Here is a 72089-nt window from a genome sequence, read left to right on the forward strand (position 1 = left end):
AAGCAGCTCGATTTACCGCATCTGGTTCATTACTCACCGACGTGAGGACATGGTACGTGAATACGTGATGCGTGGAAAAGCACTCGAGGACTGGCCTTTGACGCTACCGTCACAGGTGAGTCCGGTAGCTACGTCACATGGCGAACAAGCTCACGTAAGGAGATGAATAGGCTTGCAGCTGTTGTTGGCCCTGGGGTCTTACAACGCCTTTATTAGCTGAGGCTATATGGTGTTGCCTGCCTCGCATGCTTGCAGGAAAAGCGGGTCCCGCTGGGAATGGAACCCGCTACCTCTGATTTCCCAGATGCGCCACCGGCACCTCAGTGCGTGCAGGTGACGATGAAGAACTGGGCCCTGATGAGTCGAGCGGGTACAGTCTGCACCAACTGCACCGCAGCAGATAGAATAAATCACGGCCAATCATGCTCTACCCGTACCATATAAGACTACATGCAACATGTATCACACCACTAATTCTTCTACTGGACCGTTCAGCGGGCGCACAATATTTCATATCGGTGGGAAGAACGGGACCGAAAGAACGAAACGACCGGAGAAGGGAAGAAGACTGGAGGGTAGACACGATTCAATGTGACTCGAAATCGTTCGAAGGTTTAAATATGTGCTATTTTATTAGTAATGATATTTCATCGGTCTGATGCTAATTTTGCGATAAATGCGTGTCACCACCTTCTACTAACAGGCGAAAGTGAAAATCTTGAGTGCTCAGTGGGAGGTACCGTCACGATGCAGAAGCAACACAAAATACATAAGTCCGCTCGAGGTAGCATTACCTCGTTTAACTTGCACATCATCGAACAAATGTGACAATAATTGCTCGACTTGGTGGGCTGAGAATTACACCAAGTCATTTCTGGAACTGCCTGTGATTGTTGAAATGCAATCCAGCCACCGTCGTTACGTTGTTAACACTCGCATCATTGATCCCACCACGACTGTAGCCCACGCGTGGATACCGTCTATTTAATGATACATTTCTGTGCAACAGTGCAAGAACTCCAACTGCTGTCAGCTTTTTGCGTGACACGGCTGCGTTAATGCGGCGAGGCATGTGCGGCAATTGACTTGGCACCGTTTGGCTTCTCCTGGAAAGCCGAAAGTAATGTCGGCAGAGTTCACTGCGACACGCGCACAGAGATGGCCCTCTGAGGCGCTGGGGGTGCCGGGGTGCGGTGCGCCTCATTCTGGGCAGCCCCTTTCGGTAGATGATTTCAGGCATCAATAAACCCATGTGTTTCCGTTACATAGCAGACGAGTGGGACTGGGTACGGATTTCGGGGAAAATGGCTACGTGTAAGCCATTTAATAAACTTAGGGTAGATGCTTCAAAAACTATACGTAGCAGGGGTGTAGTTTCCCATTCGGTTGGAGCCGGTGTGACTAGCCCCCGAACTTTGAGAAGAAAGCACGTCAAATCCGGTGGAAACCAAATTTTTGTGCATTTTTACGGTGTGCTGGAACATGGGTATGTTTCGATGCTGCTGATATTGGTAATTTCTAAAACTTCCCATCATTAACACGCGCTCGAGCGGGGGTGTCAAATTTATCCCCCAAAGGTTTTCCGAGAACGGTTTCCGAACGGCACGGCGTAGCCGCACCAAATTGTGCTTAGCCGTAGACAATTAAATAGCGGATCGTTCGGCATCAAAAATTTAGATGTGCCTTGTAAGGTCGCTGGCCTATGGCAGGTCAATGTCAGGCCATGATTTCGGAGAGGACAATTTCGAGGGAATCCTTCAATCTGATCCAACAGCAAAGTGTTAGACAAAGCCATGCATATTTGAGATGCTTTCTTAGGCAACACAACAGTTGAAGGAGCAAATTACATTGACCTAAGGTTAGGTATAAAGGTCACACCAAGGTCAAAGCCAACCTGTTTTATTATTCTGGGGTTTGCTGTGTGGGATAGTTTCTGGTGCTCATTTCGAATTTATTGATAGCAGGAACCGCATCATGCATCTTCCATGGACTTCTTAGAGGCCAGAATCGGTCATTGACCTAAAATGACCCAGGTCAAAATTTTGTTCTAGGAACATACTGCCTAGCGTAATCTTTGTCGCTTGGTCAAATGCAAAACTCAAAGCAATTTCGTATGACTGTGGTCACCTTGACCAGCAAATAGTCAAACAATATCACTGACCTTATATGAAAATGTGACCTTTTGCTTAGAAAGGGTTATCTACGCTCTGGGGGCACTTTGGAGACCAACCTGGAATTTAACCTTGTTTGACCTTTTTTGACCCGAAGGTGATGACCTAGGAACCTGAAGCTTTGACCTAACTGAGTTCACATACAGGTCAATGCACCCTGTAAATTTGGTGTATCTAGCTATCTTAGTTCCCGAGATCTCAGGGAAGTCAAATTGACCCCCACCCAAGCGAAGGGTATCTAGCCGGCCACCCGGGCGAGTGTTAAGAACCGAAGTGTTTGGAAAGCGCAAATAGGTATCGAAGGGGTACAAGGGATTCGGAGTGGGTATTGGATGGGTATAATGCAGCCCCACATGGGTAGATGGTGGATTGACAAAAGTGAGCCTTATTTATAAAAGCTATGGCTTTCGGCTCCTAGGAGGGACGACCAGCGGCCGCCGTTAATACCGATGCTGCTGACATATCGCTCTCGTCTCTGCAAACAACTTACACTCATCTTTATCGCATCGTCTTATGCATTGTGTATGCAGGGCTGTCAATATCATCAGATATGTGATTCCCAGCACTGTCTTCTTGGGGTTGCATGCATTATTGTGGAAAACTTTGTTGCAGCTTGGAGGGGATATTAGCAGCACCATTAGATGTGTCCCAACTGAAACAAAACCTAGCTTAGCCGATTCGTCTCGCACAAAAACGCTGACTTTTTGTGACCCCTCAAGCGACCAGCTCTGTGCTGCAGCCAGACGTGCGTTGCATCCATCTGTGGCTCGATGAGCGCTGTGGTCTATAGGACATCCTAGTGGGTGCCCTGCAGCGTATCAAAGTTGTGTCATACCCACCCGAGCGGCTGATCAGAGTCGGCACACCTACCACTGAGCAGCTGGTCAGGGCTGTGCCATACCCACCACTGAGCAGCTGATCAAAGCTGTGTCACACCCACCACTGAACAGCTCATTAGAACTGTGTCACACCCGCCGCTGAGCAGCTGATCACAGCCGTCACACCCGCCACTGGGCGGCCGATCAGAACTGTGTCATACCCGCTACTGAGCAGCTGATCACAGCTGTCACCCCCACCACTGAACAGCCGATCGGAGCTGTGTCACACCCGCCACTGATCAGCAGGTCAGAGCTGTGTCACACCTACCACTGATCAGCAGATCTGAGCCATGTCACACCCACCACTGATCAGCAGGTCAGAACCGTGTCACACCCACCACTGATCAGCAGGTCAGAACCGTGTCACACTCACCACTGAGCAGCAGGTCAGAACCGTGTGACACTCACCACTGATCAGCAGGTCAGAACCGTGTGACACTCACCACTGATCAGCAGGTCAGAACCGTGTGACACTCACCACTGAGCAGCACATCTCGGTATGCCGCAGACGCGCCCGTGTGCGCCGCCGGCCAGAGGCGCCGCTACGCCGTGACCCTGCACGAGGTCGCTCTGGTCGTCTGCCGGGTGGATGCCGTCCCCGACGAGGTCACCTACAGATGGCAGTTCAACAGTTCGGCAGAGACCCTCGACCTGCCCTACTCACTGGCGAGTGGACCACGGCGACCAGGTGTCACCGGTGACCCCGTGCCGTGGTGTTTCTGGTAGCTCCTGGATGGCCGAATGACTGATATCGCATGAGTGCGTCAAAATAAACTGGGACCTTTCCTAGGAAGACATCACACAATTTAGCTCAATCCCAGATCCAGCGACTGACTCCCTACTTTACCAGTAAACACAAGGTGCCACGCAGGGTGTAAATGGCACGCCCTGCTCATTTGTCAGCACGTGCATAAGGCTGCGCGCGCATGAAAAATGGAATTGCCAGGTGTGCCGACGACGACGCCAACTTTCAGTAAAATAAGGACACCATTTATATCTCGCCATGCTAGTTCCCGCACCTCCTCCACACCAACCTCCGCCGTGATGCCCTTCCAATTTGAACTCAGAACACCTATCTTCAGTGCGGTTGCCTGCTGTGAAGGAGTGTCTTGCATATGTAGCACGCCATTAGCGGAAAGCGGCTCAAATTTCCAAATTCCCCGTTCTCTATCGACTGCAAACATCATTAGAGAGCACATCAGGCCCAACGGCAGGCCCTCTTTAGGTCAGACTGAAGGAGAAAGGCAGTCATCAGAGGTGAGACTGATGTCTGGAGGGACAGAGTGCATGGTGAGACTCTGATGTCTAGGGACAGAATGTACGTGGTGAGACTCTGATGTCTGGAGGGACAGAGTGTGCATGGTGAGACTCTGATGTCTGAAGGGACAGTGTGCATGGTAAGACTCTGATGTCTAGTGACAGAGTGTACGTTGTGAAACTCTGATGTCTGGTGTGACAGAGTGTGCATGGTGAGACTCTGATGTCTGGTGTGACAGTGTGCATGGTGAGACTCTGATGTCTAGTGACAGAGTGTACGTTGTGAGACTCTGATGTCTGGTGTGACAGAGTGTGCATGGTGAGACTGATGTCTGGTGTGACAGTGTGCATGGTGAGACTCTGATGTCTAGTGACAGAGTGTACGTTGTGAGACTCTGATGTCTGGTGTGACAGAGTGTGCATGGTGAGACTCTGATGTCTGGTGTGACAGTGTGCATGGTGAGACTCTGATATCTAGTGAAAGAGTGTGCATGGTGAGACTCTGATGTCTGGTGTGAAAGAGTGTGCATGGTGAGACTCTGATGTCTGGTGTGACAGATGTCTGATGTCTGGCGAAAGACAGATCAGCGACAGTCTCGCTTTCCACAGAAACGGACATTGACAAAGGGGCATGCTGAATGTGCTTCAGTCAGAGCAGGATCCCTGGTCTGTGCCTGAATTTAGTTATCATTTAGTACATCTCGCATTTCTCTAACTGGGACTTGGGCTGCCAAATCTCATCGTGTGCTTTCTCCCGACAAACGTCACTTTTCCACTTGGTGTAATGTCACTTGTGCCACTTAGGATTATCCCACTTGGGAGTCACTTCAGTCCCTTAGGATTCAGTAAACCGGAATGAATTGATACGATTTGTGTTACCATACGCTTCACAGCGCATGACATCGCTGATAATACTAGCATGAATGGTGGGTATGCTATATAAGACAATTTTGCTAAAGCTTAGGCGCCTGAGTTGACTTGGTAGAAGTTGATACCCATGGTTGTCCAAAGCATTGAATGTGTGCGTATGCGTCAGTGGCTAGTGTCAGCTCGTCAGTGCTCTCTATTCACTAGAAAATCCAACCCATGAAGTGCTCTACCGTGTAACATTACGCCTTATAACCACAAGGTAACGACAGGCTGGCGGGTTTCGGGTTTCTGGTTTCGTTAAAAGAAAGTTAAAACGCAGCTTTTTATACTTATCCGTTTCCATGACCTATTCTTGTGAGTTTCAGGACGTTATTCCTCGCTTCAGCCGTACGAAAATTGTGTCATCCCGACATTAGCGAACACTTACACGTGTCACACTGCTTGGCCAAAACCCGACACACTCTGTAACATCAGGCGCTAGGTCTGCCACTACACATCCAGATAGCATGACTATATATCAGGTCTGTACAGACCAACTGCGGCATTAACTCCATTCAAACTCCCATGGGGTTGCTCTGGCAACTTTGCCAGATCGTTCCACCACGTTCGAACCAAGCCCGAGTCCCAACTAACTGTGGGCTTCCAGGTGGCCTCAAGCTATACATACACAATATTTGGCGAGTTTGACGGCTCTCTCCCACGGGAGCCTTCTGCGCAGTGCCGGTGGTTCCCAAACTTCGTCCTGACCACGCTGCCGCCGTTGCCCGCAGAGCTCGTCCCGCGGCCTGCAGAGCAAGCTCTCCTACACGCCCACCACCGGGCTCGACTACGGCCAGCTGCTGTGCACGGCCGAGAACGAGATCGGTCGAACGGCCAGGCCCTGTGTGTTCGATGTGGTGGTGGCCGGTGAGCAGCGCGGCACGAGGGGGGGGGGGGGGGGGGGCGGCCGACGCCCAACGGCAGCGGCCGGCGCCACCGACGGCGCTCTTGAGTCTGTCAGGGATGCGAGAACACCGCACCGGCCCCGGGCGTGCTGGAGCAGGGCAGGGCTGTCAAACTTTTGACCTGCAGATAGGCGTTGTGGGTTTCTATTTTGAAAAGAAAATAGCCAATTTGACCTGCGGTTGAGAAAGCCGCGATTAGCATTTTGGTAGCTCGTACGTAAGCAGTGAACGGCATCATTTGTTTGCCGCACGTGTTTTGCCATGGTCGATTTGGATTCTCTAGATTCAAATTCTCTAACATAATTCTGATCTAATGGAAATCAAAAGGCGTATTCTTAGCTATTCAAAATAAAAGCATTGGAAAAAATCACAAATGTTCCTTGCAAACATGGTTGCTTCATTGTTTGAAATTGACTACGATTTGAATGCGGCAGTCATTACGCTGCGAGTGCGATAAAGCGAGCCATTCGTCCTTAAGCATCGCGTCGAGTTCCGCTGCGGACGCCACCTCTCTCAGTGTCACCCTGCCATCGCCAGGGCCGCCCGAGCCTCCGGACAACTGCTCGCTAGTGAACCTGACCTCCGAGTCCCTGGAGGTGGGCTGCAGCGGCGGCGGCAGCGAGGCCGTGGGCCGACTCTTCGTGGCCGAGCTGTACGACGTGTCTAGCCAGCGGCTGGTGCGCAACCTGAGCCGCACCGAGCCGCGGTTCGCCGTCGCCGAGCTGCCGCCGGGGCTGGAGCTGCGGCTCGAGCTGTACGCGGCCAACAGCCGCGGCCGCAGCCGCTCCGTCACGCTGGACGGCTTCACGCTGAAGGCGGCAGAGAAGCGGATGCGTGCCGACACAGGTCAGTCGAGGGGTCACCGTGCAGGCCGTGGCTTGGCGCTGGTCACGGCCCGGCCAGTGCCCCGGGCTAAGAAGAGTCAGCATTATGTCCACCGTGAGTTTCTCGGAGACATCGCGCGCCAGAATTATAGTACATGTCATTATTGCTGTTAACTGATGGCGCCGTGTCCTGGCCGGTGCGGGCGCCTGGTTGACCGTCCGTCCCCGCCAGGCCCCAGGCCGCACGCGGGGCTCGCCGTCAGCCCCGTGATCGCCTGCCTGATCGGGCTGCTCGCCTCCCTGACCATCACCGCTGCCGTGGCCGTCTTCCGTGCCAAAAACAGTCGGTAAGCAATCTGGACTCCGAGTGGGCGAGCTCTTTGATCTGAGAAATATCTCCCACGCGCTCGTCTGCCCTTGGGAGGGGGAGCTCTGGACGGTGTCCGAAGCCCTTGGATCGCACGTGGCAATCGTAGTGGGTGATACGGTTTTGTTCAGTTAACCGATTGTTTGATCATTCACATATTTGAATCTTTCCATAAAAGCGTGCCGATTGCAAAGCTATAAAATTACTACGCGAGTTCCTCAGTGCACTCGCGAGACATAGTGCGTATAAAGATAAGACAGCGCTAATAACCTTAGTTCTTAAATTGTTAAGTGCATTTACGAGAAACATATGCACATAGATATGCCCGCAGCAGTAGCTTTATTTCTCGTGGAAAAACCAGGAGAATGGAGATAAAGACACGTTGATGTTTCAGCAACACGCATTCATCGAAATGAATAACAGAAGGCTTCAAAAAAAACGCTTCACCTATTCGTTTCGATTAGGGCATGTTGCAGACATATCCACGCATCTATATTTCCGTTCTCCCAGTTTTTCCACGAGGAATAAGGTTATTAATTCTTTCATATCTAGCCTTATTCCTCGTAAAATAGCCAGGATAACAGAGAAATAGATGTATTGATATTTCGGCTGCATGCCTTTATACCACTACTAATTTTGGTTTCGATAAAGGCATGCAGCCGAAATATCAATACACCTATTTCTCCATTCTCCTCGTTATGCCACCAAGGCAGAGCTAACAGTACTGCCTTATCTATGTGGTTTAAGAAAAGACATGAAGTCTCTACGTACGGCAGAGCCAGCAAAGCACGAGAGTGCCGCACTGTCATTTCTTGGTGTGGGTGGTCTGGGTCTCACGGTCGAGCAGAACACACAGAACAATAAAAGTGTGGGTCTTTGTATACTCCGATATAATCCGATTACGTGCGCTTAGGTTCTTAAACGGGGTTATGTAACCGCTCCCTGAATATGTATGAGCGCACAAAGGTCGTGCGGTTTTATTTTGAATACCTCTGTGCGTGCTTGTGTGTGACCAATGTTTTGAAGTGTAAAATGTCCCATAAGTGTAAAGCCACTCCCTAAATTTCCACCGTCTTGTAAGGTCATGATATCGCTGCTTGATATGAATCTAGATCATTTGGCATTCTAATGGGATAGCTAGTTGTGAAACTAAATGCTGTAAGGAAAGGCTAAAGCAGTTTGCCTTATTTAAAGCTGCATGCACTCCAGCGTTGTGACGTATTCTTAGTATTATCTTAAATCTAGGTATTCTTAAGACGTATAGCAAAGTCAGTGATGACGATGATGACGTGCTGTATGGGAAGTGCAGGAGGATCCACATCATCATCGCAAGCGTACAGGCTCTAACAGAAGTGCCGTCATAACATGACTGCTAATTTTCATTCGCATGAAGCATGCTGTTGGGACAGAAAAAGCCCGGTTATGCGTTGTTTCATGACGATCCGCGCTACTGGTAGTTCTCATCGCAGACGTGGTGAGCGGGCCCATCGGAGACGAAGGTGTGGGGTGTTGCACGATCGCGCATCAGCCGCAAGAGAGGGCTTGACCTGACCCTGGATGAAAGTCACACCGAGCAAGTCACGACAATCTGCCAACTAGACGATTTAAACCCGGACGTTGTCCCAAACAGACACGGTGAGAAAACGTGTTCATCATTGCAAGCAGTCGCGACAGGAAATATAAATATTTATCATTTAATCTACCGCAGCACTGGGCATTTCTCTAACCACAGCTGCCTTGCGGAGTCCACGTTCTCTTACGATCTTGCTATGGGCCCCAACGACGGATTTTAAAATAGCTTCAAGCGTCAATCGATAGTTTTGGTATGCTGTTGTCATGATGTGACAATCATCATACAGCAAGGCAATTGAAAAGGATCAAACGTCCCGAAAATCAGCAAATTCAATGTTCATTTATGATGCATGAATATATTTCCTAGAAGTAGCGAAACGTTGGAGCAGAGTTTTGGTTTCTGCTTATATGAAATTGTACCGGAGCAGGGATAAACGGAGAGAGCTGTAAAGGCCTTTCATAAAAAGTGAATTGCCTGTGGGTGCGTGATGTCGCAGGATGTGACGTCACTGGCTCAGCATGGAGCTGTGGCTAGAAGCATTGTTGGTCGTTACGTTGGCCGGGGCAGCATTACGTGCGACAAAAAACTTGCCAGCATTGAATGCAGTTATCAAACCAAATGTGAACAAGCAAGGAATGGTGATTTGGGGGGAAGCAGGACGTTTTAGACCTATTTTAAATTTGCCTCCACCTCACTTGTCCCGGACCAGGCGGGCCATCGCATCGGCCATCTTCGTGCAAAGCGTGTGTTAATGTGTTTGTCATTCACTACTTTGCATTAATCCGCCTTGAAGGTTGCCGGCTTAAGTGCTAGTTGTAGGGAAGCTGAGCAGAGTACGGGTAGAATTCTGCTTGTTGCGTTACACCGGGCACTACAAATCTCTCAGTACATTACGTTTGCTCGGCGCTCAAGAACCCGCACAAGCTACTGCAACTCTTTGACGAGCGATAGGGCTCACCATTGGGCACAGAAACACGTGTTTTTGACGCCCGATTTTGAATGCGATAAAACTGAGCCAATTCGGTGCCGTCCGCCAGGTGGTTAGAAATGCTGCTCATTGCTTACGACTTTCCATACACAAATTGCTCAGCAATTCACCTAGTTCTTTACATTGTGTTTGCTGTCTTTGTGGTCTGATCAAACGACAAATTGCCACAATGTTCGTTGTTTAAAGCGTTAATGATAGGGAAACGTTTTGAAGCGTAACTACTTCTGTCACATCTTTCCAGATCCGAACCGAGCACTGCATGAATCAGAACACTTGCTGAACCACATCATCCCAGAGGACAGGGCGACTTTTAGCGCAGAAGTGCTCCACGCTAGGATACCAGCGAAGCGAAGGTAAGCCATGCAAGTCCTTTTGTCGGCAGGTGGCATGCGTAAAAGCTAAGTTTCGCAATGTCTTACTTAACTATGCTGGGAGTATCAGCTACGTCAATCAGACCACTCGATATGTTAATGCCTAAAGCGCCTAAGCGCTGTCCTAAAAAAAGAAAAAAGGCAGCGCTAAGCGCTGCCTTTCCAAGCAGTTGTAGCCTGAGTGGTATATGCATATATATATATATATATATATATATATATTAATATATGCATCTATATATAATATTATGCCATAGAGAGAGGGATAGAGCAGTAAGAGAGAGAGAGAGAGAGAGAGAGAGAGGAGAGAGAGAGAGAGAGAGAGAGGAGAGAGAGAGAGAGAGAGAGAGAGAAGAGAGAGAGGAGAGAGGAGGAGAGAGAGAGAGAGAGAGAGAGAGAGAGAGATGAGTAGAGAGAGAGAGAGAGAGAGAGAAGAGAGAGAGAGAGAGAGAGAGAGAGAGAGAGGAGAGAGAGAGAGAGAGATAGAGAGAGAGAGAGAGAAAGAGACGAGAGAGAAGAGATAGAGAGAGAGAGAGAGAGAGAGAGAGAGAGGGGGAGAGAGAGGAAGAGAGAGAGAGAAGAGAGAGAGAGAGAGAGATAGAGAGAGAGAGAGAGAGTAGAGAGAGAGAGTAGAGAGAAAGAGAGAGAGAGAGGAGAGGAGAGAGAGAGAGCGAGAGGAGAGAGAGAGAGAGAGTGTGTGTCAGTCTTTTGGAGAAGGTGTAAGAGCTGCAACATCGATTATTTTCAGGCAGGGTTCCTTCATTCCTCCGTAAATATGGTAAAATATTTGGGCGGGCTTGTTGTAACATTCAAAAAAGGTGTATTGTTATTCTCGAAGGTTCATAGCTTTTAAATAAGTTTCCAGCCATTATTCAGGCTAGCGACGGCGTGTCACACACACACCAACTTCCCGCCGATGGTTTCGCAGATTTGGAGCATATCAGGTCAACGGGACCGGTCGTTGTTGGAGATCAGGATAAGACAAGCTTTGTGGGTTTGCACACATATGTAAATAATGCAACGGCGGGAGTGGGGAGGTTAAACTTAACGACAACCATTTTCCCAAGAAAATATTTTGGTTTTCATGCAATTTCCTTCTGGTAGTACCCATGGTACATATTGGTACCCATAGGTACCAAAAGGTACCAACTGGCACCTCATTATCTCGGTACCCCTTTGTAGCTGTCGATCTGGTGTGCAAAATGTATGCAGTTTATGGCTTACAACATGGGTCCCATGGGAAACCACGCACCCAGCGCACGTATTTGGTGCACTGAAAACGGTAACCACGGCCTGCGGTTTACGCGCACGCGTTACTGCACAGTATTCCAAGCCAATAAGGTCACGTGGTAGTGAGCCGACGCCGACGTGGCCGATATGCCCACTCACCTGTTGGGCAGTACCTAGGGATGAAAAGACGCTTTCAGTAGTCTGGCTCTTGTTCGCGTTGTAGAAACGTTTACAGCTCAAAGGTCTTTCGTTGGGTTCAATCAGGTAAAAGCTAATCTTTAAAAGCCCAGTTCTATCAAAGATTACAAAGCTGGCTACCAGTTAACAAATCGCGCGTTATCGAGTGCATTCAATATGTGTGCCTATTTTAGCATATATTCTAATGTTGAAATCATTTGAATGCTGACTTTGGCCTCGTAGCATTGACGTGCTCGTTACGGAAAAGACCCACACTCATCGTAAAGCGTGCCTAAAGCGCTTCAAGCTTCGCTCTTTTCTACAGATCAAATGTACCTTTACGAGCCGCTGTCTGGACACTGACACCGATGAGTGGTGCGTTGCAGTGACCGGGCGCTGTCCTGGACACTGACCCGATGAGAGGTGCGTGCAGGTGACCGGGCGCTGTCTGGACACTGACCCGATGAGTGGTGCGTGCAGTGACCGGGCGCTGTCTGGACACTGACCCGGTGAGTGGTGCGTGCAGTGACCGGGCGCTTGTCTGGACACTGACCCGGTGAGTGGTGGTGAGCAGTGACCGGGCGCTGTCTGGACACTGACCCGATGAGTGGTGCGTGCAGTGACCGGGCGCTGTCTGGACACTGACCCGATGGTGGTGCGTGCAGTGACCGGGCGCTGTCTGGACATGACCCGGTGAGTGGGTGCGTGCAGTGACCGGCGCTGTCTGGACACTGACCCGGTGAGTGGTGCGTGCAGTGACCGGGCGCTGTCTGGACACTGACCGGTGAGTGTGCGTGCAGTGACGGGCGCTGTCTGGACACTGACCCGGTGAGTGGTGGTGCAGTGACGCTGTGGCGCTGTCTGGACACTGACCCGGTGAGTTGTGCGTGCAGTGGACCGGGCGCTGTCTGGACACTGACCCCGGTGAGTGGTGCGTGCAGTGACCGGCGCTGTCTGGACACTGACCCGATGAGTGGTGCGGTGCAGTGACCGGGCGCTGTCTGGACACTGACCCGGTGAGTGGTGCGTGCAGTGACGCTGTGGCGCTGTCTGGACACTGACCCCGAGTGGTGCGTGCAGTGACCGGGCGCTGTCTGGACACTGACCCGATGAGTGGTGCGTGCAGTGACGGGCGCTGTCTGGACACTGACCCGTGAGTGGTGCGTGCAGTGACCGGGCGCTGTCTGGACATGACCCGGTGAGTGGCTGCGTGCAGTGACCGGGCGCTGTCTGGACACTGACCGGTGAGTGGTGCGTGCAGTGACCGGGCGCTGTCTGGACACTGACCCGGTGAGTGGTGCGTGCAGTGACCCTGTGGCGATGTCTCGACACTGACCCGGTGAGTGGTGCGTGCAGTGACGGGCGCTGTCTGGACACTGACCCGATGAGTGGTGCGTGCAGTGACCGGGCGCTGTCTGGACACTGACCCGGTGAGTGGTGCGTGCAGTGACCGGGCGCTGTCTGGACACTGACCCGGTGAGTGGTGCGTGCAGTGACCGGGCGCTGTCTGGACACTGACCCGGTGAGTGGTGCGTGCAGTGACCGGGCGCTGTCTGGACACTGACCCGGTGAGTGGTGCGTGCAGTGACCTGTGGCGCTGTCTGGACACTGACCCGTGAGTGGTGCGTGCAGTGACGCGTGGCGCTGTCTGGACACTGACCCGGTGAGTGGTGCGTGCAGTGACCGGGCGCTGTCTGGACACTGACCCGGTGAGTGGTGCGTGCAGTGACCGGGCGCTGTCTGGACACTGACCCGGTGAGTGGTGCGTGCAGTGACGCTGTGGCGCTGTCTGGACACTGACCCGGTGAGTGGTGCGTGCAGTGACGCTGTGGCGCTGTCTGGACACTGACCCGGTGAGTGGTGCGTGCAGTGACGCTGTGGCGCTGTCTGGACACTGACCCGGTGAGTGGTGCGTGCAGTGACCGGGCGCTGTCTGGACACTGACCCGGTGAGTGGTGCGTGCAGTGACCGGGCGCTGTCTGGACACTGACCCGGTGAGTGGTGCGTGCAGTGACCGGGCGCTGTCTGGACACTGACCCGGTGAGTGGTGCGTGCAGTGACCGGGCGCTGTCTGGACACTGACCCGGTGAGTGGTGCAGTGCGTGCGTGCAGTGACGCGTGGCGCTGTCTGGACACTGACCCGATGGTGGTGCGTGCAGTGACCTGTGCGTGCGTGACCTGAGTGCAGTGACGCTGTGGCGCTGTCTGGACACTGACCCGTGAGTGTGCGTGCAGGACCTGTGACGTGCAGTGACCTGTGGTGCAGTGACTGTGGCGTCTGGACACTGACCCGTGAGGTGCGTGCAGTGCTGTGAGTGTGACCTGTGACGTGCAGTGACGCTGTGGCGCTGTCTGGACACTGACCCGATGAGTGGTGCGTGCAGTGACCTGTGACGTGCAGTGACCGTGACGTGCAGTGACGCTGTGGCGCTGTCTGCCCCTCAGAGCGCAGCCACCGTGTACGCGGAGCTGACGGTGCCGAGGTGCGGCGGGCCGGCCCGACCGAGCGGCGCGTCCGGGGGCGGCGCCGGCGCCGGCGCCGGCCGCCGGGGCGTGCACGGGTCCGGGCTGCCGGCCGCTGACGAACCGCTGCGGACTGCACTGCTCACTGCCCAGCAGGAGAGCGTGGTCTGATACTGCGCTGCTCAGTGCCCAGCAGGAGAGCGTGGTCTGATCAGGTGATCCGACGCCTCGCACCTGGTGCGCCGCCGAGCACAACTGCGCTGGATCTTGAGACGTGCTGAGTTGAATACATGGTGAGATGTTACATCTAGTATCGCGAAGGGTACTTGATATATATATATATATATATATATATATATATATATATTATATATATATAAAGGAATAGCGTATGGTAAATGTCTAAGTTAAGCTGTTCAAATGTACTACCTGAGGTGATCAGGCAGTGATTGTTTAGGGCGTAATGTGTGTTAGAACTGTAATGGTACTGCTGTGAGTTGGCACCTTGCAGCTTTCACCATGCGATACCGACAACACAGCTTTATCCACATTTTGCATAAGTCGTGATCAGGCATGATCGTGGGACTGGCGGAAACGCTCACACGGCTTCGTTTCGTTGTTTTGTTAGCGCCGCTGCCTCCTAGCTTCGAATTAGGTCATTCGAAAATATGACCCACATTTTGATATTCAGCACCTCCTCACGACTATGGCAGTAGGAATATGTGGCCAGTTGTCATGTATGTGTCACGCAAGGCGCATGTGCTAATACTGAAAGTTATGGCAGTAAATGGTTGCGCCCTACACAGCATATTCCTGAGCTGGTCAGTGCTAATATCGGACACCTGAGATGCTGTCTAGCTGGTGACAACAAAATCGGACCCCGAATCACTATCCACGCAGCTATAACGCCACACATGAAGCATTCCTAATCTGATCGTGGTTGTTCTTATAACGTGGCTGTTCTTATAACGTGGCTGTACAAAGTCGCTCCAGTGCAAACAATTGGCGCGACTGCGCCGCTGATTGGCGGTCGGCCGCCCGGTCCCGGACCGTCCTCACCCACCGGGTCTGGTACTGACCACCGGCGGCGCAGCTCGGCCAGTGACGCCAGGCGCATGCGCAGTACGCCTGGATGGCGTTAGGACGCCCGCCGTCGTCTGGTTTTATCCAAAGATTGGCGTAAATGCGGCGCGTGAAATGATGGCGACTTATGTGTGTCTGGTTGGTCCCGTGGTTGAGGGAATCGAGGAACTGCCTCAATGGTCGTTCCCATATTTGACACCTGGATTTTACCTAGCCGCGTGTATCGTTTCAGTGTGCATGTGTCTGCTGTTCCAGGTACTGTATATTTTCTCAGCAAATGCATATCGTTGTCAGGCCGCTGGATTGGACGCTGATTTGGCTTCGTGGAAGTCTTGGTGATATAAAAAACGAGGGAAGTCATCGAGAGTTGATGAGTACTAGGGGCACAGCCAAGGCCTCCCTACGCCGACACCTGGAGCTCAGCGAGAACTATCATGTTATTTTCTTAACCCAGGAAACCATTTCTGGTGAAAATGAAAAAAAATCGGCTCTGAGGCGTCTCTTAGCTATACGCCTGTGTTGAAGGGCAGCAATGTTATTTGGCCGGTTAGAACCCATTTCTAACGGCCCGTACCCAGGGGTGGAGCGGATGGGGTTGGAGCCCCTCCCCCCCCCCCCCTCATCTGGCGGGTGCCAACCTCATAGAGTGAAGACATTTGCTGTCAGCATTGATCATTCAGCTCGATTACGATGCCGTCTCTCATAAATATAAAATAACATGTGACCTTTTGACATCGCTCCAGCAAGAATAGTTCATGCGTGACTGTGTACACTCTAGACACCTTGGCTTAGTTGCATTGTGACCAACGAAAAAGGAAGGCAATTAAAACTAACAACAATGCTCGAGGCGGCTTCACGTGCATTCACCATCGTAAAAAGACATGGGCTAAGCATGGCAACACGATCACGCGCGTGCCGCCTACGTGGCAATACGGCATGGGCACCTTCTTCTCAGCAGTAGCTGGCTTTCCGGATCCTGGTGCCATTTTGCCCGATTCGCGTTCACTTATGCATGAACAAGGCAACGGGCATGGCCCCCAGAGCCCTCCTTTGAGTTACCACGTGGCGTCTTGTCGCGGCTTTCCAGGAGCGGGAGTCTGCACGCCGCTGCTTGATGTGGCCCCGGGGCGGGACTCAGATGTGATCCGAGTAGTGACCTTGGGTACCAGTGACGTCATCTCTCCGGAGGGGACTACGCAGGCGGCGTCGCGAAGTCAAACCTCGCATTCCAAAGTGACTATTTTTTTATTGAATAAGAAGCGGTGAGCAGGGTAAGGGTCTGACGTTAAGGGATAAGTATGTGTCCCTTTTTTACACCGCCAATGCTACCATGTCTGATTCAATCATCGGAACTCGCGGCGGGCATCGACGCGGACTCGCAGCGGTTTTCGCCAAGCACCACGGGGCACCCGAGCCTCGCTGGTCTTCCCTTCACCACAGCAGTTGCCTTAATGTCTGGAAGTAAGGATGGACGTTGGCGGCACATGTATGGACTCAAATCGATACGAACTTTGGCAATCGGACCCATGGTGACAAATAACTTTATTTGTACAATCATAAGACGCTGCGTCATCTGCGCTTCCATCCTACTTTATCGCGCGTTACAGCTGTGGGACCGGCCATTTTCTCTTAGTTGGGTAGGGAACTCTCCTGCTATAGCCACGCCCGCCTTGTGTCGCAGTCACCACTGCCTGTCACGCTACTGCGTGGTGAATATCAGATCACATTGCCCACGGAACAATATTGCCGTTCGTTTGCACTGTTTGGGGTTGCAGGATTATTTTTGGATCGCATTTCTACCTCGTTCTTCCTCCTTGAAATCATCAAGTCTAACAACCACGTGGTTGCGTGCTGACGTTGGATGACACCTCTGTGGTTCCCATCGAGACATCCAAGTCCCGGGTGCTGTCACCAGGGGCCCTCACGAGTCGCGAGCTCTACCAAACAGGTTAATGCAAGGATTGGATGCACAGTTTGGAAACATGACGGGCACTATTAATGCGTGTAGGCGCGGTTGCAGCTTGTGCACGACGCGGGCGGAACACCGCGTCTAAGTAGAACGTCAGCGCAGAAGCTGGTGCTAGTTTGCCAATAGCTTGCTAGGAATTTGTCGATCCTGAAAAACGAACGCGCGCCGCACAAATGGTCGCAAGGCGTGTTCATATCCGTCTGGATTAATAACAAGATCACGTCGTACCTCGGACGTGGTGTCCACCATGATTTATGCCGTGAGCTGAAAAAGCTGAAAACAAGCATACCACACCGACAATACGGCTACCGTTGTTGAAATAGTAGCCCAGCACTATAAGCAAAACGTATGAAAATTTATAAAAAAGTTCATTAATTTCAATTGTGGCCATGATGTATATTACAGCAATGGCTTGTAGGTTTGTTTAAGCGATTAGAAGGGCATGCATACAAGTGCACATGCTTATGAAAATATACCCCATGCGCAATGCGACGATAGAACATGACGTAATAGCAGGGCTTCGCTCTGACAGGATTTCACTGGAAGCACAATTAGTTTTTAGATGTACTACACCTAAGAAAACCTGCCTGCCCTGAGTTCGATGCCATGAAATATATTTTGAACAAAATCGTAGATGTTATTCTTTACTTTTGGACAGGGCAAAAGGAAAGGTATTGTATGCCAGCGGTGCATAATCTGTATGGGCCGCTTATGTAAAAGGCAAATAGAAGTAGCGTGATAACATAACGACACACGCAAGCAGCACCAGTGCAGATGCCAATTTCACCAGCGTCAGCGCAGCGACAAGTCCCGCTGGCGCCAGCACAGCGACCGGCCTTACTACGTCGGCGCAGGGGCCGGTGCTGACAGCGCCAGCGCAGCCGCCGACCTCACCCGAGCCGGCAGGCGGGACGGCAGACCCCACCTCAAACTCCATGCTGATCCTTAATGCTGAAGCCTGCGGGCAGTGGTCTGCCTTGCTAGAGCCAGTGCAGCGGACCAGCCTTCCGAATCTCGACAAGCAGATGGCCGCACCTTAGCTCAGCCTGGCCGGCTCGGCGACCGGCCCTTAGAAAGTCCGTCTTCTGGGCCATCATCGATGCCAATCACAAGAAAGCAGAGCACAGCATGGCAGCTGGGGTGTCGGTGCGACTCTTTTGAATGTCCGTGAGAGGTAACTTCACTCTCTGAGCAATGTCATATTGCCATGTTTTCCTAAGCGGTGTCGTTGGACTACCGTGTGATATGGCGGTATCACAAGACAATCTTACATTGTATTTTGAAAGGCTGTATGCATCTGACTTTTCACAGCCTCCGGGCCCAAAGAAATAGGAGATCTCTTAACAGAGTTAACACCAGTTAAAGGAACTAAAAAGTGGCAAGGAACTCCTCTAATTATAAGCACTGTTTCACGTTTATAGGAAATATTCATACTTCGCGTGAAAAGGACAGACGGAACATGAGCATGAACGGAACATGAACATGAACATGAACTCTGCAGTGCGTGTTACCAAAGCGGAGTGTGAGGCCAACCTCGCGAGTGCCTGAGCAGAGTCTAAGAGTATGCTACAAAACGATAAACGTCTGAAAGAGATCATACAGAAACTAATTAAACTAGACGATATGGCATCTAGGTTTTGACTATATCCTGTGCGCTGATATTTTCGTTATCACTGATATGAGTGCCGTCGGGACGAAACATCTGATAAGTTACGGGCCTTCCCTGATGGAGGCCATTCCATCATCTCATCCATCCACATACCGCTCACCGAACACGGAGGAAGAAAAGATACCAGCCGCCCTTCGTTGCCAGCTCAGGCAAATGGGATTGTTTTTACCCAGGCGCTAGATCAGGCAGCCAGCACCAGAGAACATTCGGAGGTTGCATCCAATCCCGAAGGGATAAACCAGGAACGAGGCGGGCGGAAAGGGAAGGGGCTACTGGGTAAACCGATAGCAAAAATGCATGCAATTAGCAACGGTTTCCAGCGTGGCAAGGAAGCACTCAAGGACGCTAAGATTCTCGTGTCTTGAGTCAATATGTATGGAAAAGTCTTATGTTGGTCCATGCAAGGGTGCCAGATTACTGCAGTCTACACGAGCAGTAAACGTTGGTCGCGTAACTTTGCGGTCATCCCTTGGGAAATCACACCAGCGTAAGATGCTGAGGCTGGTTCGTGATGTCCTTGAAGTGTGTAGAGGCCTGGAATTCATCGCGTTTTCGGGAGCTGTGTTTCACCTACCTGGAAAAGAACCAGCCCCGTGTCTGAGCTCGCGCAGGATCACGTGCCGCACACGTCGGGAATAGCTCCGCTGGAGAGGTCCGGACTATGCCAGGTATGAACCGTGTCGAGTTTCAAGGAACTTGTAGACGACTTTAAGGGTTTGGGTGAAAATTTCTCAAGGAGCAGGGCTTGGGTGATGATCTCTCGACTTGCCCGCATTAGGTAATCTCTCGAGTGGGAGACGTGGTAAACAGGTCAAGTATGTAGTCTGCACTCAGTCGAGATCGGCAAGGAAAACCTATGTAACTCGACAACTACAAGCGAAGACGTTGAATATCAAAGACAGCAGCTCTTCTCCTCAGGCGAATGAGGAGCAATTTACCTCAGATCTTCTTGATTTGCTTACAAGTATGTTAGGTACCTCAGAATGATCTGAGGTAAATTGGACGAATGGATGAGGCTGATTTCCTGACGCAATTACTTCTCATCCATATATTGTTGCACATTCCCACAAGCACGACTGAAAGCACTCACATTAAATGCTCCCGGTCCTGTCTGTTCGTTTTCATCCCCTTGCGACTTTCCGCGAATGGCAGTACGAGTCCCGAAAGGACCAACAATGCCGTGACATGGTAGGGGCCAAGGTGTGGCATGGTAGAGACCAAGGTGGATCTGATCGATTGCTTCATTCCATGGGATCTGATCGATTGATTCATTCAATGCCAGACCCTTTCCTCAGCAGAACACCCGCGGTTCGCCCGGCCCCGCGAGCGCATGGCTTCATTTGGCGGTAGCTCTGCCAAGCGGTGGGTGTCAGCGCTTCGTCGGTGCGGCCGGCCGGCCATGACGGTAAAAAAGTGTTCCACATCGGTGTGGGGCTATGAACTAAAATAACCTCCTTTCGGTGCTGTTCACAATGCTGTCCTTCTGAAGACTCAAACTTTCTGGTTTCTGAGCTAACGCCCGCGAAAATGAGAAAAGTTATATCGGGGGGAGGGAGGGGGAGCATTTCAAAGTCATCTCGGCATTTATGACGTAATAACGTCTTTTAAATCCTGCTAGTCCACAACACATTGGACGATCAAGGCCAAGACAAATATGATTGTCAAGACGTTCATATCTGGCGTTCGTGAGCGTTATTTCCAAATAATAACAAGCGTCAATTGGCTCCCAATCAGTGTTGTGCAAGGCACGATGACGTAGCCAAATTATGACGCATTGAAGAGCACATTTACTAAACAAAGAATATTGCCGGTTAGGGCAGGCTTTTCCAGTTAAAAAATATACCAATAGCCATAAGTGAACTTATTTCATCATATTTCATGCTAGCTTCAATACCTCCGGGAGTGAAACATTCCATTTAATGGGTGTCCTATGTTGCCAAATTGTTGCCAGACTGATATTCAAAAAGTTACTGGATGATGTGGCGGCTTTTGATTTGGTCGACGTATTGGTCTTTTTTAACACGCGTGTGAAACTACGATTGCCTACAGCTTTTATTTTTAATTAGGGATACCCTCAGATCATTTAACATGGTGGCAAATCATGCCCAAATTCAGAGATTTTAGTCCCTAAGCTGACAAGAACCAGCCTTCAGTAAACTAGGAAGTACTAATCAAGCGACTTGTCAAACCAACACCGGTAATGTTGTTAAAAATCGACATTTCGAGCTTTGCACATGGCCCCCAAGTGGAAGCGCATACAGATTGAAACACTTGTTTCACAGTCCATGTCGTTTAGTTACTATCACTAGATATATTGGAACTCGATTCCTGTCAGCAGGGCATCCCCAAGCTCTTCATGCCGAACACCTAGGAGATGAGGGCCATTCTTGCCATGCGAAATTCAGCCAATCCGAGTGCAACGGCCACAATGACATCATTGATGATTTGGCATCCGACAAGACACCACACGACACCCAAAAACATAATGCTGTGTATTGCAGACGGTTAGTAGATTTTAGTTAGTAGATCGGTGCAGATGGCTGCGGGCCGTTGCTTACCGTCAACGATTGCGGGATCAGCCTAATCTCCCCTGAAATGTGTTTGCATCAGGCTTTGTCAGATTATTTGGGCGAAGAGAAATTTACGTTTTAAGTTTTTTAAGTAACCAAAAAGTTCTTTTCAGTGATACCAATGCGTTCCTCAGCATACTATGGACATCAAATGATTCCAAAAGGTGAGCTTTTTGGCATATTTAATATCGTCAAGAATTTGAAAACATTCCGGCCAAAAAACATTGGGGTCCAACTCAGCATTGCGGGCCAAGTCAGCATTGAAGGATCCAGATATCTCGCAAAGAATACTGCTCGCCACCCTTTAATGTTTTTTTTTTGTGTTTTTTATGGCGTTGTTTAGACAGCATGTCCCAGTAAACGTATTGAAGGTCGATTATCCCCAATAAACGAACTCAGAGCCGCATAGAATGCACCTATAAGGACAGCCTGCGTTGCCAGGCAAGCGAGGCAAGGCAAGTGAGCACCGGTGAACGAAGTGCCTTTTCAGTCACCGACGAAATTTGGAACCGTCTAGATTGCTACCCGGGGCCAAATCTATCAGAGACCCTTGCCATTTAACTTCAAATGCGATAAACTACAAAAGCAAAGACAAAGGGCATGAAATGCTGCATAGCCATCAAACGTTTTCGCTTCGGACACTCATCTGCACCCAAATGTCATTTCTGACTATGAAACACGGACTGATGGTTGAGACTAAGCTAATAGATTTATCAGGCAAAGGTTCTCCTAACATAAGCAGCCTACAGGCGCGTAATAACCTATTCAGTTAGAGGCGGTGGGGGAGGGGGGGGGGGGACGGGTTCGGCCTCCTGGCCAGGGATGTAGTTTTCTGTTTTTATTTGTTATTTCGTAATCACCATTTTTTATTTATCATCCTTTGCTAGAGTTCAGCCCCGAAACTAATTTTGACGAACTACGCCCTCGCTCCTAACACTGAAAGGAAAGCTCCTCAAACCTGAGAGATAACATTTGTAAGTGCATTTCGGAGGCAGGCTCAGCCATGTTTTTCCTGCACCCCTCCCTCACCCTTGCGTATTTTGCGAAAGTGCATCTCTGTAGCCCTACATTTACCGATAAAATTCTTTAAGAAGCACCCGAAAACAATATCCTTTTGGTTTTATGACGTCATCGCACACGCAGCTGGAAGCGTCAGTGACCTTCGCTATTTTCGCAAGCTCATTGGCATTACCGGTGCAGACCACGGTCTTCTTGACATAATCCCAATTAATTAGTGCAAAACCCGTGCTATTTTAGTATCAACAGATGCAAACGACGGTTTTGATCACCTCTAGGACCTTCCTTTATTTTTATATACAATAGAAGAAAATACAAAAAATGTTTGCTCTCACGTCTGTCTACGGGCCAGAACGTTAAATGTGAGGTGCAACGGGTGGGGCTAAAGGTCTACGCCAGCGATGCTCAGCCTCTTACCTCAAAGCCGTTGTTCCTCTCAGCAGCACGAAGCCCCGGATGAATCCTTGACATTCGTCGTTCCAATGTCCTTCGTTGACCTATGAAGCTACTGTTCGGGTATCCTTAAGCAACCCGCCTCCTAGACCGGCTGGGCTTTTTAACACTTTTCCTTGGGACATCCTCCATAGAAAAACCGCACAGCGCCTTAAAAAACTGACGATTGGCTACATCATTCAAGCCAATCAGCTTCTCACGACGTAAGCACAACCAGCGTCAGTCCACAGGCTTGCACTGAACCCAATTCATTACCGCGTGGCGAGCATTCGGGCCCGTCTGTATCAAATCGCACGCCGCGCAGCAAGCTGATCACTTTCGTCGCAAGATGCTGTGGCAAACCACGATTTTTAAAAAAAGAAACAATCTAATTGTATGATATTTTATGCTGTTTAGTCTGTGAAGTAAATCTTGGCAGAAAAATCTGTGAAATGCACTGATCTGATGGACATTGAAAAAGCACTTTGTCACCACTAATCTGTGACGTAAGCACTAATATAGTAGGGTTTGTACCATATTTCTGTCACCTGCTAAGAACTATCATGATTAAAGCTACCACGTGTTGCAACATCTTGTGGCTGAACGTGCTTATATAGCGCAACGTCAGCGTTTCGACAAGCGCTCTACGCAAGCTCACGCTGCAAGCGTCTGCGAGTATAGTCCAATAGTAAGTTTTGACTTTCGTCTCACTGCGGTGGCCTCTTGTGACATGATCTAATCTGTTGTAATTTGTTTCCATTTTCGCAGTTTTGTCGCTAACTCGCGAAATTGGCCGCTTTATCACCAAGCATATCCGGTAAATCAGAAGCTATTTTATCCCTGCAAGTGGGCTGTAAGACAAGCCGACGAGATGAGGCAATGAAAGGTATGCATTTTATCGTTCATTCCATCAATCATCGATGCTGAGTTATTACACATGTTTCGTGTAAGAAACAAAAAAGTAGTATGTGGTCATGCTTATATTGGTGACTCACCTAACTACTGCTCAATGGGAACTTTGGCTAAACTTTGGAAACTTTGATTGTTTGTCTTGATTTTGTCTTCGTTACATACTAACTTTAAGTCGTTCAATTTGTGGAACCTAGCCTACCGGTGTATCATACCTGCCACGAGGTTCTGCCTCTAGTCTCGTCAGTCTAGTCCCTCTTGTCGGAAAGACAAAAATTTGATTTGTTCATAGTTGCGCAATTCGTTAAGTGCATTTGCGAGGAACACTTCGCATATAGACAGAACTCCTAACGTTATTCCCCGTAGACCAACCGAGAAAAAGAAAGACAGATGTGTTGATACGTCGGCTACATTCTCTTAACGTAACGACTGTTCATAATTGTATTGCTTTTGGCAACTCACCGTGGTACTTGGATCGCTTTAAATGCCAGCAATAACAGAAACAAATAGTTTTGCTAGGCCAAATGTTTGACCCGAGGGTTCTCGCAGATCCGATATTGCCGGGTTGGCGGGTTGAAAAGTTGCGTCCCTGCGACAGCCACTGGTGAGTGACCGTGGCGACAGACTGTGAGCAAGTGTAGTGTCTCTGCAGATGGCGCTCCTGCTCCGCGCGGCAGGTCGGCCGGTCGGACGCCGGTCGTCATTGTGGGCGAAAAATGCGCGGTCATTTCTCATCGAGAGTCTATTATTTCAACTTGTGGTCAAAGTAATGAATATGTACAGTGACAAGATGCGAGCAAAACTACATGGTAACACGTCATAAAGGGCATAACATCATTTCATCACTAGAAATGCTCCAGACACCGCATCATTAACGTCTAAATCACAGATATGTTTTGAATAGTCAATGACAGACGACGGGCATTTCAGGCGCCCAGCGACTCGCGCCGTCCGTAGATCTCCGCTTAGCCCGAACGATCGCCGTTGTCAAGACCGTTTAGAAGTAAAATACTGGCAAACATGTAAGGCCACGTTAAACGTTACTGAAGACATGCATGAGACATGCCGCTTGGGACCAGCTGCTACCTCTCCACCAATCAGCGTTCATGCAGTGAATGCCTCAGATGTGCGATCGCAACAGGCTGTAAACAGGTGGGTTGCTTTCCGGTCGCGATCAGGCTCGCATCGCGGCATCTGAGATTGTTATTGCTTGGCTACATGCGATTTGAGAGAATGGACTTTCAAGGCGACGATGAACCCCGCCGACCGTACGTCTTGGCTGCAGGACACTGTACTGTTCGGCGTCAAGTCTTGAAGGGGAACACTTAAACCGCGCGAGATCAGAGCAGCCTCCAGAAGCAGCTCGTACTGCCCGACAAACGCCACGAGAAGCGGTCGAGGATAAGTACGCCGCGAGAACACCGAGATTCGTTGTCGATGACACGCACGCGGCTTTTACCCCAGCCGAACTGCAGATCGGGCATGCAGTAAAATAGGTCGCCTTCCTGCATCAACCGCACCACATGGGCTAACGTCCATCGCTGCAGCATCCGACCGCGACAAACAGGCCAGCCGTAACCACCGCCACCACTCTTCTGAACCGTTCATGTTCATGTTTCTCTGGTGCAACGTTGACAGATTTGCCCCCCCCCCCCCCCACACACACGGGATTCGCCGGCATTTTGAATCGAATTGCCCCGCTTAGCGTTCAAGTGCCGTTCGGAGGCAGGCTGTCTCGTAAAAACGCCGTGGCCGTGTCATGCTCAGCACCGGGCGCGGACGCTGCTAGACAAACATGCTTTAAAAGACGTTCACGTCTTGACCCTGACCATGTTTTAAGCAAGCTGGTATGCCAGCTTGTGAAAAAAATATTCAAGACAGACGTACCTTATGATAATCAGGGACTGTACCCTAGGATGGCAAACTAAGAAGTCAATCCAGCATGACGTTGAATTCTAAAGAAAATCATAGTGCTGAAAGTTATTATATCACGATTTGTAAAAGCTGCCCACTGCGTTCACGGCCATTCGCTTCCTCCTAGCGTACGTGTAAAATGTAGACATGGAAACTAGCCCACAGGAGAGCAGCCTGCATGATATAAGCATTTTGTCGCTCTTCATAATAAAATCATTTACACATGCAATAGATAAGCTGGTTGAACGTGATACCATAGCAATGATTTTTCCCTACAATGTCCACTGCTATTCCAATTAAGTATAAATGCAGCAGCCAACACCGTGCAGGAGAGCAAACGGGAAGCCGAATAAAAATATATACAGTGCCCTAGTGAGGCCGCATGAGACCTGCGTCGCCGCCTGCTGACGGCTCTACGAGTGACAAAGGAAGGGGAAGGTGAAGTGCCGTGTGCTGGAGAGACAGGGAAGATAGAGCGAGAGGGAGAGAGAGAGGGGGGAGCGCGAGGCGCCCACTACAAGTACTCCTCGGGGGAGCCGGGCCGGTCGTCGCCGTAGAGCGGCCGGCGGCGCGGCGAGCCCGAGTCCTCCCCGCGGCCAATCTCCTCCTCCAGCATGCGCTGCACCATCGAGTCGGTCGGACTGAGCTCGCTCGCTCGCGCCACGGCCGACCGGCTGCGGGGCTTGGCCGCCGCCCGCTTCGGGGGCGCTGCCGCATCGCGCGACCGCGACTTTTGTACAAACACCCGCTGAGAGGCGCCACGGTCGGTCCGCTCGGCGGCGCCACTGTCGGAAGCGACCGCCTCGCGGCTCACTGCCGCACCGCCAGATGGCAGTAGCGGCGGGCTGAGGTCGGCCGCCTGCCGCTGGGTGGGAGGTATGCGACGCGACACGTCCGCAAGCGAGCCCTCCAGCCGGCCGATGCGCTGGTGCAGCTTCTGCATCTCCAGCTTCAGGTCCACCTTGAAGTCCATCAGGTTGGACAGCAGCTGCTGGAACTCACTCTGCGAGAAGCTGGGTAGCCCAGCCAGCTTGGTCGTGTCCACCACTTCCAGTCGCCTGCTGGCCTCCGCAGGAGGCCGTGCCGGCTCCTCGCCAACGGTCGCCGCCGGCGCCGCCCGCTCAGCCGCCGCCGGCGCCGTCACCTTCGGGCCCCACTTGATCTTGGGCTTCTCCCGCCTGTCCTCGCTCCCAGCGTCACCACCGCTACTGCCGCCGCCGCCGGCGGCGGCGCCACCGCCGCCGCCGCCGCCGCCGCCGCCGCCGCCACCGCCGCCGCCGCCGCCGCCGCTGCTGCTGCCGCTGCCGCCGCCACCGCCGCCGCTGCTGCCACCACTGCCGCCGCTACCGCCGCCCAGCGCGCCCCAGCGAGTGCGCGCTCGCTTGCTAACCGCCTGCTGCTCACCGACCCCGGGCAGCTTCACCGAGGTGAGGATGCCGCCGCCGCCGCCGGACGACGCCGTCGCCGCTGAGTCGCCCACGACGCTGACCACGATGGTCGCGTCGCCGGCAGCGCCACCTAGCGGCTCGGCCTCGCTCCGGGCACCGGCCTCCACGTCCCTGGCGAGGGAAGAGCGTGGAGATGACCGCACTGGCACGGGCGGGGCGGATGGCAGTGTCAGACGCGTCAGTCATAGACGGAAGCAGGTGCGGGACGTCGCCAGCTCGCCGTGATACACTGTTCAGTGACAGGACGGCTTTATTCAAGATTAACGCCGATAGTTCAGGTAGGGTTACGGTTGCAATTACAGGTCGCCGTCGATCAAACATTTATTGTGGTTCTTGTGACCATCGATTGAACTACAGCACGACCAGAATAAACCTACCTAAAAAACCTAAAAATACCTACAGCACGACAAGAAAGCCAGGAACCGCCATTGCCATAGCCATGAACTCCATTCCAATTTCATGCTGCGTTGCTGTGGATTTTTACGGAGACCAATTGCTGGAGATCGTGGAATATTTGCGTCCGCCGCTTCCTCGAGCGGGGTGAACTCGTACCTGAGGCCCGACTGGCTGTTGGTGCGCTCGCTGGACTTTTTGAATCTGGAGAAGATCTTCCTGACCAGGTGGTCCTGACTGATGTCGGGTGGCGGCTCGTTCTTCCGGCGCTCGGCCAGCTCCTTCTCCCGCTTGACATCCGACACCTTCCGGAAGATCAACTGCGGCGACAGAGACGGCCTCTCAGCGGGGACACGTGCAGCGGGTGGTGACAACTGTCTGGCCACCAAATGCTGGCAACACTGTCTAAAATATTCGGCTGCAATCGCAGTACAGGTCAATAACTGACTTGACAATACGAAAACGGACGCTGTGCCCGTCCCGCCTCCACAGGTCACGATCGCAAGCTCTCGGTGTGGGTACTTCAATTGCTCGTCTTTTTCATTCGTACTGCTTGCACTGGTGGGGTGGGGGCAGGTATCGACCCCACTCCAGAAACACTTTTGGAATACCTACAAGACGGCTGACGTTATGCTCCCGATGAGTTCAGCGCGTTATCCCACACCACCTCAAAGGTACTACAAGCTTTGGGTTCGGATCATATCAGATCAGCAATCTAGACAGGTTTAAGCTGGTCCATGTCGGCCCGAGCATTGCTGAAAGCGGCATACGTTCTAATGCATAAAGGAGCGGTTGGACCTATGTCTGGTTGGCGTCTGCTTTTTTCTAGTATTGGCAATACACCATATCTTAACCATCGTATGTGCCATCATAAGTCACTGGCCCAAGTTGACTGATGCTCTCGGTTTTAGTGGCATGCTCTGTAGTAGCGGTAAGTGTAGATGATGTTTATTGTCAGACTTGTGACTTGTGTCGTTCTTTTACATGCGGATGACGGTTGCCCCGTATGGTTGACACAGCTACCAAAGATGCAGCCAGGATGTCTTAATGCAGGGGAGGAGGAGCATCACAGCTGTGGGGGAGCTGATAAGAAAACCAAAGAGCATCGCAACTTTGACTTTTGAGATTTATCTCCTCGACGGCGATGAATCTCACCGCGTTGTTGAATCTGAGGAACAGCTCAGTTTTAGTTTTCTATCAGGAGCTTAAACGGAGTTTTTTTGAAAAAGCTATGAAGTAAAGGGGGTCAACCATCTCCCTCATTGCCGTGCATCCGCCGGCCATTGTCCCGATTTGAAATTTCCCGCGGAGGAAATGCATATTCGCATATATAAACATGCATAACAACATATATAGAAACATATATAAAAAAGAAAAATAAAGAAAAAAAAACATTCACCGTGCGCCAGCACCTTGCATCTATATGCATTCGCCTTTAGACCTGATAATCCCGCTTCCTCATACGCCTTCGCCTTGTGTCGTGGAAGTTCATCATAGGTCAATGACCTATGTTAACAGTGATAAGCAACAAGCATAATAGCTGATCATCATACGTCAAATACCAACAATGCATGGCTATGGTTTGAGTGCACTATAATCACCTACCAAATGCTTCAGTTGCTGATTAATTATAGACCCAGAAAAACGCCCTAGATTGGTTGTTGCGTACAGACCAGAATAAAGGTTGTTAAGACCTAATATGTAAATGACTTAATATGACCTTGATATTTACCTCTTATTGAGAAGCGACCCAGGAAAAGTTTGTTTTAGGAATTGCGTTGGCCATCTAATTACGTTTTCAGTTATCTCTTTATCTTAATCAGTCCCGAAATATCTGGGAGGTGCGCTCCTCCTCATCCGTCAGCTATAAGCTGATGCTGGGCTCCACTAGTGTTTGTGAAGCGAGGGAGGGGAGGGGAGGGGGCTCTTGGTGTGCTTCCTGATTAATGCGGAGATCAATACTGTAGGGGAAACATATGTACCTGTCGGTGCCCACCTTGGGTGTTTCGTGTTGAAAATCATAGAAATTCGATTTTCCGCTCTTTCATATATATCCGGACTACAGATGGACGTCCGGCAGGAGATAGCATATCCTTAAATGATATGTCGTAGTAAACATACATCTGTTCGGAACTGAAAAATCCCTAATTAGCACCAGGGACAGCGTGCGGGTCCCACTGGTCCTCTGCAAACGGAACAGTAAATCACAGCAAAACCCCGCCACAGCCACCTGTAAACCAAGCCACCACCGCCATTTGCGTGCACTCGGGCGCCGGTGCGCCAGTCCGCTAAGTCGGCCCGGCAGCGGGCTCTGGGCCCATTGTTTCGGTGGAATTAGTGGCGGCGCGGCAGGAGCGCGCGCCGCGCAGCGCGCCATCAGAGGGTGGCTGAGAGTGGGCGCGGCGCGGCGGCCGCTCCTCGGCGCCGCTGATGGAACTAATGACCGGCGACGGCCGCCATCTGTCATCGTAAGCCCGCGGCCGCCCCAAAGTGGAGGCGATGGGACGGCGTGGGAGCGGTGGGATGGAGTGGAGGCAGTGGGACGGGGTGGGAGTGGTGGGAGGGGGTGAGAGCGGTGGGACGGGGTGAGAGCGGTGGGACGGGGTGAGAGAGGTGGGATGGAGAAGGGGATTTGGAGCGGAGTGGGAGAGGTGGGACGGAGGGAAGCGGCGGGAAGTGGTGAGAGATGTGGGACGGGATAGGAGAGGTGGGACGGAGTGGAAGCGGTAGGACGGGGTGGGAGAGGTGGGACGGGGTGGAACGGAGTGGGGGGGGGGGTGGGGGGGGGGGGACGGGAGGAGCGGGAGGAGGTGGGAGGGATCAAGAGTGCTGGAGTGGAGTTGTGTGGGAGGTGATGAAAAGGAAGCGGGAGGGCCAAATGGGCGACAGGTGGTGGGAGGGACCAGGAGGGAGAGAGGAAGCGGTAGGAAACAAGTCGATGGAAGGGGACGGGGGTGGGAGCGGCCGGCCCACCTCGTTGGACGCGTTACGCGGCACCGCACTGCCCGCCGGCTCTAATGAAGTCAGCATCACCAGCGCTCTAATGAAGCCGTCCGGGAGAGGTCGGTGCGCGACAGTGGTGGGACGGTGCTTAACATTGAGATTGGCGGACGTGTAAGCCGACGGTGCTTCTGTGCGAAGACCCAGCAGCACGCTGTTCGAGATTGCAGCGGTTCTACTGGGGTAAAGGCGCCACATCCGGGTGAAGCCGCCTTTCCTTTGCGTTGCTAGCCGTCGGAGACCGTCTGGGCACTTATTGCCGCGGGGGGTTATCGATCCCCGGCCCATTTGTAGATAGCATCGCGCTGAAAAGGACTCAAGTCACGCTAAAGGCATCGAACTGGCAGGACACTTTGGCCAGGAGAAAGACGCTTGACACGGCGAAAGTGGATTTGGTTTTGGTTTTGGTTTGGACAGGTTATAGCTCCTTTGCTTATGCGCAGAGATGTAGTATTAAGGAGAGAGATATTCATGGGGGTAATGCCGCGGCTGTCCTGCATTAACCGGAGACTGCGGTGTTTCAGGCACGGGACGCCTCTTCATCCCTGCAATAGGCGGGGCAGTCCTCTCTCCACCCCTGCAGGAGGCGAGGCACTCCTTACTTCCCCCCTGCAGTAGGTGGGGCAGACGCTTTATCACCCCTGCAGCAGGTAGGGCTGTCCCTTCTTCACCCCTGCAGTAGGCGAGACAGGCCTTTCTTCACCCCTGCAGCTGGTGGGGCAGTCTATTCTTCACCCCTGCAGTAGGCGAGGCAGTCCCCTCTACACCCCTGCAGCAGGCGGGGAAGTCCCCTCTACACCCCTGCAGGAGGCGGGGCAGTCCCTTCTCCACCCCTGCAGTAGGCGAGGCAGCCCCCTCTCCACCCTGGCAGGAGGCGGGGCAGTCTCTTCTCCACCCCTGCAGTAGGCGAGGCAGGCATTTCTTCACCCCTGCAGCTGGTGGGACAGCTCCTTTCCACCCCTGCAGTAGGCGAGGCAGGTCTTTCTTCACCCCTGCAGTAGGTGGGGAAGTCCCTTTTCCGCCCCTGCAGCAGGCGGGACAGTCCCTTCTCCACCCCTGCAGCAGGCGGGGAAGGCCCGCCCCGTCTGGTGACTGCTGTCAGGCGCAGGTGTGGAGAGGCATGCAGTGGCATGGGACTCAAACGTACAGGACGAGGTGGTGAATAACACAAACGAGAACGAAATGGGGCTTTTCATTTTAACATGAGTCACGCATCACTTGTCAGGATTATACGCTGGCAAGACATGTCAACACACTTTTCGTGGCTTCAGAACGTATCTAAGGCATCTGGTTCGTTACCGACTTTTACAACTTTGGCTGTTGTATTACTCTGAATAAAACAGTACCCATTAGCTGTTAATCCCTTATTCAAAGTGCGGTAATGTCAATAAAGGTTACTGAACGGCGGACTTAAGAGGTTATCACTCACAATTCTGCAGTCGCTCAGCCTAGGTCGTTATTTTGACCTGATTCTAGGCGATAGCGTTTCACCTGATTTCTCCAGTTTTGCCCTCCCTTAGCCGGAAGCTTTGGGTGTGCATTGTTGACGCGTTTCTCGGAATCTACCTGCTATGTATTTGCAAAGCGAGGACATCAGCGAATAAGGAGAAAGGACAAGTCCTATCCAACAAGCTATGAAATTTATTTCTTATTTTTTTCCTTCTTATTTTTCTTTTGGTTTCTTTCTTTCTTATTTTATTCTTTCTTTTTCTTTCTTAACAACGTTATGCAGAACAATCCTTCAGTTTTCCTTGCCAAGCACAACTAATGCAAACAAGGTTTAAACGTGTAATTTGTGTGATGCGACTAGCACATTGCGCTATAACATGATAATAGCCATGCCGCTCCGTAAGAGAACTACGCAGTATGTGCATCTCATGTCAAGTCAGGAGACAAAGCGGTGCTGAAATATCACAGCGTAAAAGGCTGCGAATGATAAAACGAGACGTTTCAACAATCAGGAGGAAATTTAAGCTTTTTGCGTAGCTATCTCAGCGTAGGACCCCTGAGAGGGGCCGACTGTACCGCAAACGGATATAGACGCAAGGTAAATGGTCCTCGTGAAAATAAATGCCACGCATACAGGCAGAATGGAAATGCATCGGTTGTCAGTTCACGCCGTGGCTGTGAGGTGCTCGGTATTCGGTTTATCTCGCCTGATCCAGCGGATTTGATGACGTACTCCTACCGCGAACAATCGGCGTTTAGCGGCACATTCATGTCACGTTATCATCGCGTCACACGCCTAACTCTGCACCATGCATGCTTCGTATGCCGTAAATGCCAACAGCATCCTTGCATTCGCGATCGGTTTGAGGGCAGGCTGTCACGCCCCGGCCTTCGTCGGTCCTCGGTTTTACGGCGGTCACCGTTGAAATGGGTGTTCGCCTGCAGCTGACGCGATGTCGGATAACTTAACACCACATGCTTCACCATACCCGGTTGCCTGCGCCATGCGCCAATTCGATGCCGAAAGTAGCTTAAAGTATAAAGCATCTTACTCGGTGTCGGAGGTTGTAGGTGAGCACCAGATTCCTGGCGAAGGAGTTGGCGAAGGCGTGGTAGAAGTCGAGCACCTCCAGCAGCTTGTCCCGCTTGATGGTGTGCAGGTCGCAGTAGGTGAGCGCGCGCACGTTGGCCGCCGCCTGACCCACGCTCGGGTCCTTCCAGAACGTATCGCCAAAGACGTCCCCCTGACCTGGAGACGACAGAGAGGGGTGAGAGGGTGCCCTGGACGACCGAGTCGGAAGGTGTGCAGGTGTGTGGCCTGCCGGCCCGACGACATGGGGAGGGGGAGGGGGGCAGAGAACGTCCCGATCTGGGCACTGCATGGGACGGTGTTTACGATCTTTGGCTTGATGTCAGGACGGAAGGGCTAGAATGCCGGTCTCGTGCCGGTCAGGCCTCGCCAAAGAGTTACGTGAGCCCATCAATATGAGGCATCCTCATGACAATGCGGCAGCCGCACACCACACGGCAACAGCACAACAGAACAACGACAACATCAGCACATCAGCACATCACACAAAACGAAATGCCTCGTTTTCCGAAGTCGAACTGTGCATAAAAACGCATCCCTGCAATTCGTTCACAGGGTGTCTCGTTTTGCTACTGTTCGCGAGTTATTGGTTCCGCCACGGCCCGCAAAGCCTGCAATGTTTTCCGTCTACCACGTCAATTCCCTGCTGTGTTCTGTGTCGACACACAGAGCTGCACTCGGGCCCTCAGCCCGATAAGGAACTTTGAGACACCAAACAAACCGATTTTTAGCGGCATATTCATGTGCAACTGTGCATGCAGCTGTGTCTGCAAGCTGCGAGGTAACATTTAATGCTAATCCACACCATTCCCATGAAGAAATGGGCTAATTTGAGTCATTCTTCACCGACTACCCTTCAGTCCACGGCGGTCGGACAACAGCCTAGCCTCCGTATCATATTTCTCCCAGTCGGCTGACGAGACGAGTGTCACGTGGCCTGAGGACGGCCCCCGTCTCATGCGCCAGCCGGCGGCGGCGGCCCGCCCGTGGCCGGTGGTGAGCGTCGAGGGCGGTCCCGACACCGGCGACGGCACGGGCCGACCCGCCCCGGCCAGCTTCCGGCTCCCCTAGACACGGCTGCAGGAGACGTGACGTCACAGAAGCATCACTGACGGCCGGTGCGACTCGCGAGTAGACAGAGAATCGCAGCAATGCCAGTCGACGTATTGGGGCGGGGTCTGCAAGGGCCTATGACGCTTTATGTCTCTCAGCGCCGTGATCAGCAGGGTTATCTCCAGGTCTTCCAAAGCCGTGATCAGCAGGGTTATCTCTGGGTCTTCCAAGGCCGTGATCAGCAGGGTTTCCTCCAAGTGTTCCAAAGCTGTGATCAGCAGGGTTATCTCCAAGTCTTTCAAATCTCTGATCAGTAGGGTTATCTTCAAGTCTTTCAAAGCCGTGATCAGCAGGGCTGTCTACAAGTCTTTCAAAGCCGTGATCAGCAGGGCTATCTCCAGGTCTTCCAAAGCCGTGATCAGTATGGTTATCTCCAAGTCTTCCAAAGCCGTGATCAGCAGGATTATCTCCAAGTCTTTCAAAGCCCTGATCAGCAGGGCTGTCTCGCAGTCTCCCAAAGCCGTGGTCAGCAGGGCCGTCTCTCAGCCTCCCAGCGCTGTGGTCAGCAGGGCCGTCTCCCAGCCTCCCAGCGCCGTGATCAGCAGGGTTGTCTCCCGGTCTCCCAGCGCCGTGAGCAGCAGGGCCGTATCCAAGCCTCCAAGCGCCGCGATAAGAAACACACACTGCATCCCATCATGATCAGTGATCCATCAGACAACAAGTGGTAGGCATGAACACTGTCCTGGACAGATGCCACGATGCGAGACAAATTTATGCGTTTCGAGGCTGTACAGTGCATGCATCCGCGACATTGACCTATCTATTAATAGACAAGTCAATGAGTGGGGAGCCTTTGCCGTCTTCGAAGGAATGGAGACCGTAATTTGGGGCGGAGAGAAGAAAGTCGATGGTTAAACATTGTGACTATCAAAATAGAAACCTCTTGGGTTCGTGAAAACTGGTCTTCTTTTTAAAACCCCTTAGGAGATTTCCGTTGCAGCTATTTTGCAACACGCGGTAACTAGTTCAGATAAATTCTTTATTACAATCGAATTACAATGACTCGAGATCCTTTACGGTCTTTTCACCTTACCAAGCCTACTGCACGCGGCGTCTAAGCTCTATGTGTCACCACTACCACCAGGAGGCCCAGGAGCCCCGAACATGACGAATTTGGGCCGTCTTCAGCTCCCTCTGACACTCCGAAACATTTCTGCTTACATTTCCACTCATGGGTGTCTCATAAACATCTTTCTACAAAGCGAAATTTTGCGCGCATCACGTGCAACAAGACAGCCAGCTAGACACACCTTGTACAAGCAGAATATTGTCAACATCGTTCAGTGAAGCGAGCTAGCTGTACTCTCCCGACCCGATCAACTGCATGTGCCTGAAGATGAACGAGGCGTCAGTTGATCACATACAGCGCACGCGCACGCCTGGCAGTCGCATCGCTTGGTGCGCTGGTGGATCTTTTTGTTATTTTGCCCCTCCGGAAGAAGCTCAGAGAAGGTTATGATAATAAACGGAGCGTAGGCGTGTTCAACAGCGCCTGACATGCCCGACGTCAGTCAGCCGGTCTGTTGTTTGCCTTCACCGGGCGGTGACGCCCGGATAGCTGTAAAGCTGAGAACACCTGCTACCAGTGACTCCCATCAGCATCCCCTTCCCCTCCTTCCATCTCTTTCCCCTCTCTCCCCCGTTTTCTTTGTTCCTCCCTTTCTCGCTCCTCCCGGTCCTTCTTACCTCTCTCCCTCTCTGCCCCCCCCCCCCCCCCCTCTCTCTCTCTCCCTCCCTCTCTCTCTCTCTCTCTCTTCTTCTCTCTCTCTCCCTGCTTTTTGTCCTCCTTTCCTCCCTTTCCTCCTTTCCTCCCTTCCTCTTTTCCTCCCTTCCTCCTTTCCTCCCTTTCTCCCTACCTATCTTCCTCCCTTTCTGCCTTCCTGCCTTCCTGCCTTCCTCCCCTTCCTCACTTCCTTGCTTCCTTCCCTTTATCTCCCCCCCTTGCGCGGCGTGGAGTCGCTACCAGCCTCCCCTGCATCTCCCTCTCAGGCGGCGCCCACCTGTGCTGTGACTGCACGATCAATACCTTAACGGGCAAACAAACAACTCGCCAATTTGGGTCAAGTTGGGCGCCGTGAAAGTCAGGCTGGAAACATCGGGAATTATTTAGGTGGCGAAGGCAAAATCCACACTCAAGGTCGCCACTGTGGACACAACGAAAAGTTCAGCACGTAGTGTTTGGAACTTCCGAGACCGGCATTTCCTGGAAGAGGAAAAAGAACCAGGACTCTGAGCTAGAGGAGCAAACAGGGCACCCGTTTTTACAGAAAAAACCTGAGGCTTAACCACAGTAGAGCAGGCAACTAGAATAATCGCGTCGTGCCTGGTTTTACATTTACAAACATTTAATCAGGGTGCACAACGAATAAACGTTTTCATTTGGAGACGACAGCCAGATGTTGGACCAAAAAACGGCCGGATGAAGACCAGAGGTATGCAAAAAGTTTGCGCCGCAGGTGGTACATGTTTCTGGGAGCTCTATATGTACCACACAACATGATTTATATTTCACATGGGTTTTATGGTGTTATTATAACACCTCTGATCACGGAGTCTAGAATCTGCGAGACAAGCTGTTCCAAATCCAAAATCCGTTTATTGTCAGTGGCAAGTACTTGAATGCCATCGGAAAATTGCACATCGCTCTCAATCACCGTCATCAAACACCGACGATAACATCGCCTGCAAAGATGGCAAAGACGCACCGGGGGGCTCGACCGTGACGCACAGCCGGCATGACTGAACCCAGTTCTGACTTTACCCAGACATGACTGAAACCCAGTTCCCACGATCGGGGCACATAACTCAACTCCCCGTGCCCCCATCACGTGACTTGAGGCTTTGACAGCCGCCGGCGCCGCCGGGCCCGCCCACCGGTCCCCGCCGTTATACAGCCGGTGGCGTGACGAGGCCCCGGTCCGCCTCCGCGCGGGCTGCGGCGTCCGCCCGGGGCGTCCGCATGCGAGGCGGCACCCGATCATGGCAAGGCACCAGGCGGCGCCGGCGCCAGTTTTCGCCGCCCCGTCGGCACCCGTGAACGGAGAGTGGAGCGCCAGCTATTATCGACCACGCCAGGCCGCGGCCGCGCCACCGACCAAGCCGCCGGCCGACGGATCCGCAGGGGTGGAGAAACGCTGCCAACGGAACGGGATCCGTGGAGGAACGCTCCGGACGAAGGGATCCGCATCGGTGGAGGAGCACTCCGGACGAAAGAGATCCGAACCGGCGGAGGAGCGCTCCGGACGAAAGAGATCCGAACCAGCGGAGGAGCGCTCCGGACGAAAGAGATCCGAACCCATGGAGGAATGCTTCTTACGAAAGAGACCCGAACCGGTGGAGGAGCGCTCCGGACGGAAGAGATCCGAACCCATGGGAATGCTCGGGCGAAAGAGATCCGAACCCATGGAGGAATGCTCCGGACGAAAGAGATCCAAACCGGCGGAGGAATGCTTTGGACGAAAGAGGTCCGAACCGATGGAGGTAGCGCTCCGGACGAAAGAGATCCGAACCGGCGGAGAAGCGCTCCGGACGAAAGAGATCCGGACCGGCGGAGGGGCGCTCCGGACGAGACGCCTCCGTGGAGGAATGCTTCGAACCAGTCATCAGAACCGGCGGATGAAAGGTTCCGAAAAAAAACATCCGGGATGATGGTGGCACGCTCGGAGAGAGAGAGAGACGCAGGATCGAGCGCCGCACAGCACTGTGGCCCAGCGTCACCGCCTGTCGGGCCGCCTGCTCGGCCTCTGCCGGAAGCCCCAGTCGCACACCGCCATGACTGGTGACGGTCTGCTGAGGTAAAGCCGATGGTATCGGCTGACTCGGCCGGGCCTTTGGTCGCTCCGGACAGATCGCGCCTGCAATAAAATGCAGATGACGTCGAGGGTGTGACGCTGGTCGACGACTCCACGCCGCAGAAACCCGCTCGCCTTCGTCCGACCCCGACCGCCCCGGCAAAATGAAACAGCGCGGAAGCTCGCCACTGCCCAAATGAACGCCGCAAAATACAATAACTGAAGGCATGGATTGCCGCCCGTGAGTGAGCCGGGAACGTGAAGCGGTTGCGTGTGTCCGGCGATGGGGGGTGTTGCGCAGGAGCCAGATTCCAGATGGCCAAAGATTGCGGTCCAGGATGAGGAGTCGCAAGGTCTACAGGCAAAGGCTCTACCCGTAGCTGCGTCGATCGCCGTATCTGACTGCCGTCCACCCGGCGGGGGTGACGTCTCAGGGCGGCCGACGTCCGAAGTCCGGTGGGTTTGCCCGAGGCCCGGTCTGCCCGAGGCCTGGTCTGCCTGAGGCCGTGTCTGCCCGAGGCCTGGTTCGCCCGAGGCCGGGTCTGTCTGAGACCGGGTCTGTCCCAGGCCATATCTGCCCGAGGTCGGGTCTGTCCGAGGCCGGGTCCGTCCGAGACCGTGTCTGCCCGAGGCCGGCTCTGCCCGAGGCCGGGTCCGTCCGAGGCCGGGTCTGTCTGAGGCCGGATCTGTCCAAGGCCGTATCTGCCCGAGGTCAGGTCTGTCCGAGGCCGGGTTTGTCCGGGGCCGGGTCTGCCCGAGGCCGGGTTTGCCCTAGGTCAGGTCCGCCCGAGTTCCGGCTTACTACAGAGTGTCGGGGCGCTATCTCGCCCGGCCACCATAACCGGAGCTGGCCACGCGCCTGCAGCAGGACGAGCACCAAGCCCGCACACCCGTCCGCGGCAGGACGAGCGCCAGGCTCGCGAACCCATCCGCGGCAGGACGAGCGCCAGGCTCGCCCGCCCGTCCGCGGCAGGACGAGCGCCAAGCTCGCCCGCTCGTCCGCGGCAGGACGAGCGCTTAGCTTGCCCACCCGTTCGCGGTAGGATGAGCGCCGAGTTCGCCTGCTCGTTCACGGCCTCGTCACAGTCGCTAGCGAGACTGGGTTCCGCGCGGATGGACGAGCGCCAAGCTCGTCCGCCCCTCCGCGGCCTCGTCACAGTCGCTAGCGAGGCTGGGTCCCGCGCGGATGGACGAGCGCCGAGCTCGCCCGTCCGTCCGCGGCCTCGCCACAGTCGCTAGCGAGGCTGGGTCCCCGCGCGGATGGACGAGCGCCAAGCTCGTCCGCCCCTCCGCGGCCTCGTCACAGTCGCTAGCGAGGCTGGGTCCCGCGCGGATGGACGAGCGCCGAGCTCGCCCGTCCGTCCGCGGCCTCGCCACAGTCGCTAGCGAGGCTGGGTCCCGCGCGGATGGACGAGCGCCGAGCTCGCCCGTCCGTCCGCGGCCTCGCCACAGTCGCTAGCGAGGCTGGGTCCCGCGCGGATGGACGAGCGCCGAGCTCGCCCGTCCGTCCGCGGCCTCGCCACAGTCGCTGGCGAGGCTGGGTCCCGCGCGGATGGACGAGCGCCGAGCTCGCCCGTCCGTCCGCGGCCTCGCCACAGTCGCTGGCGAGGCTGGGTCCCGCGCGGATGGACGAGCGCCGAGCTCGCCCGTCCGTCCGCGGCCTCGCCACAGTCGCTGGCGAGGCTGGGTTCCGCGCGGATGGACGAGCGCCGAGCTCGCCCGTCCGTCTGCGGCCTCGCCACAGCCGCTGGCGAGGCTGGGTCCCGCGCGGATGGACGAGCGCCGAGCTCGCCCGTCCGTCCGCGGCCTCGCCACAGTCGCTGGCGAGGCTGGGTCCCGCGCGGATGGACGAGCGCCGAGCTCGCCGTCCGTCCGCGGCCTCGCCACAGTCGCTGGCGAGGCTGGGTCCCGGGCGGACGTCAAGCTGTGTGGCTTCAACACGTACCGCGACGGGGCACATCGGTGCAGGCCTCCAGTGGCCAGACGGGGCCCGTGTCAGACCGGACTCAGGTCGAGCCCCGGTTTGTTGGACTCTTATCAGAGAAACGCGGGTTCACTTCACATGTCTATCCGGCTGGCGCCCCACACCCACCAATGTTAAAGCATGGATTCAGACCCAGAGTCAGACCCAGAATCACGCCCAAATGAAAGCTCTAATCAGATGCGGACTATGAAGTCTGGTAACCAGAGATACACCGTCATAACCAGACTCAGTCCAGAGTGAGTAAGGGATCCACCTGTCGCACAACACGTGAGGCTTGCAAGCTTCTCCCCCGCACTGCCATAGCGCCGGCTGCTGCTGAAATTTTACTGTGTGCTGATGTATTCTATTCCACTCGCTAATGCCACGTCTATGAAATGCAAAATCAGCCTTGAAGTGCGACGCCAGACACCGGGAATCAAACCCGGAATCGGGCCCAAGGACTCAGCGACTGGCTCACCCGAGGAATGAGACCTGCGTCGGGCCGCGACGGTATCATGACAACGGAGAACTCGCCAAAATGGATGTCCGCACCTCATTCGCGGCTTACGAAGCAGCTCGGGCGCCTGCGGCTGCATACCAATGGACCGGTTCACTGCACTGTTTTCTCTAGGCTGCTCTCCAGGGGCACGACATCTCGCAGCGGGTGCCCGCCGGCCACGCCTGAGCTCCGCTTTAGCACACGCTGAAGATGAGCTGAGCGCAGAAAATGCGGGCACGGATGCCTTTCGCTCACACTCGGGTCTGCTGATATCTGATGATCTTCACAAGAGCGCAACGTGGCAGCGGTTACATCTGAATCAACACAAATTAAGCAAAGATAATCACATCTACCAGCACAACTCTCACACAGTCTTGTAAACTCCGTCATCCCATGCGAACCCTCTTGCACAACATCTCTGCGCACACCCACTGCACCAGTAAGGCGTTCCCTTAGTGCGTGCGAGGGAGAGGGGACAGGAGCGGGAGGACCGGCGCCACCCACCGAGAATGGCGACCACCTCGTCGTCCTGGATGACCTCGAGCGAGCCAGACACGATGTAGCAGAGCGTGTCGATGCTCTCGCCGGTGTGGAAGAGCATGTCGCCGGGCGCGCTGTGCGACATGTTGAAGTGCACGGCCAGCGCGCGCAGGCAGCCGTCCGACGCCAGCCGGAACGCAGGGTGCTCGTTGAAGACCTTGCGGTTCAGATGCACGCAAATGTCGGCCCGCATGTCCTTCGGGCAGTAGTTGAGCACCTGGTGACATCAGCAGAGGGTCACGTGACGGCCGGCGGAGGTCAGGCGGCGGCCAATCAGCGGCGGTGGTGATTACGTTGGAGCCGTTCGGTCCCGAGCGGGCCGGAGGGGCCCGTGCCGGTGGCGCCAGCAGGGCCACCAGACAGCTGACCGGGCGGCCAGTGACGACCGACGGCGGCCCAGACGGCACTCGGTCAGCAATCGCAGTCACGAACGGCTCGTTACGCGGCAACGGCACAGGGCCACGATCGAGGCCGAGCCCTCCCCGGCGGCAGGCTGAGGCGCTCGTGATGACGCCGACTAGCGACAGAGTGAGTCACTCGCCATCTGACTCACCACTGACTCGCTCGTCGCTCGTCGGGGCGTGCGGCATGAGCTGTTGCCACGAGTGAGTTTTTGACGACCGTAAGTCAGTATTAACCCGCAGAGATTTTCAAAAATCACCGACCTCAGTGATGCGGCGAGCCACCACCATGTGACGGCACAGCAAAACAGCATCAACTGTCTCGCCGCCAACGCCACGTCAAGCTTGACGCTACACTGAGTCAGTGTCAGGCACACACGTGCTGCATGCACAATCATGCACGCTACCGCGCTAATAACGCTGCCACCCATGCAATATTTGCGGAGCGAACAACTGGATGTCTCAACAAATATTGCGTCACTGCAAACGATCCACGTAAGATTTACTCGGTCGAAGTCAATCTAGCTCTGGTAACCAAACACCACAGCTGATTACTTCGTTTGGTGTGTGTCATTGGGGCTTTACGACGCACTCAGCTGCTGAGGCTATGTGGCGTCGCCTGCCTCTCACCCTGGCAGGAAGGGCGGGCACGCGGGGAATCGAACCCCGTACCTCTGGTTTCCCAGACGCGTAGTGGTTAACGCAGACACGTTAACCACTGCACTACCGGCACTCCCACTTAGTTTGGTTAAACAAAAGCTTAAGACGACTTCCGTGCACAGTGTGGTTGCATGACACACGTTGTGTTTGCTACGGAATGATTCGGCCCAGCCCTGGAGGCAAATACAGCAAAGAGGTTTTTATTGCGGGGTACCCACTCTTTGAGGACGGATTAGATGCGGTATTTTACCTTCCACAGCGTAAATACATTTCGGTTTGAGTAACCAGGCTTGTTCAGGGCCGAAGTTGATCTAAAGTGAGATCAATCTCTTAAAAATGAGTAGTATGAGTGTTTCCAGAAGTGCACTGGTTTCACCGTGCGTCTAGCAAACCAGCGATATGGAGATGGACTTCCTGCGCCGCCGGCCCTCCTGCCCGGATGAGAGGCTGGCGACGTCATGTACGCCAATAGCCGCTGAGTGCGTCTTTAAGCCCCAATGACCCTGCAGTACGTGTCAAACGGTACCGCATCTTCCCTGCGCACAGGTACTGCGGGCAGGGTGCACATGCCTTAGCCTTGCACGACGCGAAACAAAGCCCTGCGCAATTATGACAGCGGTAATCAGAAAACCTTTCAAAACGTGTTTGAATTGAAATGCCACTGCTTGGATGGTACATTCAAAGCAGGCAAAGGTGATGAGTATGATAGCATTTACGTTTACCCCAATGCCACTAATGCAAAACGCTCTTAATGCAATTCCGGACATAAAAGGGGATTCAACTCACAAAGCTTGAACCGTGATGAGCCAAGCTCGAACGCATTGTGAGTCGATAGAGACGAGTGCCGCATTATTTGTGTCGTTACAACCAGATGTTCAACATCCAACATGCCCACACGGGGAGCGTGCCAGTGCGCATGAACCGAGAATAACGACCCGAACTGCATGCAGGTGAAGTTGTAACGCTTCTCGTGGGCCGGGACCGAAGCCCTTGCACAGCGGTCCTCGCATGACGCCATGTAGGACTCCTGGGATCTGGCGGTATCCTTTCGGGCCTGAGCGTCATCGCAGGCTGTGCCTACCTCTGTGCAGGGTCACTAGTGTTGGCAAGATGGGGAGCAGCGCGACGCTGTGCGATGCCGCTGTGTCATTAGCTAAGCACAATGCCGCGGCTGGGCGTGAACACAGTTTGGAGTGTGTAAGCCGGCGTCGAAATAATGTCGCGTGGCACCCGCGATGAGCTATTCAGTGCGTTTGACAATACTGTATAGAAGCTATTTGTTATTAATGGACGAGACAGCTGGTGCATACGTCGCCTGCCACGAGCGCTTGCAGCGAAACCTGCATGGTTTTGTCGCAGCGGATTTGGGCCGACTCGAGCTACGTTAACAAGCTGCTGTGTAGCACTGACTGCAGCGGACAAATAGAGTGCATCGCCTACAGCAAAGTTAGTCATACGGCTCTCCAACCTGAACAGATCAACGAATAGACACCGAACACCCATGGCATGTACACCAAGTGCATAGATCGTTCCATGTTAAAGCACCAGGATCTGCTCGGGTAGCGCTCCAAGCGGCTCAGAAAGACTCGTCAAAGAAACGTTACATGTTCGCGTGAGATGGGTAGCAATGTGGGATTGCAACCGCGTGGAGATAGCTGCGTGGGGAGAATTCCAGAGCGAAGCAGGCAAGAAACATTGTAGAAAGGTGGTGTTGAGAGAGGAAGAATGTGTATCGGAGCGAAAACGGTGAGATTACTTCCGAGCAGAGTAAGATGACTAACGACAAGCGTGTCCCAAAATGATTACTGGTTACAGGAATAGTACGGCAATGCGATGAAGGCATTGAGGGAGGAGAGGGATCCCATCCGTGGTGTCTAGTACGCTGGCCGCAAGATCGCCAAAGACGCATCAAAGGCGTTTACCAACTGCAGGCTGTCGGCAGAGCCCGCCCGAAGGCCACTGCTTGAAACAAAAGGGGCAGGTGCGCGCAAGCTGAGGAATACCAGAACACATGTCATAGCGCAAGCCATGTGAGAAAGGTTGCGAAACCGGTGGCAATACTGCAATCGAAATATAAACTTCATGACAAAATTTCCTCCGAATCCCGCGGGAATACCGATGCGTTCCGTTTGGCGGAACGCAAAATTCAGACTAGATGTCAATCGTAAGCTACAGTAACACGTCGTGTCCAGCCCATTGCAGAGCAATACAGAGGACTTGACCTGCCTCTGAGGTACGAGGCATTGGTTGCGGGGCATGCAATAGCTGGGGCGCCGGCGGCCGCCCCCGTCTCGAGCGTTCGTAACGAGCCGTAGTCCGACAGCGCCAACTTCTTACGGCTGTCGCCAAAGTTGGCCGTGACTCTCGTCGCCTACGAGGCGGGCCAGGGCTGCGGAAAGTTCGAGACGGCGTGCGGCGCGCCGCGCCAGGTACGCCGCTGCACGCGCCGGAGCCGGGCGACTACAGCAGCTGAGTGGGCCACAAGACGGGCGCGGTATGGTGACTGGCACGGCTGGGCGGCCGGCTCGCCCCACCCACATCACTTGGCCAGCGAAACGCCTTGGCGAAGCGCCGAAACGTCGCGCATCCAGGGAAACGTTGAGAGCGTTACGTCTGAAGACAAAAGGCAAACGTGGTAACATTCCAGACGTTTTCCTTGTTAAAAATTGAATTCGAACATTCGTTTCCAAGAACTCTTTTGATCCCCTCGGTTGACCCTTTTGACCATTGAAGCCACGCCAGATGAATACGCCCGTGGTAGTGAGCCAGCACGTTTGGCCGGCGGTGACACTCAGCGCTGCGGCCGACGGCCTGACCGGGGAGGGAGAGCGGAGGTCTGCCACAGACATCGGTATTCCCGCGGATCGGATAGCGTTACCCTGGTGCCGGAGCTGGAACTGGATCATACACTCGCCTCGTTCTCTACCTTGTCCGTGTCAATGCCCTTGGTCATGGCCCACGTGCTGACCACATAGTCCATGACCCGCTCCGAGAGCGCCTTCGGTACCTCGTGCAGCTTCATAAACTCGCGCACGTTGTTGAGCATATCATGATACTTGGCCGTGGCTGACGTCATCTGCTGGATGATGGTGGTCACGTGGCCGAAGATGGTAGCGTACAGGAGCGCTGCCGGGCAGAGATCCGGTCAACACAGCGTGATCTCCGCACAGTCAATGCATGTAAGGAACAATGGCACGGTAGACAAAGGCACAAATGGGGCAATGCGCGGCTCCGTAGGACGTTCGCGATACGCGAACATGCGCGGAGTCGAGGTGCTTGGTCACCCGACTCGCCACGGCTGCAGCCAGTTAAAGCCAGATCAGACCACGGCCAGTGATGCGTGATCAGAACGTCAGCCGCCACACAGGGGCAATCCAGTGCCGAGGCGCCCTTAGAGCGGGCCTGATTAGCCGGGAACAGGCCGTAACAAACCAGGGCCGGAGCACGGGAGGCCGGAGTATGGGAGGCCGGGGCGCGGGAGGCCAGAGCATGGAAGGCCGTGCCGCGGGAGGCAGGAGCACGATAGGCCGGGGCGCGGGAGGCCGGAGCATGAAAGGCCGTGCCGCGGGAGGCAGGAGCACGATAGGCCGGAGCATGGGAGGCCGGAGCATTGAAGGCCGGAGTGCGGAAGGCCAGAGCATGGAAGGCCGTGCCGCGGGAGACCGGGGCGCGGGAGGCAGGGGCACGGGAGATCGTGTCGCGGGAGGCCGGAGCAAGATAGGCCGGAGCACGGGAGTCCGGAGTACTGGAGGGCAGAGCACGGGAGGCCGTGCCGCGGGACGCCGTGCCGCGGGAGGCCGGAGTCAGCGGTCGGCTGTGAGCAGTGCAGCCGGCGCGGGCGGCCGCTGCCACTGAGAGGCTTCACCAGAACGCCATCGATTGGGAAAGGCGGCAGAAATCGATGACAGGATCCTGTCCGCCTTTATGGGGAGTTCACGGCAATAACCCAGTCTGATGGCGCTCCTCCGAAGGTGTCCCGAAGCCACCCATTACCGAACACATTCGCCAGGCTCTCAAGTCGAGTTTCCTCAGCGCATTGACGCATGGATCTATAAGGACGCAATGAGCTGACTAGTGCGATGAAGTTAAAATGACATGGGTTTATCGGATAACTTTGAAGTTCAGCGCTCCAGAATAGGGACCATCCTCAGCAGGAGAATAATTGTTTCCCAATGTGGACTCACTCGCGAACCCCTTACATCATTTGTAGACGTGGTGTGTGTTCTTACCATGCACACATCTTCCACTTCGGCGAGCCTTTGCATGGACACAATGCGTTCCTGGGCCTCGAACCGTCACATGTAACACGCTTGCGTTAGTTGGAATAAAACCAGTCCGCCCTCGCGCCTGCATTCGAAACACCGTCCTTCAGCTGACGGATATCGGCGATACGGCGCTGCGTGGCGAGGTTCGAGGAAGTGGCGTTTACGCGCTCATCCTATCTATTCCTGGAGCGCTCGAAGCAGGCGTTTCAGCTGCACCTGTCGACGGCAGCGTTCGCCAACTCTACGCCTTTCGTCAGATTCGGCGCGGCTTCAGCTCCACTTTGCTGGGGGCGGCCACAAGGCTCGGTTTAGGTATGCGTCGATCGACAAAATTCCTTTACTGCTTAAATGTGCGCACGCTACGCTGTTTTTGCTGCGCTGTGACTACTAGACGGCGCGATACAAGGTCGAGCACAAGCGCGGACTGACGGAGCTGAAGGCTCTGATGAACAGTCCGCAGTGCAAGCGGCAGCAGGGGCGCCGGACGCAGCGGTGCCCGTCGCGCTCGTGGCGCCGTCCTTCGCAGGCCCAGCCAGCCCCTCCCTCACCGCCCGTCTCGGATGTGACGCTAAAAATGTAATGGTTTGACGCCACGGCAGCGGCGGCCGATATTGAAACCATACCGGCGGCGGTGGAGGGCGGCTCGAATGGCAATGGCCTTCTTTAGCCGATGCCTCGACGTCCGAACCTTGACACGGCCGATAAGTATTGGCCTGCGCCCGCCTCAGCGAATGCCGGCCACAAGCTTAGCACCGGGAAACCGATGCCGGTGTTCAGCTGGCGCCCAGACCCGAGCAGCACGGAGACCGCAGCTAAAAGTGCACGGCGTCTTTCTGTGTGATATCGATAAGACGTCAACGTCTTTCAGCTCGCGACATTTTGTAGCACGGGCCTTGACTTTGTTTAGACACTACCGGAATTGCCCTACATCGCTCTCGCCAAATGCGTGAAGCCGCTGCGTGGCGGCACCTTTTTAATACTGCTGCTCCAACGCTGTTCTCAAACGGTACCGTGTCAAAGCAGATCGCCTCTTATGCATTGGGTTCAGCCGTATGATACATGCAGACTTTGGAAATGCGAGGTATGACGGACATTGCTCTCTTCCTGTCCCACGTAGCGCAACAATACCTGTTCTGTGCAGATAGAGAGCTATGCCAATGAAGCCATAGTTTAACGTGAATAAACGCTGACTGCTTTTATTCAAGACAGATGTCTGACAATGACATTAGATTTGATGTCCCAAGATATTCACTGATAATCTAATTATTCTTATTGGCATAGACCATGACGTGCGGGAGGTCGTTACCACGGTGGTTCACATGTCCCTTGCGTGTGGTTGTGTGACATGGGGATGTACGATGTACTCCGCTGTCGGGACTTCATGGCTTCACTAGCCTCTCGCCTGGAAAGTAGGGCCAGCACCGCGGGGAATGAGCACCTAGCACCCATGCCTCCGGTTTTCCAGACGCGCGGCTGAACACCTTCACTACCGATACCCACATGTCCACTGTGATCAGCGTTTTTGCGCGAGGACCGTCCTTGCCTTTTTCAGACGCCTGAAACAGTCTGAGGCATGTGTAATATTTAGTAGTTACACCAACGCATCCCTTTCTAAAGGAGTCCTGCAAAAGGCAACCATCTTCAAACGTGCCTGGCAAATCGCGGAGCATGTGAGGCGCCTTTCACTCTTTGAGCAAATACGTTGGATGACGGCTTTATACTTTTTGGAGGCGTTAATAGTCCCGTTCAGTGTTAAAGCACACCCGTCTCTACTTGGCTCAAAACTCTCACCAATAATGATAACTTTCTGCGTCACTACGGCGCTGTCACGGGCCCATACCAGGTCTTGATATGTCTACACCTCGGTGCGTTTCCCCAGTCCCAGCGAGGTCATTGACACCGCTGGGGAGCTCGCGGGGACACCTCGGCCGGTACCAGAGCAGTTTACGAGAGCCGTGCTCGCAGGCGACGGCCGTCGCCCGACGACCGCTAACAGGCCGGTAAACTGGGGTCGATTCATCACCGAGGCTGCCGCGACGGGCCTGTCTCGACCGCTACGCACGCCTGACACGCGCTCCGCCCGTCCGGCACTGGTGACGGGCGTGCGAGACGGGCGGAGGACACGCGCCGCCCGCCGCCGCCCGCATGGAAAGGGGGGAGGGGGAGGAAGCAGCGGTCGGTTCATCGGTGGTGGCCGGTGGTGTTGTAATGTGGAGCTGAGCCGACAGCGCACTCGCGCTGGGACATCGTCTATGTCGACGGCTGTTTATAGATAACTGAAAGGTGGATATCATGCGACTCGCTTAGCCTGTCTCCGACCAATGGAAGCTCAGACATAGTTCACGCGAGAAGCAGTGAGCACGCAGCGAGTGCCCATTTGTTCCAGATGACGAACCGTGCACTGCATCTCATCCTTGCATGCATTTGGGGATACAGCTTTTTAACACAACGAAAGGCCCGGAGTTAAGATCCGGTCTTACACCAGTTCGTTCGACGAGACCTACGGGAGGTAGGCCAAAAGATCTCGACAAACAGTAGACATTATTTATTTTTTTAAAAACCCACGTGCGCTTTGAATAGACATTATTAATTTTTTAGAAGCCCACGTGCGCTTTGAACACTGCCTCAGCTAGGGCTCTGAAAATAAATATACCGTGCAATCATGAGGCACCAGCGGAAAGTAGAGCAGCGCTTCTCCGTACAGTGTGTGCATGTTCCTCCGGGGACCAATGTGTGTCACCGCAACGCCAGACAACCTTCGCCGCCCGGGATCAATGGAGGAGCGTGACCAGTGTGGCGGACGGCTGCCGGACGAGGCTCTTTCCAGGCTAAGTGACCGGTGGGAGCCGCCTGCACCGGACAAACAGTCTGTCCAGGTTTAGTGGTCCGGTGTGGGACCTAAATGCGCTAAACGACCCTCCTCCCCCAAAGCCAACATCGTGAAGATAAGGTGCAATGATCCTGCAATGAGCTATGGGGCCCATCCTTGGAGAACGTTTGCGATGCGCTGTAGCTTGTGCATTTAAAAACCGGTTCATCCAGGATAAACAGCCGAATTTTATAACGCAGGGACGGCAGCTTCGCGCAAAATTTTGTTCATCGACTTCAATGTCCTCACTGACACTCCAGTAGGTGCGACTCGTTCCGAACAAAAACTATGACGCAAAAAGTTATTCAGTATATGCAGACACGAACCCATTACTTGCCGCTCGTGCCGATGCCCTTTGGCCAGTAAACATCAGACTGGTTGCCGCGTCACTGCTGCTAACGACATCCGACCTCCACACACATGCCGCTTCAGAAAGCCCTGGGCGGTTCCCTACACCCCCGCCCTGGTACTTGCTCAAGATGGCAGGCAACCCTGAGGCATGCTCACCAGCAATGATCATCATGCAGATGGTGAAGATTTTCTCGTTGTCTGTCTCGGCCGCCACGTTGCCGAATCCCACGCTGGTCATGCACGTCATGGTGAAGTAGAGTGACGTCACGTACATGGTCTTGCGAGAGGGCCCGTTCACCAGAATCGGCGCCATCGTCTCGTTGGACCAGACGTACGAGTACGGCGACTGGGTGATGTTGGCCAGCTTCCAGAGCCAGCTGCCGGGCGGGACAGAGCGAACCGCTGTCAGGCGGAGAGGGCCTGTTCGGAGAGCTGGCTACCGGCCGCCTCACTGACGGACGGGGCGGAGAGTGCCCAGGTCAGGCGGAGAGGATGTGTTCGGAGAGCTGGCTACCGGCCACCTCACTGCCGGACGGGGACCAGGTGTGCGCCAGGTGACCGGCCGCCGCCCTGCCTCATCACCGCCGTCGGCAAACACCGCACACATTGGATGGGCATCAAGCGTCACCTTTTATAACCGTCTGCCATGCAGATGAAGTCACCTGTAATCCACCGGCGCAGGTGCGGGAGGGGCACAGGGAGTCGTGCCCCCCCCCCCCGCCCTCCAACTTTCTTACGCCCCGAGGGGCCCGAAAAGACCATTCACATTGACCGGCGATCAACGGTACGGTTTGAGGACCCGGAGGGCTGGCCGGAGAGCACATTCGGGGGCTGGCTCTGTGGGCCGGGACCTGAAATGCCAGTCAAAAGGCCCTTCGTTCTGAGTCAGAGCGGGCTCGTATGTCAGTCAGGCACCACCAGTTCCGAAAAGTCAGCTTCGTGTCGGTCTGGACTGAGGGCCCATTTCCCAAGCAGGGATAAGGTCAGGCCTGCGAATTGCACTGGTCGGGGACTCGGAGTCCACGAGTCCATGGTATGCCCTCCTGCGATGGGCGGGCCCGAAGGGCTTGCTGTACGTCACATTAAGGACTCCCGCTCGAGCGGTCGAGACCTGAAATGTCAGTCCTATGGTCGTTCGCACCGATTGGGGATCCCTGGGACAGTGCAGGCTCCTATTTTGACCAAAGGCCACAGACAGAAAATAAAAGCAGAATTGCATCTTTCGGTAGCTTCTGGATTCTGTTCCAGTTAAGAAGAAAAAATTGAAATAAAACGAAAAGTATCGTGCCCCCTTTGAAATTAAGTGGCCCATATCAGAGAGTTTTTGTTTCAGGGGTAGTCCTTTACCAGCAGGAAGGCCCTTTTTTAGCACCGCGTCCCCTGCTCCCTTACCAAGGTTTAGGCTGCGCCCCTATTGCCATCATATCAGAGTGATTGACCAGCGAAATCTTGAAATCTAGCTGAAGCCTCAATGCTCGCGTATAGTACTTCCCGACAATCCACAATAATCTAGAGCAAACGCGATAGCACTGATGAACACTTAGTGTAAGTGGCGAACACCGTGGGCACGCTGTCTGGAAACGTCGAGCATTCTGGCAAAATCGCTATATACATGATTGCTTCCTTCCTTTATTCAAGCGGGGCCCGCTTGTAGGTCAGAGCCTCACTGTGCATGTCGGCCTTTAGGCGTATGGAAAGTCGGTATGTTGAGTACGAGAACCCAAGGCCTTATGAAAACTGAGAACCCACGAAGCTGAGCATGTCAGCAATGAAGCAAACAAAAGCAAGAATAACTCGCACTGAACTAGTACAGGGCACCTCTCCACCAGCGCGGAACAAAAGTAAGAGCCGTGATGACAGGACGCGAATTGTGCCGCGTTGCTGTGCCATGGGGACAGGCGTCCTAGTGGTCCCGGTGTCCAGGACGGGTGTCCAGGTGTCCTGGTGGTCCCGGTGTCCCGGACAGGTGTCCAGGTGCCCTAGTGGTCCCAGTGTCCCAGACAGGTGTTCAAGTGTCCTGGCGGTCCCGGTGTCCAGGACGGGTGTCCAGGTGTCCTGGTGGTCCCAGTGTCCCAGACAGGTGTCCAGGTGTCCTGGTGGTCCCAGTGTCCCAGACAGATGTCCAGGTGTCCTGGTGGTCGGGTCCCGGCATTTTCCTTTCCTGATCCAGCACCAGTCATTTAAACGGGATGCAGAGTTCCGCCGTCACATGGTGAGAAGACGGTATCCTGTCCTTTAAAGGCAGGCTTTGTCTTTGAATTACCCCACAATGTCTGAGCATTTAAAGCAGCCTCTCGTAACACAACACTGCGTAGCGTAGCCAACCTACTCAGCAGCACTGCCGCAAACTGTCTCCGAACCCATATGCACACGACTAAACGCTAATGCATTGCACCCCATTATCATTAGCATAACGGCCACCTTCCCGTGCTCGCGCCCTGTCTCGGTGGACATCCGGACCGCAGGGTGGGGCGCGAGCGCGCGGCGCAGCGTCACAACAACGGCAGGCCACGCCCGTCACCCACGGTCGGCACACGTCACCGCCGGCCGTCACCTGCCGTCAACGCGGACGTGGCGCGTCACCGGCCGTCACCGCGCGGTCCGGCGCCACCGGTCACCTGTATGTGACGCCGTTGTCGGCGTCCGACAGGCCGATGCTGTACCAGATGCAGGCCAGCCAGTGCGCCACCAGCATGTAGAAGCAGAGCAGCAGGATCAGCATGGCGGCGCCGTACTCCAGGTAGCGGTCCAGCTTGCGCACCACGCGGCCCAGTCGCAGCAGGCGTACTACCTTCAGCGCGCTGAACAGGCTGCCGATGCCCTGAGGTCACGGCCGCGGCCAAGGTCACGGCGAGCGCACGGGCGGTGCACTGAACACTGGACGGGGCTTCAATGGCCGGCGGCGGCGAGGCTCAGGTTACTGGGGATGTGGTCAGCATGTATAGTATATGTATAGTATATAGCACATATATAGACAGCTAGCATATGGCGGCCGCCGGCCGACTGGGGCAGGGCGCGAGCGGTGGCCCCCTGGGAGGGCTCGGCGAGCGGCGGCCACTCCCTGGGAAGGCCGCCGACGGAACAGGCGTGACGCCACGGTTTTGTTTCAGCAGTTTCGCGGCACGGGTTCCAGCCACACCCGTCATCATCCGAACGACGCTTGTCCGTTTGATGGTCTGGGTGCACCGTGCTGCCGCATCAGCCTCAGCTTTGGAGAACCAGCGCACGCTGTAAACCACTTTTCGCAAATCACGTATAAGTCGACCTACGACGTCACTGAAAAAAGCCAGGCAAACCGATCTTCTTTTCGCCAGTCAAAATCAGTGGGTTCTGCGATCCTTATCAGACCTGCCCAGAAAGCTGGCGGAGTGGTTAAACAACCTACGCTGATAGCTTCAACCAGCATGCTAATTCTGAATCGATGACGAGTGACTACAGTCCCCTTCCGCCACGTATCACAAAGGCAGGTCAGAGGACCAAGACGAACATGGCCTCTACGGTCACTTTTTGTTGGCGCCATCGGGGCCTGCCGACGCACTCAGCAGCTGGGTCTATACCGTGGCGTCTGCTCCTCACCCTGGCAGGAATAACAGGCGCCGAAGGGTATTGGGCCCCGCTCTTGTGGTTTCCGAAACGCGGAGCCTGACCTCCACACTACTGAAATCTCCGCTCTTTTTTGTGCATGTGGCACCCATATTTTGGTACTTCATGCAAATGGTCGACTTTTAAAACGGCTCCACTTCCAGAAGATTTGATATCCTGGGCCTGGTGTCTAGGCCACTCCACCATCCTTCAGTGACGCGAGCTGTCACCTGAGCTGACCTGAGCTGACCTGGCGTGCAATTCATCCGGCAATACACCTAACAGCACACCCGTGCTGTGTGTGCTGCTGCTGTGTGCTGCTCCACCTGAAGCAATGACGGGCCGGCACCACCATCACAGGGTACCCACCCGGGCAATCCCGGGAGTTTCCATTCCACCAGCAGCACAGTTCAATCTGGCGCCAAACCCACGCGGCGCCGGGCAATCGCGCGCTGCAGAATTGGCGCGAAGGCGAGAGCGAAACGCCAGGTCCCACCGGACACACGGCCCCCGACCCGGCCCCTGACTACGGCCCCTGCACAGGATATGCTCCTGACTGTCGCTCCCACCCCTAACTATGGTCCGTACACCTGACTGCCCTGCCCCTGACTACGGACTCGACTCCCGACTACAGCCCCTTTTTCTGACTACGGACCCCGCTCCTGACCACGGGCATTAGCTCTTCTCTTGTCACCACCGGACTGATGGAACTATTCGGCAACAGACCCGGCTCCTATCCACAGACCTGACTCCTGCTCCCGATTCCTGGCCGAATCAAGCGGGATCCTGACCACATACCCGACTCCGGGTCCATTCTTGACGATTTCTCAGGTGAGTCGGGAGCCAGGTGAGTCAAGGTGAGTCGAGAGACGGCAGCCGGCTTTGGGGACCCGAATATTGACTCCGCAACGATTCCTCACTTCTGACTGCGGGTCCAGTTCTCGACTTCCCATTCGTCTCTGGCTAAGATCCTACGTAGTTACACTGAGACAGGGACACACGTAGAATTTACCAGTTGCGGTGTGTACGCGTGGGGGGGGGGGGGGCACAACTGACAAAATTCCACCGAAAACCGAGTTGAGCCCTCAGCAGGCACGTGCTCTTACCTTCTTAAAAACAACGTCGCAAATTCTAGATATGAAATTGTGGCTGATAACAACCAGGCACAAGCCAGCCTATTTAATGCATGCCATACATTTGGTAAAGGGGGGGGGGGGGGGTTACGTACGGTCCGGAGCCCCTATGTGCACACGCCCCCGCAAAGAGACGCAAATGTCACCATTGACTAATCGACGACAAGTGATAAACATTTGATGCGTTTTAGCTCAAGATATGCTTTGAGGCCTCTTATGGTCGCAATATGACTAATCGATGACAATTGGTATAAATTTGATGAGCTTTAGCTACGAACATACTTTGAGACCTGTTATTGTCACAAACTTTCCCAAGAAGGAGAACGTTAACTGGGTGTGTCAAAGCTTAGAGAAAACCTCGCCGGATCATAGTCTCATTTTTGCGCTGCTTAGTTTAATTAGCCACAGTGTCTACTGAAGCGCAGAAAAATGGGCCCAATACCGGCCGGCCACATTTCTCTGGTCCCAGGTGCGCAAAACGGTACGTTAAAATGTGATGAATATTTTAACAACAGCGGAGGGTGAATGTGTCCCACCCATTCCACCCAATCCCAGTACCCAACCACCCATTATGAACCCATTCCAAAATCAAGCCGAGACAGACCGACTAATAAGGCTAATGCCGCCGCATCCAACTTAATGTGACCATAATGCTATTCATGGCATGATACCGAGCTGAGCAGGCATGCTAATGACACTGGAAGGAAACTAATGGAAACAGGGACACGGAAAGTCCCGCCTCTCTTCACCCTGCGGCACTTTGTTAATTATGTCTGCGTGAAGGCACCGCATCCCGCGGAGGCACTCGTAAACCCCGCGGGCTCTATTTGCTGTGGTGTCAGCAGTGGCCTGAGGCCGTCCAACTAAATCTAGAGGAGGACAGCTCAAAATGGTCCCCGGCAGTTCGGTGAGAGCTCGCCGCAATAAAGCCGCTGCGCGGATCTGCCTACGCTTGTTCAGTTGGACCTGCGACGCAGGCGACAATCCTTCAGAGACAAAGAGACTCCAACAGAGTGGTGTTTAGGACAATATTCAATTCAACGCACAGGGTATATATACTTCGGGGTTTGTGTCTGTATGGTAATAGCAGCAGCCGAAAGTCCTGTGAAAACTGGGACTGTGCGATAATTTTCTAGCAATTGTTATGCTTTGGGTCGTCGGATACGTACTGCCATTCACGAAGTAGCCTTGGCACATATTCTTTCACCTGTGCACACATTCACACATTCCTGTACCAAAATTCCGTTTGGTATCCTGCCAACTGCTGCATCATTATGACGAAGTACTTTTCAACTTATCTCTAATGGAGAGATACATGCAAAACAGCTCCGCATCACACAGCCTGATGCGATGCATATGAAACTTGCGCACACGCTGCTTAACGCCATTTCCCGATTGACAGGACAGCACCAATTCCCAACAATGAAATTATGCGCCGAGGGCAACGAGCTTTGTCAATCAAGGCGCATACGTGTGTCAACTCGAACGGCATCCTTAAGAACACGGTGAATGCGAACACGACGGCGGCGTGAATCTCACTCACACTGGCGCACGGCAGCCGGTCCTCACGACACCGAACACGGCCGTGTCGGCTCGTGACCAAGCCTCGGCGACTACCTGGTGCTGGCCGGCCTGCCGCGAGCGCCAGTACCGCGTGGCTCCGTCAGGCCGGCGCGCCGGTGCACGCCGCACCGGCCACGTGTCGCAGCCCCGTTCACCGCGCCACGCCCGGGGGCGCCGGCGCCCATGCAGGACGCGTGCGGCTCACAGCAAGCGGCGGCGGCCGGCTCCGGCTGCGTCGCCGTCCCTCCGCCGCCGGTGCAGGAGAGAGCGCAGCGCGGGCAGGCAGAGCGAGAGAGCGGAGACAGAGCGGCAGGCAGTGCCGTGCGGGCAGCTGAAGCCACGGCCGCCCTGCGCGCCCGGCGCCGTACTTACGTTTTCGCTGCGGCCGGAGACGCTGGCGCAGTTACTTACATCTTCATCGTGGTCAAAGGCGTTGAACACATCGTAGGGGAGGCACGACAGCAGGTCTATAACGAACCACGACTTGAGATAGTTCATGCGTATGATCTTGGGGTCACTGACCACTTCACCACCGGGTCCCACGAACGTGGTGTGGAAGTTTAGCACGATGTCTATGAAGAAAATCACGTCCACTATGGAGTCCACCACTAGAAGGCTGACGTCCTCAGACGTCTTGTTCTTGAACGCCACGTTGTACGGCACCATGATGGCGGTGTAGAAGGTGAGGCAGAGGATCACCCAGTCCCAGATGGCTTTGAAGGCACAGTAGTGGAGGAGGATGTGCGGCGGCGTTTTGGGCGCCTCCTGGCGGTACTGCGGCATCACGTCGGAGCTCAGAGACATCATCTGAAATCACGTGACGTGACTGAGCTGGCGCCTCTGCTGAATGTCCCTGGGACATCTCAGCGGGGGGAATAGCAGCTGAAACGAAGGTTCACATCTGAGCTGAGACACGCATCGGTGAAACGAGACCTTCAGCTCAGTTCAGACGTTCAGTTTGAGCCCGGAGACTCGATAGGGAGCGAAGCAACAGACCATATGAGCTTAAATATGTCATCAGACACGACGCATACATGTGGACACAAGATGCAAGATGAAAAGTGTGACCTGGTAAGTGACGCCAGATGTCCCAATCATGTACTTTGATCACGAGCGCAGCTGCGATGTTTCGTGTAGAGGTGCACACATCATAAATGTAAAATGATTATCAGCTGCACAAATAAAGGACAATTGGCCTGCTCTGCGAGACGCCGGTGTGACGGCAAGCCAGTGGGAGGCGGTGACACGCGGAGATGATATCGTCACGTTCGTTGCGCTTGGAATTATTCCCAGTAAAGCCACCATCCGAACACACTGCACTGCATCACCCATGGTGACATTACGCAGATCAACAGGACCCAAACCCTCTGTGGTGAAATTCCGATCTCCGGTGCGGCATACTTCTAATCTACAGAAGGACGCCTTCAGCGGCTTAAGGCGAGCGAGATCACAGCAGACGTGACAGTCACCAGCCGTCGTTATGCAGATTATGTCAAAAACTAAGCTGGAGAGGCCAGACACACTCAGCGGCCAATGGTGATGAGATTGACCAATGCGTTGGAAGGTCTGCCTTTCACGAGGGTTTAACTGTCGCAAATCTGCCGCAGTGGTATTCGAGCGCTAATTAACGAGCAGCGTTGCTCGAAAACTGCCCGCTGGGTCCAGCCTGACCAGGCAATCGGACTCCACCACATCGACATATTTGTACTGATTCTGAACGGACGGCAGGCCGACCACGTTTCAACGTCGCGTTTCCAGCAATGCTCCAGCTTCAGCGGCCGCTCCCCTCGGACTGACCCGGCTAGTCACGCTAATGGTGGGCTTATACTGCTGCAACTCACTGAATCGCCATTCAGTTGTAAGACGCAAGAGGCACAGCATACGGGATGCAATTACTGATTGCACGCTCATGCAGTCTTCAGCCGCGAGACAGGCAATTCGCTAAACGTGATTTTGCACAAGACGTTTGCTCGCAAGCAGTTAGTTTAGGCAGGCCTTTCCCATGATATTGCAATAGGGTTTCCCTCCTCATTCAGTCGGCGAGGACAGCGAAGTTTTCAAATTGCGAAACATTCGGCTCTTGACAGCGCGGCGTGGCAGTGGCACGAGCCAGATTCTGACGGGGGAGAAAGGCACGGTCCCGCTGGCAACAAGTGCAGGTCGATGCCGGCAGACGACCATGCGCTTTTGTGCGCAAGCCGTACATCCGCCCGCTTCACGGCGTTTTGAAGCATCGTTGGGTTAACAAGTACAGGCACAGAACCAACGGGCCATTCTTAGCAGATGTGCCGGCTAAACAACGCACTGATAGATCTCGAATTTCTCCGACCTCTGTGCGCCAGTGATCGGGCGGATAGCGGCCAGTGTCAGCTTTTCCAACATGATCTCCAAAACCGCATGCTATGGCCAACATAGGAAGAGATTCGGTCAGAACACTGCACGGAGCTACACCGATGTCAGGTCGCGTGCATTGTTACCGAAACAAAAGCCAAAATAAGGGAAGTTTTTGCTATGCTCCGCCACAAGTACCCAAACAATGCGCGATGGCAAGATCACCGCCTTGCTTCATAGAAATGGTCTGGTCTGTCCGTTCCAGTCTCATAGCCGTCAATTTTTCACCGCAATGTAAATTGTGAACAAGCACGCGAATGTTACATCAGTAAACCTTCTTCTGTTCCTGAAGAAAGACAAGCTTTCAACGCATCGATCAATTCCGTGGGCATGGGCTGCAAAAGCCGTCCGGCCCCATTCACTTCGTGTTCGTGTTCGGCAAATTTGGCGTGGTGATAGCCATAGACTGTCTTTGTTATTATCTCACCCGTACCACGTTGCAAAGCGCGTCTTTTTAGTTTTGTTGTGGGGAGTGCGATCAAAGTATAGCAAACAAATGTATTGATGTATTTAACAGCGTGTTATGATAGCATATCAGGATATCATCCGCGTATATCATACAATCTAAATTAAAATGCAAAAAGTGCTACCCTGGGCTATATGACCGAAACAATGCATTTCTGTGGTCAAAAATACTTTGTTCTGTATCCGCAGGTGTTCAAGGTTGCATGCTTTGTATGCACTATACGCACTCCCTTTGACGCTTAACAATACATTTGCAGCAAACTGAGAGCAAGCACGTTGGCACCTTAAATTTTATGTCACCAGATTTATAAATGCGATAAGGAGGTGGTGACACGTATACACTCGTTCATCTAGCCTCTTCGCTACTGATGACATAAGTCATTGAGCTTGGATGACCACGTATAAACTTGAATGTTCTCAAGTGATATGCCGTGACCTCCTTATACATTACAATGCTACTGAAACATGTTTTTAGTGGAGGATTGGAATTCAACGTCCAAATTACCGAATAAAACTACCTTTTCAGCTCAACATGCGTTTTGCAGAAGGCAGTTAAAGAGTTTTGTCTGACCTGGGCCAAGGTCATGTGCTCTGTGATCATATGATGGTTGCGCATGTGAGTTAGTACTATTTTATTCATATAAAACATCAAAACTACCCAACATACTAAAATTTGCACTTATTACGAAGAATAGACAAATTGGCCTGGCCTTAGGTCACTGACCTTGCCCGTTTCCAAAATATAAAAGCTGCAACCTGTACGCATTATAATGCTATTTGACTATAGCAAGTTTAGACGAAGGCAAATTGCCCACAAAAAGTCAGATGCGGTCAGAGTTTTTTGGAGGTTGGCCTGACTTATCAAGGTTGATCTTTGACCTGACGTATATCACTGATCTTGGTGTGTCAAAGCCTCAAATTTGCACAGAGGATCTCAAGTTGATAGATGGACTGGTATTGAAATATCGTGTTGCTGCGAGCGCTCGTTTGTGACCTGTGCTCGAAAAACCAGTAGGGTCAACATCTCCAGGCCGGGCGCAGGTTAGTCTCGTGACCGCTACGGCGCAGGGTTACTCAAGCGGTCAACATCCCCCGGCCGGGTGCATCTTAGTGTCGTGACCGCTACGGCGCAGGGTCACTCAAGATTAAAACTGTATAATGCTTGAAATGCAACTCCTGCCGCGCGCAGCCTCGCCCATAAGAAACGTCCCGAAAGATGTGAGGAGCTTCACGTGCGGCGAACATCACGGCATACGGCTGGAGGAAGCAAACGGGGGGCTTCCAGAACAGGGCGCCGCCTAAACCGGGGACGGCAGCCGTGCAGGCGGCTGTGTCCGCCTGCCAGCGGAAGCCAGCTGCTTATATGAAAGACGACGAATTGTTACGGAGAGCTAGTGCGTTGAAGGGAGGGTTAACGTAAGAGTGCGAGTCGCATGGGGCAACGACATCGTCACTGGCGCAACGGACCCACACGCACCCAAACACGGTAAAACAGGGGGTGCGCACTCGTTACCAATAAAAGGGTGCAGATGAAATGACAAGCCATGTAGAACAAATGCATTGCGGTACAGCATGCAAGATATTTCGGCTGGACGTTGTTCGGCACATGCCGCAATACATGAACGAGGAACATTTCATTCCGACTAGTATTAAATAACTATGAGCTGGTCCCGCAATGAAATTAAAAGGAGGCTTACAAATCAGTGTATTAAACAGGCATTTCATGCACAACATTCTACCGTGAAATATTTGTTCAAATCGACTTAAAGCAAAAAATATCAATGTCGAGGTGCTGTGCACGACATTCATACCGATTCATCACCGTAATTTCGAACTGTCCGTTACTTTTGTTCCGGAAAAATGTCAGAACTGATCCAATACCACAGCATGGACATGTTTTAAGTGAGCATGCCTTAACTCAATTTACATAAGCATAGAATGCTGAGCTACTTTTATCTGGGGCAGAAGGTTTCAAGTAACGAAGCGGAAAGTTGTAAGCAAAGTTGGATATCCGGATCACATATTTGTAATTCAACACACCGAAAAAATTGGATAAAACGAAGGTCAGTGGACAGTGGATGCCTCGCATGTATGACGCCCATAAAAGCCGTATGATTGTTGAGCCGTAATGAAAAGCCGTAAGACAGTAATCAACAAAGTCTGACGTACGTTTGAAATATGCATGCTGGCATCATATCATTATCGTGCGGTGATCCATGTTGCGTTGATTATGATGATCATTAGCAACTGACCATAGGCTTTTATTATGATTAGGAACCACCAGGCTGCATCGGCGTATTTTGCATTGGATACTGCGTAGGCTATGGCTTTTCAGGATGATTCACAATTCCTGTAGCGCGGGATCTGATAGGACACAACTGCACATCGTTTAAGAAAGTTATCTCACGCGCAGCGAGTGGGCATTTATCGCAATGTTTGTACTGTCGCCTCCGTTGAAGGTTCAAACGGTGACGAGACTGGAGCAGTTTGAGGGAGGGGGGGGATCAGGGAGAGAAAATGACTGGAGCATCATTTGATGTTCCACAAGGTGCCGTACACAATGTACGATTACATCGTCGGTATAATAAAGAAACTGCATGAAAAGAAGAGCAGGTGGAGTTAAAAAAGATCGCGTTTGAAGACGAAATTATGCGATGCACTCTACGTGACTGGTATTATTTTCACAGTAAAGCCAGCTATAAACTGTAAGAAAACTAAAGCAGTACGTCCGCGAGTACCGAACTGAGTCACAAAAGTTTTGCTTAGTTGTTCCAGGAATCACGAAACTTCGATGTAATGAAATGAGCGAACGGAAATCTTTGATACCTAACAAATCCTTTACAACCCAAATCATCTCCGCTTACGTAAGTTGCTCCGTACATTTGCAAGGAGCATAATGCATACAGATAAGACAGTAGTAATGGCCTTATTCATCGTAGAAAAACCAGGAGAATGAAGAAATGGATGCGTTGATACTTCGGCAGCATGCTTTTATCAAAACGAATAGCTGTAGCAAATTCAAAATGGCCAGTGAGTTAATTTCGCTCAGTTTTGAATTTACTACTGCTATTCATTATGATAAACGCATGTTGCCGAAATATCAACGCATCTATATCTCCATTCTCCTGTTTTTTTCCACGAGGAATAAGTCTATTACTACTGTCACATTCCCGCTCAGATTCAGCGTTCTACCACTTAGCAAAACAGGTCGCGGTCGCACCCATCCGGCCCGTTTTGGCTAACGGCGGCGCAGACAGCTCGCTGGCGCAAAACACGGCCGCAGCCCGGTCCTCAGCTGTGTCATCTGGCTGAGTGGGTCGCTGTTGATGCGCTCGGGCTCTCATGTCGCCGCCCGAGGCATCTGACCGCACCTGCGCCGGCCCGGGCCGAGGCCCGCCGCCGCCGCCGCCGCGCGCCGGCCTCGTCGCGCGCGCCGCGGTCACCAGCCGGCCAAGCGAGGCCAGAACTTGCAGCCAGCCGATCAGTGGTACAAATATAGCAATGCCAGAACGATAGTAAATGTAAATAGCAAACTAGGGCGCCAGCCAATTCATGCAAACGTGTTTATTTGTGTAAGACGATACAAACGCTATAATAATCCCGATCACAATCTTTTGCGCAAAATAAAACGCGAAGACCCAATTGAGTTTTTGTTTTCATCTGCTTTTTGCAAGAGGCCTTCACCATCTCCAGCATGATGCCACCACTCCGAATAAATCCCACGACGTCAAGAAAGGTTAGCATCTGGGAAGCCAGGCCGTAAATAACTTGTCACCGCCTTGAACAAGCCTAACTTTTCACAAGCTACTACGAGCCGGAGGCAGCGGCCCTCCTGGGGAGGGGGGGGGGGGGGGTCTGCCCATCATCCAGCGCGGTTGTACAGTGCGGTATCAGCTCTCTCAGCCCGGACAGCGAGCGGGCCATCGCCTGCGGCCTCGCCTCGGGAGCCTCGCCTCGGCGGCCTCGTTGGACAGTCTGCCTAACCAAACATCGAGGCCCGACACGGAACCGAACATGCCGCGCATGCTAATGAGGCGGCATGCGGCAGGAAACGGGACAGCGGCAGGAAACGGCAGTCGTATGCACCCGTCGGCGAACTGATTACAAAGACGAAATGAAAGTGCTGATTACAGCGGTCAGCAGCTGCATAGTTTTCAAAAGATGATTCGCCGGCAATTCGGATGCTACCCTAGCAGTTGTCTGGCATTTTGCCATTTCCCACCTGAGAATCGTGGGATACCGCTGGAGCTGTCTACGGAGCCAATTAACAGATCATCTGATGCAAATAACACCATTGGATCGTACAACGACGGAAATGGGTTGTCACCAATGACATCATAGGTCGGTTAAAATAAAAAGTTTTCTCCACAAATTATTAAGTCGCATTTATCGATCATCACGTGGGAATCACGTGTTTTCCGGCCTCCATGCGGGTTTTATTCCACTCCCAGCAGCAGAAGGGGTGAGGCATATATCATTCATGGAGCAGGAGACCGGGCGCCGGGAATAACCCCCTACCGCCCCCCCCCCCCCCCCCCCCCACCCCGCTCTCCACCGGCTGCCACACTGCACGTCTGGGGAAGAGCAGTTCGTCCTCGCATGGCCCGCTGGCCACCGGCGCCGGCCGGGAACGGGTGAGCCAAAGCCGAGTCAGCCACTGACCGGAGGAGACCGCCCCCGTCCCTCCCCCCCCCCCCCCTTCTGCCTCGGAGGAGGCTGAGAGGCGACACCTGCAGCCGCCGTCCGCGTACGCTGCGGGCGGCGCACTGTCTCACTCTCGACCGGCACTTCTGGCCGGCCGTCGCAGCCGCCAATCAGGCTAAGTTAGCCTATGATGTGGCATTAGGGGGCGCCTGGTCGGGCCTGGTCAGGATTAGCAGCACGAGTGAGCCGGTGCGCGCGGAGCACAGCGCGGAGCACAGCGGGAGCCGACGCGCCCCGGCCAATGGCTGCTCACCATTAACTTTTCATCGAGGAACGAGCCCGTGCCAATTCCACGCGCCCAAGCGCTGTAACAAATTCGCTCCGGAGAAGTGCGCACCTGCAAATTTCACGCTCAGAAGAAAGCTCGAGAAGCCATCGCAAATATCACATGTGATTGGAGAGCTCCCCAGAGATCCCCAAATCCTGCTTTCTTAAGCCACTCGCCCGGCCTCAAAGGATGTTTAGATGAAAGAAAATGAAAGGATTTCACAGTGAGCAAAGTCCTGAATTGTACTTAATAGGCATAGCACGCACCGTACAGGAAAACAGGACCACGACAGGCAAGCTACAGCCGTGCACGTATAGACGGCCTGTAAGTGTGGGCGCGAGGGAACGTGGTTTCCGATCTAGGGGGAGGGACTCCGGTCCCCATACCAACCTCCAGCTTTGAGAAGGAAGTCGACCAAACGCAGACCGAAATCCGTTCTGAAGGGGCTGTTGAGTTAGGTTCAATAATTTTCCTGCTCATTCCCCTAATTGTTTTGCAAAGCAACACCACCGCTTGGTGGATTCTCCTGTATTTGGCGGGTATGGAGAGGCCTAACGCGAATTTTTACCTCGTTCCTTTCCATGTTTCGGCATAAGGTTACTGTTTGGCTGTCAGTGCCATAAGTATCATGTCGAGCAGTGGCGGTTGACGTACCGCTTTAACATAGCCACCCCCCGAATTACTTTCGCGTGACCGCTTTCATTGTTAAAACAAGCAAAATCCGTTTGAAGAGCAGGGGTGGATTTTGTTAATTTGCTCTATTATCAAAGTCAAAACGTCCTCCTCAAAGGGGACACCACCGATTAGCTCAAGAGATATCTCGGAAGGAGCCGAATGGACTCCAGGGTGACAGAAAGCGCGTGCCGAGATTTCCCCGGAAAACGAGGCTGAGGGGACCTTTCGAGGGAGCAAGTACAATCTCCGCGATTGATGCGTCCACCTCCAAGGAGGCCGTCCTCATCCCACGCGTTCCAGACGACCAGGTAACGCTACACCGACTCAGTACCGGCGGACACTGCCGCAGAGCTGGCTGAGCAGCCGCAGGCCACGGTGGTCGGAGGAGACAGATCGCAGCGCCCTCGCTCGGGCCGCCGGCGAACGTGATACCACCCTCCCTCGGCCGCCGGCGAACGTGATACCACCCCTCCCTCGGCTGCCGGTGAGCGCGATACCGCCCTCCCTCGGCCGCCGGCGAGCGCGATACCCTCCCTCGGCCGCCGGCACGTGATACCGCCCTCCCTCGGCCGCCGGCGAGAGCGATACCGCTCTCCCTCGGCCGCCGGCGAACGCGATACCGCCCTCCCTCGGCCGCCGGCGGAGCGCGATACCGCCCTCCCTCGGCCGCCGGCGACGCGATACCGCCCTCCCTCGGCCGCCGGCGAGCGCGATACCGCCCTCCCTCGGCCGTGTGCGAGCGCGATACCGTCCGCCCTCGGCCGCCGGCGGAACGTGATACCGCCCTCCCTCGGGCCGCCGGCGAGCGCGATACCGCCCTCCCTCGGCCGCCGGCGAACGCGATACCGCCCTCCCTCGGCCGCCGGCGAACGCGATACCGCCCTCCTTCGGCCGCCGGTAAGCGCGATACCGCCCTCCTTCAGCCGCCGGTGAGCGCGATATCGCGAGCGCGATGCTGCTCTCCCTCGGCCGCCGGCAAGCGCGATGCTGCTCTCCCTCGGCCGCTGGCGAGCGCGATGCTGCTCTCCCTCGGCCGTCGGCGAGCGCGATCGAACAGACCACAAATAAAATGTAGCCTGTCATGCATCGATCGATCCTGAGTGCGCTTAAACCCAACGAAAAGGCTTAAAGAAACCTGGAAACTTCGCTAAAAAATCACAAAACATGAAAGAGGGACCACATAACTGTTCTCGTACGCCTGTTTTTGCTCAGCACGGCCAGCTGCTCGCAACCTGCCGTGAACCATACATTGACCTACTCTGAGCCACTAATAGATATTTTAGTCGAACACTTGGCATCAAGCCAGATCAGATCGGCACTGAAAGTGATTTCCTACTGGAGCAGTTCCCTCCGCTTGCAGAATAACGGTAATTGCCCGTGAAGATGGCAAAAAGCTTCGGCTCGACCTCACGCTGATGCGCGCTAGACCGCGTGGCTCTGGCGAGGGAATACGTGCGATTGCAAAGCAAAGGTACCACAGTCTGGTGCACAGTGAAATGGATGGTTTTGTCCATCATTCGCGCACCAACTCTTTATCTCGCCAATTCGTGTTCTGTAAGTCCAATGTATTCAGTGAAATTCAGCGAAATCGTGTTCGTCCAAACTGTTTGCGAAAAGCTATGCTACTATGCATGCATGGCGCAAACGAATGAGGCGAGATAAATATTTGATACGCTCTACGTCAAGCACATCATTTTCACAACAGGAGGCATAGGTAGAACTGTCTTGAACAGCGTAAATGCGCAGCACGCACTGAAAAATGCATCTTCCTTTTGCACTATGTATCGTAATCTCATAAGGTCAGCCGCGACTCAGTTAAGAAAATAGGGCTGGGAAATAAAGTAATCATTTAAATTATATATGCATATATATTCATATAAAAAATCGGGTTATTACCGTACTTTATTTTGACCTTACTTGAACTGAATGACAAAATAGATGGAAGCAACGAAGTGACTCGCGCTGTTAAGGGTTGATAACATTATTGACTGTCAGTTCCTTGAGAACCAAACGCGAAACGACCTCATTTTTTAACACAGGAAACCATCAATGCATTAATAATGAGAGCATATTAATTAACGAACCATTAATCATGAGTTCGAAATTGCCGTGATCCCCTCATAAATTGCGGGAAGGCCGGACACCGTGCGGCTACGTGATACAAGAGCTACTTCTAAGCTACTTCTAAATTGAAGCAGACTAGATAGCTCCTATCGAGTATAATTTTTAGTCAGGGCTCCTGCTATTGAATGCTTATGTATAGATTTTCTCAGGACTGCGATTAGCTGCATGCTCTTGCTCAAATGTCCAATATACCGGAATGTGAACAAATCGGTTTGCTTAAATAGGAGTGCAAAATAGAACTGGAACTGCCCAGTATAATTCTAACTATTGAAATATAGGGCTGCCTAATCACCCAACCTTCAATCGCGAACAAAACCCGAGACAACTTTGCATAGCAAAGCTTACGAAACAACTAAGCACATCAGTCAAGCTCAATACGTTTTGAAGGGAATTGCTGCTGCTGCTGCTGAAGTGAGGACGGCAACCTGACATATCAGGCTTCAGAGCGGCTGTTCGAATTATGTATGCCAAATCGACAGGCAACAATTATGAGACAGGAGTTCCTCGAGAGAGTGGGGTTGGTTACGGTGTCTCCAAATAGTCCAACTGGGTTGTCAAATTCAACAAATGGACCCGAAAAATATCGTGCACAGTGCAAGCACATAGCAGCTTATATTTTTTATTGATCCCAGTCATCAACTTAGCCGAATATGAAGTCGCCTTTCTTTGGATATTACCGATGATATAACAAAACTATATCGTTCTTTCTTAAATGAATCACTTACAATGAAACTCATTGCTCACAGCGCAAGGAGGTAACTCAGTTTCAATCAATAAAACAAACGATGGCTTAGCCCTGGCAGAGTAGGAATCCCACGTTCTAGATGTTACATCACCTAAAAAGTTGGTAGGAACGCCTACAGTCCAATGTCGAACACGCACAGCGTGAAATATGTTCATTCATGTAAGTTGCAAGCTGAAAACACAGAGCCGGTGTCGGCTAAAGTTGGATGCGCGACGCCACTGATACGCCAGTGCATCGAGAATGACTGCTCAAGACAGGCATATTCAGCGCTTCCATGAGCGGAGCTCATCACAGGAAACGTAGAGTCGTCGCTCCTCAGTGGATCCGATGTGCTCGCAAATCTTGAGCCAGGTCCGCAGATAGTGCTCCACAAATTAGTTTGAAAGAAACAAAGCGTTTCTCTGAATGCGTGCAGGATCCCCTCGTTGCAATGCGTAAAAGCCCCGCTTCGCACGGCACGCTGACGGTGCCGTTTGAGATGCTGTGGCGTTTCAAGGTTTTGCTGACGCAAAACAAGCCCTGCAGGCATTCGTCAGCTTTGTGGCACTCTGGGCGTAAATCCGTGTGCCAAAGGCCAGTCCTGAAATCCGGGGATACCAAAACTGCAACTGCGGAATGCCGGCATGTCCCGGAATTTTATCAAAACTGCAACTGCGGAATGCCGGCATGTCCCGGAGTTTTAACCAAATTTTGAGACAAAAAAACATGCTTATCTGAAACTCGCACGAAATCCAAATCATGGCGAATGGTTGGGAAGCGGCAATCAGCAATCAGGGGCTGTATGCTTACACACGTGCTCGTACGTATGGAGCATTGCTGTTATGTTTTATAAGCGTCGGGCTGGATATTTTGATATATTTCGAGCCTTGCACGGTTATGGTTACGAATGCATTGGGGTTGCATTTGTTAGCATGCTGTTTTAATGGCTTGCATTGCATGCCAACTTTCTATATCCTCCCATTCGAACATGATTTATGCTGCTGGCGTTTGCTGTCCAATTAGCTTATTTTTGCCGGTTCCAAGACACAAAGGTGAACGACGGAAAGCCAAAGGACAAAAACTCAAATGGCAAGAAATCGAATGCAACCTATAAAAAATGCAAGACACCAAAAGCGAAAAACGGCAAATGGCAAAAAGTGGAAAGTATATCAGTCAAATTCAAAGAGTCAAGCAGGCCAACTGTACTAGAATTCAATGTATCAAATTCATACAGCCAAGAACAAAAAACAAAAGGTAAAACCCGAAAAGGCAAAAGGTCAAGTAAGAAACACGCGGAAATACATTGAAGCTAAAAAGAAAAAGCAGAACCGGCTAAAACTCAAAATACACCGCGATGACCACCCGCCTGATTGTACTAAGGCTGGAGAATACACAAGGACCTTTGATCAGCAACTCGTCCAGGAGGACAGGGGCAAAAGGTAAGGCCCCTCCACCGCTAAGCCAGTGCGGCTCAGCCAGTTAGCGACCTCGTGACTGCACGGAGGATGCAGAGGTACTCTGGATTGAGACCAAAGGAGCCCTCTGCGCGATGCAAAATGGCTTCACGCGCGTTCATTTTCGTCATTCTATGTCCCCTACATTATCTGCCTTGGGTCTCTTTGGCTTCAGAACATCACAGTCATAATAATATTTCGTTCGCGGACGTCGTCACGAGTTTTAGGTTGAAGGACCACTTTTCCTGGGGCCTCCTTGAATGTTGAAGACAGACTTCTGAACGTGATTTTTGAAATGGCTTCTTCAGTTTGAACGTGAAGAGGGAGAGCGGATGCTACAGCGACATATTGGTACTCCCAAAAGCTGTATCTCGTGCTCTTTATACACACCTGCATGCATCCTTTTAACACGCACTCGGGTGGGGAGGGGTCGAATTGGCCCCTCAAAGGTTTCCCGGGAATGGTTTCCGAACGGCGCGGCGTAGCAGCGCCAAACTTTGTCTAGCTGTAGCCAATTGAAAAGCGGATCGTCTGATACAAGAAATTAGATGCACTTTGCAAGATCGCTGCCCTATAGCAGGTCAAAGTCAGGCAATGGTTTCAGGGAAGGCACGTTCTAGGGAATCGTTCAATCTGATGAAATAACGGAGTGTTAGACGAAACCATACACCTCTGAGATACTTTCTCAGGCAATACACCACTTGAATAAACAAATATAATTGACCTAGGGTTAGATATGAAGGTAAGACTAACGTCAAAACCAACCTGATTTATTACCCTGGGTCTTGCTGTATGGGCTGGTTTCTGGTGCTCATTTCGAATATATTGATAGCATGAGCCATATTATACACCTTTCATTGGCTTCTTATAGGTCAGAATAGGTTACTAACTTAAAATGACCCAATTCAACATTTTGTTTTTAGGAGCATACTGCCTGGCGTAATCCTTGTCGCATATCCAAACACAAAGCTCAAAGCAGTCTATATCATTTTGGTCATCATGACCTTTAAAAGGTCAAAAAAGGTCACTGACCTTATCTGAGCGTGTGTTATTTTGCTTAGAACAGTTGCCTGCTTTCTAGGGCCATTTGGAGACAATCTGAAATTTGACCTTGTTTGACCTTTTCTGACCCGAAGGTCATGACCTAGGAGCTTTAAAATTTGACCCAAGTGAGTTCACGTACAGGTCAACACACCCTATGAATTTGTTTTTTTTCTAGCTCTCCTAGTTCCCGAGATCTCAGAGGGGCCAAACTGATGCCCTCTGCCCGAGAGAAGCGTATCCAACCAGCCACCCGGAGGCGTGTTTAAAGGTCAAACAAGTACACTGACCTTAACTGAGCGTGTGAAATTTTTCTCAGAACAGTTGACTTGGTTCTAGGGGCTCTTATGAGACCAATCTGGAATTGGACCTTGTTTGACCTTGATTGACCAAAAGGATCATAACCTAGGAACCTCAAACTTTGATCTGAGAGAGTTAACGTACAGGTCAGCACACTCTGCGAGTTCGGTGTCTCTAGCTCTCTTAGTTTCCGAGATCTCAGGGGGTCAAATTGGCCCCCCAGACCCGAGCGATGGGTATCCAAGCGGCCACCTCTACGCTTGTTAAAGCAAATCGACGTTCTGTTTGACTAACTTGCTACATTTTGAACTCTGCCTTAACCGTTATCCTGTTGATTCGCTTCTTGCGTTAGATCTCGGTTACTTTTATTGCTTCCTTGCCTTTTCATCCCTTCGACCTCTTGCATTTTAAATTGTGCATTTGACTTCTGTTCTTTTAGGCTTGAACTTTCTTTTGCCTTTTTGATTGCATCGTTTTTGAATTTTTCACATTCGAATTGTGTCCTTAGACGTCTCGGCTTTGCATTTCTTATTTGGTAACCTTTTTGCCTACGCGCCCACAGTGATATCGTGTCCCTTTGCGCTTGGGTGTGGTGTTCTGTGCATAGTATGACGCATCAGCCATATCTAACTCACACCATGACGTGAATACGCATGATACGGTGCATCGTGTCATCTCATAAGCCCAGCAGCACCAAAAGAACGTGACGTGCTGTAGGGCTCACCTTAAGTTCACTATTTCGGAACAATAATTACCGTTTCAAACTTATGTTACCAAATTGCGCTTGGGGTAGCCGATTTTATAAGGTGCCAGCAGCCTATTATCCCCTAAACCAAAGCAACATATTGTCCCTGAAGTGTCTATAGTGGAAGTCCGCACCCGCCGAAACAGTGGCTTTTGGCCCTTTATTCAAATCATCCCACCATTGACTTATCTGTATGAAATGGCACACACCAGGCTCTTCTGTCGATCAACTTTCGTCATCCGGGTTTTTCCTCATGGCTCATAATTGAGCACGAATGTGAGAAACTTGCCATTCAAATAAAACGCTGGGCGGCTGTTGCTGGCGCTGGAACCTTCGGAAACAGGTCTTCAGTTCCAATCATGCAAAACTGGTCTTTCTGATACTGATAATAAGGTTGGGGTAAGGTCCTACTCATACTGATACTGCTTTTAAGGTTTTGATGGAATATGTTGTAATACGGCATTTTTAGGCTGTGCGTTGCATTTCAAAAAACATGTGATTTTTTCGGCGTAGCAATGCCGGGATTGGAATCATAAGAACCCCGGAATCGGTGCTGATTTCAGTCCCAGGATTGGCATTCACAATGCACACACGAATGTTCTCACGCTGCATTGCGTTAAGTGGAAGTGCAATCTTCCAAAGTCAATAACATCTTCAAAGGCCGATTACATTCCCTAATGCGTTCCGTTACGTCTATAAAAAACGCCATCGACCAAGCATCGGCCGACGGTAGGCACTAAGGCTATTCACATATACAGCGATGCGCAGTGTTTCTGATTTCGCCGTCGCCGAAGCGGCTGCGGCAGTCGGTGGACAACACTGCGCGGTGCAGGTATGGCTTTACCGCCATTTTAGCAAAATCCGGTTTTTCAAGCTCACCACTCGCGTGTTTTCGGGCAGACAGGACTATGCGCGCCATCTGGAGACGTCATCTAGCTGAGAGCTAATTACAGCTTCTTGGTAGCATTAAGCCCTTTGTTCTGGTCTTGGGACTCTCCGGGAGTATATCACTCTCATTTAGTTAAAAGGATGTGAGAAGCCCCCGACGAATGACAACAGTTCGTCCGGGGCAAAACCTGTAAAAAAACAGGCGGTGTCGTGTTCACAAAAAATAATATATATTCTTCCCTTGAGCGAGCCGAAAATTCTGGCACAAAACAACGTGTTAACCCCTGGAAATCCAGAACAACTGAATGCTTCCACTTTTCGTGCTTTGTCTTCGGACATAATGCTATGGATCGCTGCCATTACCGAGATACAACCAACGCATATTGGCCTTCCATACAGCTCGTGCTGAGGAGACAACTTAAGAGAATCCTAGCTTAGGGAAAAGAGAAAAAGCATCCGACTCAGGGCGTTGCTGCAGTAGGACCTTAAATCCCTTAAATACCAACGCACGCATAACAACAGGA

General features: G+C 53.0%; 1 protein-coding gene across 1 annotated transcript; it reads right to left on the minus strand.

The window, feature by feature from the left end:
- Positions 1-25422: 25422 nt before the first annotated feature.
- Positions 25423-56593, minus strand: LOC119094580 (potassium voltage-gated channel protein eag). The gene is made up of 9 exons (XM_037217643.1): positions 56198-56593; positions 52127-52329; positions 49665-49885; positions 44950-45149; positions 40927-41179; positions 33019-33215; positions 27677-27837; positions 27067-27235; positions 25423-26796 (listed from the first exon to the last, which is right to left on the minus strand). Exons 1-9 carry the CDS (start codon positions 56591-56593, stop codon positions 26191-26193), a joined length of 2406 nt encoding a protein of 801 aa, XP_037073538.1. The 3' UTR covers positions 25423-26190.
- Positions 56594-72089: the final 15496 nt, after the last annotated feature.

This window comes from Pollicipes pollicipes, unplaced genomic scaffold (assembly GCF_011947565.3).
Source record: "Pollicipes pollicipes isolate AB1234 unplaced genomic scaffold, Ppol_2.1 Scaffold_4002;HRSCAF=4701_pilon_pilon_pilon, whole genome shotgun sequence".
NCBI classification, from domain to species: domain Eukaryota; kingdom Metazoa; phylum Arthropoda; class Thecostraca; order Pollicipedomorpha; family Pollicipedidae; genus Pollicipes; species Pollicipes pollicipes.

Excerpts from the sequence above, each read along its gene's own strand:
- LOC119094580 (XM_037217643.1), bottom strand. The coding sequence starts at position 56,593 with ATGATGTCTCTGAGCTCCGACGTGATGCCGCAGTACCGCCAGGAGGCG. Across the intron at positions 45,150-49,664 it reads CTGCATGATGATCATTGCTG|CGCTCCTGTACGCTACCATC; the intron begins GTGAGCATGCCT and ends TCTGCCCGGCAG. Across the intron at positions 27,236-27,676 it reads AACAGCCAGTCGGGCCTCAG|GGACGTGGAGGCCGGTGCCC; the intron begins GTACGAGTTCAC and ends TTCCCTCGCCAG.